This window comes from Nycticebus coucang, chromosome 1 (genome assembly GCF_027406575.1).
Source record: "Nycticebus coucang isolate mNycCou1 chromosome 1, mNycCou1.pri, whole genome shotgun sequence".
NCBI lineage: Eukaryota > Metazoa > Chordata > Mammalia > Primates > Lorisidae > Nycticebus > Nycticebus coucang.
The window spans coordinates 138,313,635-138,385,723 of NC_069780.1; the positions used below are offsets into that span (position 1 = coordinate 138,313,635).

Below are 72,089 nucleotides of genomic sequence, written 5' to 3' on the forward strand. Positions count from 1 at the left end.
CTGGGACTACAGGCACCTGACATGTTATAGAGACAGGGTCTCCTTCCTGTTAGATTGGTCTTGAACTCCTGAGCTCAGGCAATCCACCTGCCTTGGCCTCCCAGAGTGCTGAGATTATAGGCGTGAACCACCACTCCCAGCCCTTTTTTTTTTTTTTTTTTGACACAGGGTCTCACTATCGCCCAAACCAGAAGGCATAACAGCTCACTGCAACCTCCAACTCCTGCGCTCAAGCAATTCTCCTGTCTCAGCCTCCTAAGTAGCTAAGAATACAGGAATGCACCACCATAATCAACTAATTCTTCTCTTTTTTATAGCTACAATGTCTTCTGTTATTACCCAGACTGATCTTGAAATCCTGGTCCCAAGTGATCCTCATGCCCACCAGTATCTACCTCACCTTTGAACTTTCCTGTCTACAGTGGCAAACAAATGTCCTTGGTTTGCTTATTGACTTTTTCAGTTTTGGCATTCTACGAAGAATTTCAAAGTGCACTCTATTAAATGCTGCCCACATTCTGCTTAAATTACTGAAACTGAAGAGAAAATCTTTAATAAAGTTAGATGCAGTTTAGGGCAAAACATAGGCTTTGATGATAATACTGACCTCAAGTTGTCTCAGATAAGCATAAATATCTTTCACATATTCACTACATAGGTTTGGATCAGCTCCATCTTCTGCATCCACATCATTCACTGCAAGAATTACATCAGAGAAAGCCTGACACAGATATTCTTCTGCAGGGGCACATCCAGATGTTTCCATTGGGCTTGCAGAGGGAGTATCAACCTTGAAACAGACAGACTTTTTGAAACAATAGCAAAGAGGAGTACATACTATAGTTTGGAAATGAAAGCTGTATTATTAGTATCAACTCAAGAACTATTCTGCTGCATAGACATGTAATTCATTTCCTGAAGAAAAAGTGATTAATATTAAAAAAGGTGAAATGCCAACTTACTGAGCCAGTTTAAAGCTGGCGGGACCTAAATGGTAATGGGTAAAATAGAAGCAAACAAATTCATATTCCAGACTTCCCTCCAAAGTAAACAGGTACTATCAGTTTATCAGCAACATGAATTAATCCAAATGAAAATTCAGGCTTTAGTCTTTATTTCAAAACATGGACTTCTCACTACTCAGAACATAAATTTTGTTTGAACCAAGGATCAACTGACTTCATTACCATTGACTATTTCCTTCAAGCTCCATTTACTCTATTGTTCAAACATTTATTTTTATTTTTTTTTTATAGAGACAGAGTCTCACTGTACCGCCCTCGGGTAGAGTGCCGTGGTGTCACACGGCTCACAGCAACCTCCAACTCTTGGGCTTACACGATTCTCTTGCCTCAGTCTCCCGAGCAGCTGGGACTATAGGCGCCCGCCACAACGCCCGGCTATTTTTCTGTTGTTGCAGTTTGGCCGGGGCTGGGTTTGAACCTGGCACCCTCGGCATATGGGGCCGGCGCCCTACCCACTGAGCCACAGGCGCCGCCCTGTTCAAACATTTATTAAGCACCTTCTTTGCGTCAAGCTATGTACTAGGTACTAAGAGTAAGTAATTGACGAGATTGATTCCAGGGAACAGGAGTGGGAATGGGTAAAGTTAAGAAAAGTTTCAGGTGTTGATCTTTGAGCTATTCTGAAGGATGAAAAAGTTATTAGCTAAATGACAGACAGGATGGGGAAGGCATTCTCAATGGGAAAACAAAGGCATAAATCAGCATGGGAGCTTCTAAGAAAGCATTAGGTAGTTTGATATGCTAAGTTACAGACTATGCAGGATACATGTTTCATGTGCTATGCCCAGAAACTCAACATCAAAGCAATAGCTTTTAATCTCTTGCCCTTAACTAGAGTTTCGGAATGCATTAATTGCAATTTCAATGCAGCCCCTTTACATGGCCTTTCATTCATAGGACAGGGTACGTTTACATGATATTTAATAAAAATTCTTGAATTTTGAGGCTATTAATTCATCTTCTTTCCCACTATTTGAAGAGCTCCGTTCTTTCTGCTTCACTCCTTTATATATTCCAATGTTATAGGCTTACTTTGTAGCCACACAAGGGAATTAAGAGATTCAAAATATTTCATTCAATAAATTCTGAAGAGTGATGGCTTTTTTTTTTTTTTTTGCAGTATTTGGCCAGGGCTGGGTTTGAACCCACCACCTCTGGCATATGGGGCCAGCGCCCTACTCTGCTGAGCCACAGGCACTGCCCCTAGATGGCTTATTCTTGGGCAACAAAACCTTCAGTTCAGGTAGCAGGAGGCAATATAAGAATGCAATTAAAAGCATAGATTTTGAAGCCAGTCAGTTTGGGCTTAAATCCTGTATGTGCACTTAGTTGCGTTACCTTAAACTTATAAAAGTACAGGTACATCCATTAACTCAGTTAATCCTACCATATACTGTCTACTTCAAGCTAATCCATGTACCTCTGCCAAGCAGAGCCTGCCTCATGCTAAAGCATTCTTTTTTTTTTGGTGGAGACAGAGTCTGACTTTATCGCCCTCGGTAGAGTGCCATGGTGTCACACAGCTCACAGCAACCTCCAACTCCTAGGCTTAGGTGATCCCGAATAGCTGGGACTACAGGCGCCGGCCACAACTTCCGGCTATTTTTTTGTTGCAGTTCGGCTGGGCTGGGTTTGAACCCGCCACCCTTGGTATATGGGACCTGTGCCCTTCTCACTGAGCCACAGGTGCTGCCCCATGCTAAAACATTCTAATAATATTATAATTATTTATGCAAATGCTGTTTCATGCATCAGTTAAATGAGGGAAAAATCAACAGAGTCTACAAGGTTAAAATAAGTTTACCAGAATCGGCTCAGGTGAAAGTTTTTCCTCTTTAACAGGCTCAGGTTCTGGCTCTTGCTCTGGCTCAGGCACAGGCTCAGGAACCTTTTCCAGAGGTTTTGATAGTTTTTTAGCAATAACTTTTCCAGTAGCTAAAGTTTTTGCTTCCTGTAGATGAAACAGAGAAAATGGAATGTTTCTTCTACATCAAGGGTCACAGTTTGAAGGTACCCTCTTAGAGAGAAGTTGGGTAAGACAGTTACCTTTTTCAGAGGCATTTTGGCAGGCAGCTGTTCAGTGACTTTGTTACCAATGTCTCCAAGTGCTGTCCTTGGCCTCAGCCCTGGCTTGGAGGCTGCAACAGGGGCCATAGGTACACGCTTTGCACCCGCCATACTGATCTTCGCCTTATTTTCAGCATTAATTTTCATGTTCTAAAAAGAAGCAAGACCACTTTGAGAGCAGGTTCAGGGAGGCTCAGAAAAATCAAGGGTTATGTATGGTGGGGCATTAGACAGACTCTCAGAAAAAAGGCAACTTAAAAAATGGGTCCCAAGGGGCAATATGGTTTCCAGAGTCCACTCTAAGGCCACTCCGTTTACCTATGGAGGGATTTCCTGCGAAGTTCCGGCTAACTCTAAAATGCCGAGAATTTACATTTGAAAGGAAATCGAAAATACCTCCAACTGCAGACTCGTTTTGTCTAGGAAGAGGGTTAGGCAGTTGCAGGAGGGCTAAGTGCGGGCCCTCCATTTTTTCGAGACAAGAATCTCACTCACTCGCCCTGGTAGAATGCTCAGGCTAGTCTCGAATTGCTGAGTTCAAGCGATCCACCCGTCTCAACCTCCTAGAGTGCTAGAATTAGGGGTGAGCCACCGTGCCCGGCCCCGCCATCACTTTTTCAAAAAGTTTCTAGTTGCACCCCTTCCCCGTGCACTATCCTCCCAAGTATCCACGCCCGGTTCAGTTCTCTTTCTCACCTTCCTCCCTCCGTTCGTTATCCCGCAAAATCCCCACCATGCTAGGGGCCACTCCAGCGCTCAGTCGGTCACCCTCCCTCCCATCCACCTCCAGAAACGCCGCCGCGGTCCTCTCTCGCGCTGGGAGCTCCCGCAGGCGAGAAGGCACCGAGCGAGGAAGGCCGCGTTTGTCCGCGGCGCGCAGTGGCTCACCCTGGTGACTCGGAGCGCCATGGCTTCCTCTTCACCAAACAGCAGCTAAGCAGGAAAAAGCACAACACTGCAGCCCCACACCAGCGAAGGCCTTGAAGCCACCGCAGACGAACAGCCGTTCCTCCGCAGCACGCCGGGAGAAGCCGGCCCCGCTTCGGATTTAAACCCCGCACCACTCCCTCCTTATTGGCCTGTTCGAGGCACTCGCTCCCTTCCCATTGGCGGCGGCCAGTTCCCCGAGAATGCGTTTCCAGGGCGATCCTGCTAAGGCATTCGAGAGGGGGCGGGGCCAGAGTGCGGCTGCGGCGTTACGGCACCCGCCGGGCCCTCACGAGGTCTCACTCTGCGCCTGCGCTTTCGGGCAGCGAGAGGTGAGGTTGGAGGTTAGTGTGGTGCCCACCTTGGAAAGGCGAGGAAGTCCTGAGAAGTGCAGGAGCTAGTCAAGGACACTGTCTGTGGCTTTGAAAAGTGACCGCCAGGCTGCCACAGTTTTAGAAATGTGACGAGCAGTTTGGGCTCTAGTCCATCTTGTTACACTTGTCTTCGACAGTAGCAGCGATGTCTTACAGTTTATGAAAGGCATTTATATACCTTCTTTCGTTTTATTTTTATTTATTTATTTATTTTTTTCTGAGGCAGTGTCACTCTGTTGAGTGCCATTGGTGCCATGGGTCATAGCTCATAGAAAGAACCTCCATAATTGACCATGCCCCAACATTGACCTAATTAGGTCAGTTCCCTTGAGTTGACCTAACTTTCATAGATAGACATATACCACATGTACGTATCAGTACGGTTTATGGTGACCACTTTCGTATGTTGACCTGTTTGTTGCAGTCCCTGGGGTGGTCAACTTACAGAGATTCTATTGTATTTGGAGTTGTACAGTATATAGTCTTTTCACAGTGGCTTCTTTCACTTAAATATGTATGTAAGGTTCTTCCATGTCTTTTCATGGCTTGATGCCGCATTTCTTTTTAATGCAGAATAATATTCTATTGTGTGGATGTACCGCAGTTTATTTATCTAGTGATCTACTGAAGGACATCTTGATTGCTTTCAAGTTTTGGTATGAATAAACCTGCTATAAACATCGCTGTGCCCGTTTTTGTATGGACACAGTTTTTTTGTTTTGTTTTTTTTGCAGTTTTTGGCCGGAGCTGGGTTTGAACCGGCCACCTCCGTCATATGGGGCCGGTACCCTTGTATGGACACAGTTTTAAACTCAAGTGGGTAAATATCAAGGAATAAGGTTGCTGGATTGTATGGTAAAGAATGTTTAATTTTATAAGGAACTTCCAAACTGTGTTCCACAGTACCATTTCCTAGCAATGAAAAAGAGTTTATGCTGTGCGGCACTGTTGCCAGCTCTTGGTGTCAGATTACATTGGTAAGTCATTATTTTAAATTGTAATTCCCTAGTGACATATAATGTTGAGCTTCTTTTCTTTTTTTTTTTTTGAGACAGAGCCTCAAGCTGTTACCCTGGATAGAGTGCCGTAGCATCATAGCTCACAGCAACCTCAAACTCCTGGGCTCAAGCAATTCTCCTGCCTCCACCTCCCAAATAGCTGGGACTACAGGCACCTGCCACAACACCCACCACATATTTTTTGGTTGCAGCCGTCATTGTTGTTTGGCGGGTCCAGGCTGGATTCGAACCTGCCAGCTCAGGTGTATGTGGCTGGTGCCTTAGCCGCTTGAGCTACAGGTGCCAAGCCCATGCTCAGTTTTAAATCAGATTGTTTTCTTTTCTTTTCTCTTCTCTTCTTTCTCTTCTCTTCTTTCTCTTCTCTTCTCTTCTCTTCTCTTCTCTTCTCTTCTCTTCTCTTCTGTCTTCTTTCTGACAGAGTCTCACTTTGTTGCCCTTGGTAGACCATGGTGTCACAGCTCACAGCAACCTCAAACTTTTGGGTTTAAGTGATTCTCTTGCTTTAGCCTCCCAAGGAGCTGGGACTACAGTGCCTAGCACAATGCCTGGTTGTTTTTTGGTTTTGCTTGTCATTGTTTGGCAGGCTCTGGCTGGGTTTGAACCCGCCAACTCCAGTGTAGGTGGCTGGTGCCCTAGCTGCTGAGCTACAGGCATCAAGCCTCAGCATGTATTTTTAAAGTAGAGTTGCCAGGGTTAGTGGCTTGCATGCTTGGAGTGAGAGAAATAGGAATCAAGAATTAATCCTGGGTTTTGGCTTGAGTAACTGAAATAGAGAAGACCAGAAGAGACCAAGAGAAGACCAAAACATGTAGCATGTTTTGGATAAGCTGTTAAAAATCCTGCTACATTTGGGTGGCGCCTGTGGCTCAAAGGACTAGGGCGGCTGGCCCCATATACCAGAGGTGGCAGGTTCAAACCTGTCCCTGGCCAAAAACTGGAGAAAAAAAAAAATCCTGCTACACTTATAAAGCTTAGAGGTATGCAAAAGGAAAAGTCCATGAGGTGGGCTCAGCGCCTGTGGCTCAAGTGGCTAAGGCGCTAGCCACATACACCTGAGCTGGCAGGTTCGAATCCAGCCCGGGCCTGCCAAACAACAATGACAGCTACAACCAAAAAATAGCTGGGCATTGTGGTGGGTACCTGTGGTCCCAGCAACTTGAGAGGCAGAGGCAGGAGAATTGCTTGAGCCTAGGAGTTGGAGGTTGCTGTGAGCTGTGATGCCATGGCACTCTACCCAGGGCAACAGCTTGAGGCTCTGTCTTAAAAACAAAAAAAGTCCATGAGGCAGAGGTTAGGGTAGAAGTTAAGAGTTTCCTTTTGCTTATAGGTGGTTTTGATGATGATGATGATGATTTTTTTTTATTAAATCATAGCTGTGTACAATGATATGATCATGGGTCATCATTCACTAGCTTCACAGACTGTTTGCCAAGTTTCACGTATACCCTTGTAAGATGCACCGCTGGATGATGATGATTTTTGAGACAGAGTTCCACTATGTCGCTCTCGGTAGAGTGCTATGGCATCACAGCTCACAGCAACCTCAAATTCTTGGGGTGAAGCAGTTCTCTTGTCTCAGCCTCCCAAGTAGCTGGGACTACAGTGCCCACCACAATGCCCTGCTATTTTTTTTGTTGTTGTCATTATTGTTGTTTAGCAGGCATGGGCGGGGTTTGAACCCACCAGCCTGGGTGTATGTGGCTGTCTTCATAACCACTGTGCAATGAGAGCCGTGCCTATAGGTGGTATTTAAAGCCTGACACAGATAAGATCATCTAGAAAAGAAACACATAGAAGAAATGTCCAGATGTCCAGAAGCAAGCCCTGGGACCCTCCATGTTTAAAGATTGCGCAGAGGAGGAAAAACCAGCTAAGGATTGGTGAGAACATCAGAGAGGTAGGAGACCAGATTCATGATGTCTCAGAAAAGAGAAAGCAGTATTTCACAGAGGGAACAGTGGTTTAACATGCAGATTGAATATACATGTGTATCTCTGTTACTTCCTCAAGCCCTGTCAAAATGACAGCCAAGGGATTTTTTTTTGTAGAGAGTCTCGCTTTATTGCCCCAGGTAGAGTGCCATGGTGTCACACAACTCACAGCAACCTCCAGCTCTTGGGCTTAGGCGATTCTTCTGTCTGAGCCTCCTGAGTAGCTGGGACTACAGGCGCCTGCCACAATGCCCGGCTATTTTTTTGTTATTGCAGTTTGGCCAGGGCTGGGTTTGAACCTGCCACCTTTGGTATATGGGGCCGGTGCCCTACCCACTGAGCCACAGGTGCCATCCAAAGGGATTTTTTAGCTGGGGCCGGGTTTGAACCTGCCACCCCCGGTATATGGGGCCGGCATTCTACTCCTTGAGCCACAGGCGCCATCCAGCAAAGGGATTTTTGTTTGTTTGTTTGTTTTTGCAGTTTTTGGCCAGGGCTGGGTTTGAACCTGCCACCTCAGGCATATGAGGCCGGCACCCTACTCCTTTGAGCCACAGGTGCCGCCCAGCAAAGGGATTTTTGAAAGAAAAAAAAAAGCATAAATCCTTAAGATGGGTTAGGAGATAATAATGACAACATTTTAGAAGCAGGAAAGCACTTTAAAGGGTGGTAATAAAAATAGCAAAGAAAGTTGAAATCTAAGCTGGAAGTACAAAGCTAAGAAGGAAGTTGATTCACACAATAGAACTCCAGTGAAGTCTCAGGAGTTGAAGGCTCTAGGAACCCAGGCTAGTGGTGATAAAAATGGAGCTGAAATGAGGTTTGGTTGATTCCTTCCCTCACAGCTCAGTGTAGTTGAGAGTGCAGCCTTTCTCTGGTCCTGGCAGATGACTGGATGTTTATATTCTAGAGTGGCTAACCTAAAGATATTCTGGATTTCGGGTGGCGCCTGTGGCTCAAGGAGTAGGGCACCTGTCCCATATGCTGGAGGTGGCGGGTTCAAACCCAGCCCCGGCCAAAAACCACAAAAAAAAAAAAAAAAAAAAAAAGATATTCTGGATTTCAGGAGACTAGGTAAGCTGAGGGGGATTAAGTGAAATTCTGTGTACCAAATGGTGAGACCTCCAGTTTCTTTCTCCAATCTAGTCTCCCAATTGGTGGCAGCTGGACTCACACCCTTTTAGGTGTGATAAGAAAATGCCTCTCTGGGAAACATATCAGTCTAAGAGAAAAGTTCTGAAAACATATATATATATATATATTTATTATTATTTTTTTTTTATTATTTTTTTTTTTGTTACAGTTTGGCCGGGGCTGGGTTTGAACCCGCCACCCTCAGCATATGGGGTTGGCACCCTACTCACTGAGCCACAGGCGCCGCCCTATATATATACATTTTGAGACAGAATCTCACTATGTCACCGTGGTAGAGTGCTCTAGCGTCACAGCAACCTCAAACTCTTGGCTGAAGTGATTCTCTTGCCTCAGCCTCCTAAGGAGCTGGGACTACAGGTGCCTGCCACAACGCCCAGCTAATTTTTGTTGCAGTTGTCCTCGTTGTTTTGCTGGCTCAGGCCCATTTGAACCCATCACCTTTGGTTTATGTGGCTGGTGCCCTAGCCACTGAGCTACAGGCGCAGAGCTGAAAATATTGATGGTTAGGCTCAAAAAAAAAATATATATATATATATTTTTATATATATTATATATATATACATTGATGGTTGAAAAAGGATCCCCAGTGAAATGACTAGGTCACCACTTGGTCACCCTGTATGGTGTATAGTGAAGCTCACCACTTGACATGCCTGTATACAGATACAGAGCAGCTGCTTCCGGTTTTTTGTTTTTTTTTTTTTTGCGACAGAGTCTCACTGTGTTGCCCTCAGTAGAGTGCTATGGCGTCACAGCTTTCAGCAACCTCAAACTATTGGGCTTAAGCGATTCTTTTGCCTCAGCCTCCAAAATAGCTGGGACTATAGGCGCCCACCACAATGCCTGGCTATTTTTTTTTTGTTGCAGTTGTCATTGTTGTTTACCTGGCCCGGGGCGGGTGCCAGCCTTGGTGTATGTGGCTAGCACTGTAACCACTGTGCTACGGGCACCGAGCCTGCTACAGGCACCGAGCCTGCTACTTCTTTTTTGAGAATTTTTATTTATTTATTTTGTAGAGACAGAGTCTCACTATACCGCCCTCGGGTAGAGTGCCATGATTTCACACGGCTCACAGCAACCTCTAACTCTTGGGCTTACGCGATTCTCCTCCCTCAGCCTCCCAAGCAGCTGGGACTACAGGCGCCTGCCACAACACCCGGCTATTTTTTTGTTGCAGTTTGGCCGGGGCTGGGTTTGAACCCGCCACCCTCGGCACATGGGGCCGGCGCCCTACTCACTGAGCCACAGGCACTGCACATTTTTATTTATTTTTTTAGAAACAGGGCCTTGCTTTTACTCGGGCTGGTCTCAAATACCTGAGCTCAAGCAATCAGTCTCCCATAGTGCTACAGGCCTGAGACACCACACCTGGTTTTATTTATTTTTTTTAAAAGAGGCAGGGTCTTTCTCTGTTGCCCAGGCTGGAATATGGTGGTGCGATCTAGCTTGCTATTATTTTAAACTCTTGGGCTCAAGTGCTTTTCCTACCTCAGCCTCCCAAGTAGCTAGGACTATAGGCATTTACCATGATGCCAGGCTGACTGTTAAATTTATTTACAACTCCTTCGTCCATTGGGGGAAAATGTATTTATTTTTATTTTATTTTATTTTAATTTAATTTAATTTTATTTTATGTCACCCGGAGTAGAGTCAAACTCTTGGGCCCTAACAACTGCCCCATGGGTGCCAAGCCAATTTAAATTTCTTTTGAGACAGAGTCTGCCTTGGTCACCCTTGGTACAATACCGTCATGTCTTATCTCACAGCAACCACAAACTCTTGGGCTCAAGCGAGCCTCTTGCCTTAGCCTCCCAAGTAGCTGGGACTACAAGCACCCGCCACAACACTGGGCTTTTTTCTTGTATAGTGGGCCAGATTTGAACCCACCAGCCCCTGAGCATGTGGCTTGTATCCTAAACACTGAGCTACAGGTGTCCAGCCTGTTCTTACATTTCATATAAATGAAATCATACTGTATGAACTCCTATGTCTGTCTTCTTTCACTTAATATGTTTTGAGGTTCATCTATATTATATGTAACAGTAATTTTATTTTTACTGCTAATTCATTATGAATACTCCAGTTTATTTATGCATTCTTATTGGTGGATATTTGGGTTATTGCCAGTTTTTTGTTATATGAATATGTACATTCTTTTACAAGTCTTTTTTTTTTTTTTTGTAGAGACAGAGTCTCACTGTACCGCCCTCCGGTAGAGTGCCGTGGCGTCACACGGCTCACAGCAACCTCTAACTCTTGGGCTTACGCGATTCTCTTGCCTCAGCCTCCCGAGCAGCTGGGACTACAGGCGCCCGCCACAGCGCCCTGCTATTTTTTTGTTGCAGTTTGGCTGGGGCCGGGTTTGAACCCGCCACCCTCGGTATATGGGGCCGGTGCCCTACTCACTGAGCCACAGGCGCTGCACGCCTTTTTTTTTTTTTTTGAGACAGAGCCTCAAGTTGTCACCCTGGGTAGAGGGCCATAGCATCACAGCTCACAGCAACTCCAACTCCTGGGCTCAAGCGATTCTCCTGCCTCCCGCTCCCAAGTAGCTGGGACTACAGGCACCCGCCACAACACCTGGCTATTTTTTGGTTTCTGCTGTCATTGTTGTTGGGCGGGCCCGGGCTGGATTCGAACCCCCCAGCTCAGGTATATGTGGCTGGTGCCTTAGCTGCTAGAGCCAGAGGCGTCGAGCCTACAAGTCTTTTTGTAAATACATCCTTCCATTTATGTTGGGTAAACACTTAGGGTGAAAATGCTGGGTCATACGGTACATGTACATTTAACTTTAGCAGTGGATAAGTTCCACTTGCTCCCAACTTCACTAAACTTAGCACTTAACATCTATGTATTTTTCATGCAGGACAATATAGTGAGACCCCATCTCTACAAAAAAGAAAAAAATTAGCTAGATGTGGTAGTGCATGCTTTTAATTCTGACTACTTAGCTGGGAGGCTGGAGTAGGAGGATCACGTGGGCCCAGGAGTTCAAGTCTGCAGTGAGCAATGATTTGATTGTGCCACTGTACCCCAGCCTGGGCAACAGAGCAAGACTAAAAAAAACAGTGTCCCTAAAAAAATGAAAGAAAAGGCTTGGCACCTGTAGCACAGTGGTTTCGGCACTGGCCACAGGCACTGAGGCCAGCTGTTCAAACCCGGCCCGGGCCAGCTCAACAATGACAACTGCAATAACAAAAAAGCCAGGCATTGTGGCAAGCACCTGTAGTCCCAGCTACTTGGGAGGCTGAGGCAAGAGAATCTCTTCAGCCCAAAAGTTTGAGGTTGCTGTGAGCTGTGACGCCATGGCACTCTTCCCAGGGCGACACAGACTCTGTCTCAAAAAAAAAAAAAAATTATATATATATATAAATTAATTAAAAAAATAAATAAAAATAAAAGAAACATGGCTTAGCGCCCGTGGCTCAACTGGCTAATGTGCCAGCCACATACATCTGAGCTGGAGGTTTGGAATCCAGCCCAGGCCTGCCCAACAACAATGATGGCTGTAACCAAAAAATAGCCGGGCATTGTGGCGGGTGCCTGTAGTCCTAGCTACTTGGGAGGTAGAGGCAGGAGAATCGCTTGAGCCCAGGAGCTGGAGGTCGCTGTGGGCTGTGATGCCATTGCTCTCTACCCAGGGCGACAGCTTGAGGCTCTGTCTCAAAAAAAAAAAAAAAAAAAAAAAGAAACAAGAAAGTCTGTGTATTGTATTATATTTTGAATAAATTATAATAAAAATATCAGAAAAAATGTAACAGTATGTTTTAATGTGCCAGAATATAATTGCCATCTTTAAGTATCTGTGTCAGAAACTATGTCGTAGATACAAGGAACAAGACAAAGTTTGGTAATTTACCTTTTTAATTTAATTGAATTACATAATTTACTAGAAATTTTTCTGAAAAATCACTCTGAAATGAAATAAACACTAAAAAGTTGAAAAAGGAATAGGCTGGCTTGGTGCCTGTAGCACAGTGGTTATGGTGCCAACCACATACACCAAGGCTGGTGGGTTTGAACCTGGCCGGGGCCGACTGCAACAAAACAACAAAAAAATAGCCGGGGGTTGTGGCAGGCGCCTATAGTCCCAGCTACTGGGAGGCTGAGGCAGGAGAACCACTTAAGCTCAGGAGTTTGAGGTTGCTGTAAGTTATTATGATGGCACAGCACTCTACAGAGGGCAACATAATGAGACTGTCTCAAAAAAAAAAGGCTGACGCAGTGGCTCACCCCTGTAATCCTAGCACTCTGGGAGGCCAAGGCAGGTGGACTGCTTGAGCTCATGAGTTTGAGACCAGACTGAGTAAAAGCGAGGCCCTGTCTTTACTAAAAATAGAAAAACTGAGGCAAGAGGATTGCTTGAGTCCTAGCTGGAGGTTGCTGTGAGCTAAGATGTTTTGGCACTCTATCCAAGGCGACAGCTTGAGACTTTCTCAAAAAAAGAAAATACCTAAAGAAAGACATGAACATTAGTGGCTTTATAATTGAACTCAGCTCAGAATCTACATGTAATCTCCTGGCATATTTAACTCGCTTCAATTAAGACCATAGGAAATTTTTGTCTATTTCCAATTTAAGCTATCTATTATTATTGGTGAGAGGGTAACCTGTTAACTCTCTACTGAGTGCAATTTAGCAATATTCTCAATTTATAAATGTTCTAAACCCTTTGGCTCTGAAATTCCACTTGGGGAATTTATCCTGTTTATTTGCAAATATGTAAAGTGATATCTGTATGAAGCTACTCATGTTAGCATTGGCTAGAATAGCAAGAGATTATAATCAACCTAAAAACAAATCTATCAATAGGGGTACTATATACTGAAGTGATGGGCCTTGCCAATAAAAGAAAACAAAATAGGGTTAATATGTTTCTAAAAGAGAATGAGGATGGATGGGGCAGCGCCTGTGGCTCAGTTGAGTAGGGCGCTGGCCCCATATACCGAGGGTGGTGGGTTCGAACCTGGCCCTGGCCAAACTGCAACAATAACAACAACAAAATAGTCAGACGTTGTGGCCTGTATTCCCAGCTACTTGGGAGGCTGAGGCAAGAGAATCGCCTAAGCCCAAGAGCTGGAGGTTGCTGTGAGCTGTGATGCGATAGCACTCTACCTAGGGTGACGAAGTGAGACTCTGTCTCTAAAAAAAAAAAAAACGAATGAGGATGCTTTTTTTTTATTTTTGGCTTTTTGGCTTTTTTATTTTATTTCGTTGCTTATTTTTTATTTCTTTACTTTTTTTTTTTTTGTTGTTGAGACAGGGTCCCACCCTATGCCCCTGAGCAGAGTGCAGTGGGCGTGGTAGCTCACCACAACCTCAGACTCGGGCTGCGGGCACCCCGCTGCCTCAGCCTCCGGAAGCCGCTGGGATTACAGGCGCTCACCGCGGTGCCCGGCTGGGGCGCCTGGCTGGGTTTTTCCATTTTTTTTCACGAGTCGGGGTCTCACTGTCGCTCAGGCGAGTCTCGAACTCCTGAGCTCAAGCGATTCTCCCTCTTCAGCCTCCCACAGTGCTGGGATTACAGGCGAGGATGCTTTTTAATGTTTCACTTATGGAATAATTTCTAAAGCAAACAATAATACATTTGCTTGTAAATTCAGATAATATCTGGAAAAACATAGTAAGAACTGGTAAGAATGAGAGAGCTATGTATCTAAGTAATAGGATTGGGATACTTTTTGCCACTTAAGTCTTTTGAACATTGGACTGTGTGGCCATTAACTAATAACAACATGAATCTCTGCATTAATAAGTAGATATTTTAGAGGAGTCATCATCTAAAGTAAAAGCAGAATCCTTTGTTAGGAGATACCTAATTGTGTAGCTTTGTTATTTTTCTGATGAAATCAGAGTTTAAAGTTTCGTTGTTACATTAAAGGACAATACATTTATATTATAAATGGTTAGAGACAGGATATTGCCATGTAGTATAGGCTGATTGCAAATTCCTGGCCTCAAGCAATCCTGCTACCTTGGCCTCTAAAGTGCTGGGATTATAGGCATGGCTCCACCAAATTTATTTTAAATGTAAATCATGAGTTCGCAAATTGATAAGAGAAAACAAAGTTTAGCTAGAAAAGGGAAGAAAGAGGACTGTTGCCACCAGGATTCCGTTTGGGATATTATTTTAAACTTAAACACTAAACATCTAAGTAATCTCTTGGGTTGCTGATTTTTAGGAGAAAAAAAAAAGAAAAATTAACAGGTACCTTTGAAGTTAGGCTTAAAATAATAAAAATTCTTCAACTTTATATAGTCCTTGTCAGCTTTCAATTCATTACATACATAATTCCTTTTGTTTCCACAAATCCTGTGAAGCAGATTTGAGCAGATTTTACTGATTTTATGTATGAGGGGAAAAAAATACCCAGAGAGATGTAAGAGTTTCTCTACTTTTTTTTTTTTTTTTGAGACAGTCTCACTATGTTGCCCTTGGTAGAGTACTGTGGCGTCACAGCTTACAGCAATCTCCAACTCCTGGGCTTAGGTGATTCTCTTGCCTCACCCTCCCAAGTAGCTGGGACTACAGGTGCCCAGCACAATACCCAGCTACTTTTTGGTTGCAGTTGTCATTGTTTAGCAGGCCAGGATTGGGCTTGAACCTGTGAGCCTTGGTGTATGTGGCTTGGTACCCTACTCACTGAGCTATGGGTGCTGAGCCGGAAATGACAACTTTAATATTGGTATAATATTTATTATACCTACTATCTACTTAAAAAAATTTTTAAGCATAAAACTGCATTAAAACATCAATATGCAATTATTTTCCCACTAAAGTTTTTAATATATATTGAAGATTCTGGACCAAAAATGTGCAAAAAGAAGGTAAGAAATATCAAAATAACTTACAACAAATTTCTGAAACCCCTCACATATTAAAATTGTTATGACAAAAATATAATTTACAATACATGTTTGCCATTATGGTATAGATAAGAAAATAGTAATCATACTATATCCAACCTACTTATGAAAATTCTTAGTATAAGAATGAAAATATTCAGATGTTTATATATAGCAAGTTAGGTATTCAAAAGTTTCTTTTTTTTTTTTTTTTTTGTAGAGACAGAGTCTCACTGTACCGCCCTCGGGTAGAGTGCCATGGCGTCACATGGCTCACAGCAACCTCTAACTCTTGGGCTTACGCGACAAAAGTTTCTTTTGGACTACATTGTTTGGTGTTCACAAAACTGCATATATTATTATATGTTTATATAAAGTCTTTTCTGACTATATATCTAGTTAAAATTGGTAATGAAAAGATATAAATGAGATATTACTAGAGAAAGTAGTTATTGGGTAGTTTGATTTCATGGTGCCCAATTTTTATGGACAAAGTTTACTTATTAAACTTTGATATAACTACCTATTATTTGATATTTCTTATATAGCTGTCTATATGTTCCAAAAATTAGAAAGAAGTTACATTCAAAGGCAGAGAATTTAATTCTTTTTTTTTTTTTTGTAGAGACAGAGTTTCACTTTATTGCCCTTGGTAGAGTGCCGTGGCGTCACACAGCTCACAGCAACCTCCAACTCCTGGGCTTAGGCGATTCTCCTGCCTCAGCCTCCCAAGTAGCTGGGACTACAGGCACCCGCCACAACACCCGGGTGTTGCAGTTTGGCTGGGGCTGGGTTTGAACCCGCCACCCTTGGTATGTGAGGCCGGCGCCCTGCTCACTGAGCCACAGGCGCTGCCCCAGAGAATTTAATTCTTGATAGTTGCTTATGATTCTTTTAATTGGCTCTTCCACAATATATGGAGCTAAATGAAAAGATGAAAAGCCTAGCACTGCTTCGATATCAGCTTGATAAACAGCTTAGGATGCTAAATGCATAACTAGAAATGGAATATTCTAATTTAGAGGAAGATGACAAGTGAATGAATAACATGCACACAAACTAGTAATTTACCCTAATAAATTAATTATTCACTTGCAAATATTACCAAAAGTAAAAAAATTTATTTTACAGAGTGGTTGGTTTTTATAATACATCAAAAACTTCCCTGTTCTTACTGATTATCTCATACCAGTGGTTGAAGTTTCTTCCAAATAATTTAGTTTACATTTAAAGTGGCAATACAGATTTTACGTAATGGATTTAAGTTATAATTAGAAACCAGTTTTATATACAGAAATTGCATAAATATAGAACTTTTATTCCTATTTCATCCTTAGGCTATGCAAAAAACTGACTAAAAATTTCTCATTTGGGTCTTTGTAATAAACATGTAAATACATATTTACAATGAAGATGTTTTCTGATAGTAAACAAATAATTTTGGTTTTCACTAGGATCCATCATTATGTCTCCATTTTTGAAGATGACAAGGAATCTTATGTTTACTCAAATTTTAAGATTCCTTTATACACATAATTCAGATAATTATTTTACTTGTATAAATAATGCTTCATTCTGTATTTAAATTTCCTTTAAGAAAGATTGCTTGATCCAATAGTAGGGAGCTTTAAAAGTTCCTGTAGAATTATGTGCCATTTTCATCCTTCTGGCAGTATTACAAATACTGAGTTATTTAATCATCCTTGTTCAGATTCCAGGGGAAATTCTTGAATTGTCTCACATGATATAAGTACCATCTTTGCAGTATTTCATAGACTCCATTTGTTTTGTCATAGCCAGAACATCATGAAATCCAGTACTCAGTCCAGACATATGTTGAAAGTATGCTTCTTTTTCCACTTGAATTGTTAAATTATTTACTCCTGCATCTTTAATTATTCCTGTAACCTGTTATAAAGATCCAGATATTTAAAGTAATGCATTTAGTACATGTGTATTAATATGTCTTAAATAACTGATACAGGCTGATTATCCCTATACTGAAAATCTGAAATCTAAAACTGTCCAAAATCTGAAACTTTTTTTTTTTTTTAGGGAAGGACAGAATCTCATTCTGCTGCTTCAGAGTAGAGTGCGGTAGCATCAGCCTAGCTCATAGCAAGCTCAAACTCCTGGGTCAAGCAATCCTCTTCTCTCAGCCTCTTGAGTAGCTGGGATTATAGGCACCTGCCACATACCTAGCTAATTTTTCTATTTTTTTGGTAGGGATGGGGTCTTAATCTTGCTCAGGCTGGGCTTGAACTCCTGAGCTCAAGGAATCCACCGACCTCCACTACCTAGAGTGCTAGGATTATAGGCGTGAGCCACCATGTCCGGCCTGTGATACTTTTTGAGTGTTGACATAACAAGTTCGGAAACTTTTGAGTGTTGACATAACACTCAAAGGAAATGCTCATGGAAGCATTTCAGATTTGTAGATTAGGGATGCTCAACTGGTAAGCATAACATAAATATTTTTTTTTTTTTTTTTTTTTGTAGAGACAGAGTCTCACTGTACCGCCCTCGGGTAGAGTGCCGTGGCGTCACACGGCTCACAGCAACCTCTAACTCTTGGGCTTACGCGATTCTCTTGCCTCGGCCTCCCCAGCAGCTGGGACTACAGGCACCCGCCACAACGCCCGGCTATTTTTTTGGTTGCAGTTTGGCCGGGGCTGGGTTTGAACCCGCCACCCTCGGCACATGGGGCCGGCGCCCTACTCACTGAGCCACAGGCGCCGCCCGCATAACATAAATATTATAGAATCTGAAAAAATTTGAAATTCAAAACCCTTCTGATCGCAAGCATTTTGGATATTGAATCTGTATCATATTTTTTATGATTACAGGTAGGCTAAGATAAATCCTCATGGTAATGTTTATTATTAGTTCATCAACATATTAAGAATCTTTTAGAAAGTCAATAAATTACTGACTTTATATTCATAGTAGAAAAGGAAAATATCTATTGTTTCTAATTTGGTTCATCTAGAATAGGGCTTTAGGAACTGTTTATCTCCAAACATAACATATATACTGCCAACCTACTATTAAGGGATAGATTTATAATAACATAATTTATTGGAAACCAAGATAGACCATAATAAATTTTATTACATTAACTTCAGCTTATCCTCTAAATACTGAAACTAGTATTATATATGAATTACCTAAGCTGAAATTACTTTAAAAACAAAAGATTATTACCTGCTGTACTACTCTTTGTTCCAGCACATCGGATGTCACCTGTATATGAATTGTTCCTGCCACAACACTAGCAGAATGACGCCAAAAATGAGCATCTCGGTATGAGATTAATCCTTCAATTTTCTGTATCTGACAAATAAAAGAGTTGATATAAATGGCTAATTAACTTAATGGAAATGCTTTCTGATAGAAAGTAAACACACAGATTACTTGGCAAAGGACTCACTATTTAGCTGATTAAAAAAACAAAACATAAATAGCAGAGGCCAGAAGTAGAAATGGATGGCAGAAGGACTAGTCTGAAGTAAAGGTACTTAAAATATTCTGACTTATGAGTGATATGAGGAAGGCAAATGCAGGGTCTTTATACCTTAATTTGGCTTTCATGAATAGTTATATCCCTATTTTCATTGATAAAACAACTTTGTCTTTTTTTTTTTTTTTTGAGACAGAGTCTCAAGGTGTCACCCTGGGGTAGAGTACTGTGATGTCATAGCTCACAGCAATCTCCAACTCTTGTGCTCAAGAGAGCCTCTTGCCTCAGTCTTTTTTCTATTTTTAGTAGAGACAGGGTCTCACTTTTTGCTCAGGCTGGTCTTGAACTGTGAGCTCAAGCAATCCACCCGCCTCGGACTCCCAGAGTACGAGGATTACAGGCGTGAGCCACTACTCTCAGCCAACTTTGTCTATTCTAAACATTATCTGAACCTATCCAATATCCAATGAACTAGGTATATGGTAGTTTGCTTTACATACAAACATTATTTGTTATATAGAGATAACATTCAAAAGATTGCCTCAATGTTCAACATGAGAGGATTGGTTAGTGACTACCAATATAATGCAATACTATTCTGTCATATAATAAAAATATCTTAGTGTGTATGTGTGTATATATACACATATATATGTATTTTTTTTTTTTTTGAGACAGAGCCTCAAGCTATAGCCTCAAGCTATAGAGGGCCGTGCCGTTGCAGCTCACAACAACCTCAAATTCCTGGGATTAAGCGATTCTCCAGCCTCAGTCTTCTGAATAGCTGGGGCCACAGGGGCCTGCTGCAACGCCCAGCCATTTTTGGGCTGTAGTTACTGTTTGGCAGGCCCGGGCCAGATTTGAACCCGCCAGCTCCAGTGTATGTGGCTGGCACCCTATCAGCTTGAGCTCCAGGTGCCACCATTTTTTTTTTGAAACAGAGTGTCACTTTGTCACCCTTGGTGGAATGCTATGGCATCATAGCTTACAGCAACCTCAAACTCTGGGATTTAAGTGATTCTCTTGACTCAGGCTCTGAATAGCTGGGACTACAGGCGCCCACCACAATGCCCGGCTATTTTTTTGTTATACTTGTCATTCTTGTTTAGCAGGCCCAGGCCAGATTTGAACCCACCAGCCCAGGTGTATGTGGCTGGTGCCCTAACCACTGTGCTATGGGTGCTGGGCCTGTTTTAGAATATTTATCAATGTGACATAATTAACTGGGAAAGATTTATAAAATAGCATAAAAGTGCTTTTTAGCCACTTTCATTTTCAAAACGTTTTTTTTCTTTTTGTGAGACAGTTGTCTCACTGGGTTGCCCTGGGTAAAGTGCCATGGTGTCATAGCTTACATCAGCCTCAACTCTTGGGCTCAAGCGATCCTCTTGCCTCAGCTTCTGAGTATTGGGACTATAGGCACCTGTTACCATGCCTGGTTAGTTTCTTTTCTTTTCTTTTGTTTTTTTTTTTTTTGAGGCAAAGTCTCAACTTGTCTAGAATGCCATGGTGTCATAGCTCAAAGCAACCTCAAACTCTTGGGTTTAAACGATTCTCTTGCCTCAGCCTCCCAAGTAGCTGGGACTACAGGCGCCCACCACAATCCCCGGCTATTTTTTTGTTGCAGTTGTCATTGTTGTTTTAGCTGGCCCGAACTCAGTTCGAACACGCCAGCCTTGCTGTATGTGGCTGGCACCCTACCAACTGAGCTACGGGTGCTGCCAACTGGCTAGTTTATATTTTTTTCTATCTTTAGTAGAGAGGTCTCCCTCTTGCTCAGGCTGGTCTCCCACCCACTCCTGAGCTCAGGTACTCCATCCACATTGGCCTCCCAGAGTGTGCTAGGATTACAGGCATGATTCACCAAGACCAGCCTGACATATTTTTGGAATAGAAAACACTTTTTGTGTTGGAATTTAAAGAAAAAAAAAAAAAAAAAGAAAACACTTTTTAGGCGGTGCCTGTGGCTGAAAGGGGTAGGGCGCGGGTCCCATATGCCGGAGGTGGCGAGTTCAAACCCAGCCCCGGCCAAAGAAAAAAAAAGAAAACACTTTGTAAAAAGTAGAATGAATTGGGCGGCGCCTGTGGCTCAGTCTGTAAGGCGCCGGCCCCATATACCGAGGGTGGCGGGTTCAAACCCGGCCCCGGCCTAACTGCAACAAAAAAATAGCTGGGTGTTGTGGCGGGCGCCTGTAGTCCCAGCTACTAGGGAGGCTGAGGCAAGAGAATCGCTTAAGCCCAGGAGTTGGAGGTTGCTGTGAGCTGTGTGATGCCATGGCACTCTACCGAGGGCTATAAAGTCAAACTCTGTCTCTACAAAAAAAAAGTAGAATGAATTTTTCAATTTTTTTTTTTTTTTGAGACGGAGTCTAATTTTTTTGGCCTTGGTAGAGTGCTGTGGCATTATAGCTCATAGCGACCTCAAACTCTTGGGCTCCAGCAATCCTCTTCTCTTAGTACCTGGTTGAATTGAGATGTTTTTTTTACTTTGAGACAGAATCTCACTATGTCAGTCTCAGTAGAGTGCCAGGGCATCACAGTTCACAGCAACCTCAAACTCTTAGGCTTAAGCGATTCTGTTGCCTCAGCCTCCCAAGTAGCTGGGACTACAGGCGCCTGCTACAACACCTGGCTATTTTTTTTGTTGCAGTTGTCGTTGTTGTTTTAGCTGGCCTGGACCAGGGTTTGAACGGCCAGCCTCAGTGTATGTGGCCAGTGCCCTACCCACTGAGCTACCAGCACCGCCTGAATTGAGATCTAAACAAAAGAAAAAGTATCTCTCTCCATGTATTCAATCCCTGTTTTATATACTTTTAGTAAAACTGTTTATTTTTCATTCATGTCTTAAATATTTCCTGTATAAGTACTTAATTTGATTTCAATTTTTTTTTATTGGCAATACTTGCTTCCAGAGACTTATTCAATTTTAATTCTTTTTTTTTTTTTTTGAGACACAGTCTCACTTTGTCACCTTCGGTAGAGTGCCACAGTGTCATAGCTCACAGCAACCTCAGACTCTTAGGCTCAAGCAATTCTCTTGCCTCAGACTCTTGAATTGCTAGGACTTCAGGCGCCTGCCACAACACCCGGCTATTTTTAGGGGAGAGGGTCTTGCTCTTGCTCAGGTTGGTCTCGAACCTGTGAGCTCAGGCAATCTACCCACCTTGGCCTTCGAGAGTGCTAGGATTATAATAGGCATGAGCCATCGTACCTGGCCAATTTTAATAGGAAAACAAATATTGAAGAAATTACATACCTTTTCTAAAGCATTATGTAGCTCTTTTTCATATTCTGGTGGCAGTCTCAGTAGTAGAACCTGACAGGCATCTTTAATCAGTGGGACAACACTGAGAAATATTAATACAGCAATAAAAAGAGAACAGAGGGGATCAGCAATGAACCATCCAAACTGTTCTATAAGAATTGTGGATACAATTACACCAATGCTGCCAAGTGTGTCTGCCAAAACATGTAGAAATACACCTACAAATAAAACATATAAAAACATTCAAAATTATGGTACATCTAATTTAGTTCTTTTATCTATTTACCAGTATTACTGGTACCTATTGTGAACTACACACTTTGCTAGCGGCTTAGTACTTCAAAACGTCTCTAAAACATGGTCACTGCCTTCAAGAAGTTCAAAGTACAGTGGTAAAAACATAAGAACACGGGCACCTCAAACAGTGTGCAGAGTTTTATTGTGGTGTAGGTTGTGAAGTCTTCCTAAAAATGATGCTAGAACAAATTACTTACATTAAATAATCAAGATAGGCTTAGCGCCTGCAGATCAGTGGTTAGGGTGCCAGCCACATATACCAAGGTAGGCGGGCTCGAACCCAGTCCAGGCCTGCTAAACGACAACTGCACCAAAAAAATAGCTGGTTGTTATGGTTGGCACCTGTAGTCCCAGCTACTTGGGAGGCCGAGGCAAGAGAATCGCTTAAGGTGGATCTTGTGGCTCAAGGAGTAGGGCGTCTGCCCCATATGCTGTGAGGGTGGAGGGTTCAAACCCAGCCCTGGCAAAAAAAAAGAGAATCACTTAAGCCCAAGAGTTTGAGGTTGTGAGCTGTGACACCACGGCACTCTACCCAAGCCAACATAGTGAGCCTCTGTCTCAAAAAAACAAACAAACAAAAAAAACAAACAAAAAAACAATGATCAGGATAAACAATTCAACATAAGTGATATTCCTCTAAAATGTTTTATAGTGCAATAAAGATTCCGAAACAGGAAAAGAAAATTCCTTGAAAGTTCATAGTGATTCACTTTCAGTGCTTCTCTTTCAAATATTTATTCCAACTATGAATATGAAAAGGACTGTATTTTTAGATTTTGAAGATTTTTTTTTGGGCCAGTCTCACTTTGTCATCCTTGGTAGAGTGCTGTGGTGTCACAGATCACAGCAACCTCAGACTTTTGGCCTCAAGTGATTTTCTTGCTTCAGCCTCCTGAGTAGTTGGAACTTCAGGAGCCCATCACAATGCCTGGCTATGTTTAGAGGCGAGGTATTGCTCTTGCTCAGGTTGTTCTTAAACCTGTGAGCTCAGGGCAATCCATCCACATAGGCCTTGCAGAGTGCTACGATTACAGGTGTGAGCCACCTCGCCAGCCTCTTTTTTTGAGACAGAGTCTCTCTGTGTTGCCCAGATTAGAGTGTAGTGGTGTCAGTCTAAGTCACAGCAACCTCAAACTCCTGGGCTCAAGAGATCTTCCTGCCTCAGCCTCTTGAATAGCTGGGACTATAGGCACATGCCACAATACCCAGCTAATTTTCTTTTTTCTATATTTAGTAGAGATGGGGGAGGAGTCGTCTTGCTCTTGCTCAGGTTGGTCTCAAACTCCTGAGCTCTAGGGATCCTCCAGCCTTGGGCTCCCAGAGTGTGAGGATTACAGGTGTGAGCCCAGCACCCAGCCTCACTTCAATAATTTTTTACTTTAGGGCAGTGGCTGTGGCTTAAAAGGAGTAGGGTGCTGGCCCCATATACCAGAGGTGGTGGGTTTAATTCTGGCCCCAGCAAAAAAATTGCAAAAAAAATAATAATTTTTTACTTTAATGTGGTAAGAATAATTAACATGAAAACTATACTCTTTTTTTTTGAAAACTATACTCTTAACAAATTTTTTTTTTTAGAGACAAAGTTTCACTTTATTGCCCTCAGCGGAGTGGTGTCACAGCTCACAGCAACCTCCAGCTCTTGGGCTTAGGCAATTCTCTTGCCTCAGCATCCCAAGTACCTGGGACTACAGGTGCCCACCACAATGCCTGGCTATTTTTTTGTTGCAGTTTGGCTGGGGCCAGGTTTGAACCTGACATCCTCGGTATATGGGACCGGTGCCCTACTCACTGAGCCATAGGCGCTGCCCTACTCTTAACAATTTTTTTAAGTGTATGATATACTATTTTTTTTTTTTGTAGAGATAGAGTTTCACTTTATGGCCCTTGGTAGAGTGCCATGGCATCATACAGCTCACAGCAACCTCCAACTCCTGGGCTTAAGCGATTCTCTTGCCTCAGCCTCCCTAGTAGCTGGGACTACAGACACCTGACAACGCCCGGCTATTTTTTGGTTGCAGTTCAGCCGGGACCAGGTTTGAACCCGCCACCCTCAGTATATGGGGCCAGCGCCTTACCAACTGAGCCACAGGCGCCGCCCAGTGTATGATACACTATTGCTGACAATGGGTATTATGTTGTACCAGGAGGTCTCTAGAACTTACACACCTTGCTTAACTGAAACATTATACCTACTGATCAGTAACTGCTCCTCTCCTTCTCGTACCATTATTCTACTCTTTGATTCTGAGTTTCATTCTATATGATAGAAACAAGCAGTATTTGTCTGTGACAGGCTTATTTCACTCAGCATAATGTCCTCATGTTAATTTATGTTGCTACCTATTACACAATTCCTTCTTTTTAAAGGCTGAATATTCTACTTTACATATATGCAGATATGAGTGTTTTCCACAACCGATGACTTCAGATGTTTCTTTTAGCCACAGATTGCTTTTTAAAAGTCAAATGAAGCTTGGCACCTGTAGCTCAGCGACTAGGGTACCAGCCACATACACCAGAGCTGGCGGGTTCGAATCCAGCCCGGGCCTGCCAAACAATAATGACAACTATAACCAAAGAATAGCCGGGCCTTGTGGCAGGTGCCTGTAGTCCCAGCTACTTGGGAGGCTGAGGCAAAAGAATCACTTAAGCCCAGGAGTTTGAGGTTGTTGTGAGCTGTGACACCATGGCGCTCTACTGAGGGCAACATAGTGAGACTCTGTCTCAAAAAGAAAAATAAATAAATAAAAATAAATAAAAATCAAATGATACCAGAAGACCAATGCTTACTACAATACAGAGTGTTAATTTAGAACACAGTTGAGAGGTTGGATAATATTTGACAAGAACTTACCCCTCATGTTAGCATTCATGCCTCCGCCTGTGGATCCATGGCTGTGACTATGCCCATGGTCACTGTGTCCATGCATTTGGTGTGAATGGCTGTGATCAGATGAGTGGCAGCTTCCTTGAGAAGCTCCATGGTTATGGCTATGGGCATGGCTAAAGGCACAGATACCAATAAGGTTTACTATCAGCCCTCCAACTGAGACTGGCTAGCAAAAGGGAGAAAAGAAAACCTTTAAATTTGTAATTTTTAAATAAACTTACTTAAAAGTTACTACATAGCTATATTATGTTTTTCTGTTTATAGCCTTTAAAGTTTGTACAGGAAAACTTCACTAACTTTAGTAAGTCCTCTATAACTTTAGAATATTTTAGAAGAAACATTTTAACTTCCAAATATCAAAATTGATAGGTAGAGGAAATTGGACATAACTCTAATTAGGTGATTAAGAACCACATATACTTGATTCATGGTTTATGCATAAATAAATGATACAAAGTTTTGTTTATTTAAATAAAGAGATTAGGGTGGGTGTGGTGGTTTCTCCCTATAATCCTAGCACTCTGAGAGGTAGAGGCAGGAGGATCCCTTGAGTTCAGGAGTTTAAGACCAGCCTGAACAAAAGCCAAGAGCTACTTGCTCTTTCCACTAAAAATAGGAAAAAATAGCTGGGCATTGTGGCAGGTGTCTACAGTTATGGCCACTCAGGAGGCTGAGGCAGGAGGATCACTTTAGTCCAGGAATCGGAAGTTGCTATGAGCTAGGCTGATGCCATGGCACTCTGGTCTGGGCCACCCAGTGAGACTCTGTCTTCACTCCCAAAAAAGTCTGAAAGTATTGCTCACTAGGGCAAGTATACGCTATACCTGAAATCTTGTTTATATTAACTAAGTAAATTTGAACGTATATAGCAATGATTATAATTACCAATATGTGAATTCCAAATACAGTCTTACCATGTCTTAAAAATAGTTAAGAATTTCCAAAGTAGAAAATATACAATGAAAAAACAAATATATAAGGATTGAGCACAGTGGCTCATGCCTGTAATCCTAGTACTCTGGGAGGCCAAGGTGAGTGGATTGCTTGAGTTGAAGAATTCAAGACCAGCCTGAACAAGAGTGAGATACCGTCTCTAAAAATAGCCAGGCATTGTGATGGTTGCCCCTGCAGTCCCAGCTACTAGGGAGGCCAAGGCAAGAGAATCACTTAAGCCTAAGAATGATACACTCTACCTAGGGTGGCAAAGTGAGACTGTCTCAAAAAAAAAAAAAAAATAAATAAATAAATAAAGGATAAAAGAAAAAGCAAATATATAACAGTAATCTCCTGTTTTCTTTTTTATAATGAAGTGAATGAAATTAGCTTGATTTAATGGTGCCACAATAATACTCTAAAGCAGCAGTGCTCAACCTGAGGGTTGTGATCCACACGAACTGTACTAAAGGGCCGCAGCATTAATAACCACTGCTCTAGAGGATATACAAAGTTACTTACCATTGCTTATTACTAAACATACATATACACCTTGTGAACCACTAACAGAATCATATTACAATACTAGTTTGGAATTTTTTTTTCACTTAGTACATCTTGTAAATAGACGTACACTTCATTCTTTTTAATGGCTGTATTGTTATATGTGTATATTCTAGCTGTATGTATATCTATACTTCACTGTTTTTAATATCTGTATGGTATTCTACTATAATAAATTTATTTAATTATTTCTTTCACTAATGGACACTGGATTGTTTCCATTTTTTCCCACTCTTATACATAATATAATGAATCAGGTACTTATATACACTTGCGTCAATATTTATGTATGATAAATATTAAAGGTCAAAAGATATGAACATTTAAAAATCCAGGATATATTTCCAAACTATACTTCAAAAATGTTTTATTAGTGTATGCTTCCACCAGTAAGACTCAGAACTGCTTTTATTTTTATTTTTTTTTGAGACAGAGCTTCAAGCTGTCACCCTCAGTAGAGTGCCGTAGCATCACAGCTCACAGCATCCTCAAACTCCTGGGCTTAAGTGATTCTCCTGCCTTTGCCTTCCAAGCAGCTGGGACCACAGGTGCCCGCCACAACGCCCGGCTATTTTTTGGTTGTAGCTGTCATTGTTGTTTGGCGGACCTGGGATTCGAACCCACCAGCTCAGGTGTATGTGTCTGGCCCTTTAGCTGCTTGAGCCACAGGCGCTGAGCCTCAGAACTGCTTTTAGTCATTAAACAATTAATTGCTGATTTCCTACTATAAGCTAGGTGCTAAAATTTACGAGTTAATGATACACAGTTCAGGTCCTGAAGATACTTACCTCTTTTTTTTTTTTTTTTGAGACAGAGTCTCATTATGTCATCCTTGGTAAAGTGCCGTAGCATCACAGCTCACAGCAACCTCAAACTCTTGGGCTTAAGCAATTCTCTTGCCTCACCCTCCCAAGTAGCTGGTACCACAGGCACTTGCCACAACGCCTGGCTATTTTTTTTGTTGCAGTTGTTACTGTTGTTTAACAGGCCCGGGCCAGGATCAAATGCACCAGCCTTCGTGTGTGTGGCTGTCACCAAAACCACTATGTTATGGGAGCCGAGCCAGATTTCTTTCTTTTTTTTAAATTTTGCAGCAACAGTCTCAAGCTGTCACCCTGGGTAGAGTGCCTGGTGTCATAGTTCACAGCAACCTCCAACTTGGGCTCAAGAGATCTCTTGCCTCAGTTTTTCTATTTTTAGTAGAGACGGAGTCTTCGGTTTTTTTTTTTTTTTTTTGAGACAGAGTCTCAAGCTGTTGCCTTGGGTAGAGTGCTGTGGCTTCATAGCTCACAACAACCTCTAACTCTTGGGGTTAAGTGGTTCTCTTGCCTCAGCCTCCCAAGTAGCTGGGACTACAGGTGCCCGCCACAACACCTGGCTATTGTTTTTTTGTTTTTTGTTTGTAGTTGTCATCATTGTTGTTTGGCGGCCTGGGCTGGATTCGAACTCACCAGCTCCAGTGTTTGTGGTTGGTGTCCTGGCTGCTTGAGCTACAGGTGCTGAGCTGAGTCTTGCTTTTTTGCTCAGGCTGGTCTCGAACCTGTGAGCTCAAGCTGTCCACCCACTTCGGCCTCCCAGAGTGCTAGGATTACAGGTGTGAGCTACCACACCTGGCTTTTTTTTTTTTTTTCTTTTTTTTTGAGACAGTGTCTCACTGTGTCACCCTCAGTAGAGTGCTGTGGCATCACAGCTCACAGCAACCTCAAACTCTTGGGCTTAAGCGATTTCCTTGCCTCAGCCTCCTGAGTAGCTGGGACTACAGGTGCCCACCACAATGCCCATCTATTTTTTGGTTGCAGTTGTCATTTGGCAGGCCCAGGCCAGGACCAAACCCTCCAGATTTGGTATACATGGCTGGCGCCCTACTCACTGAGCTATAGGTGCTGAGCCATACTTATCTCTTAATTGTGGAAGAATGATAAATCAAACAACTGCACACTTAGAGCTGCTAAAAGAATGCACTAAATACAATGGGAATACAGAGGAAGGTGTATTTAATAAACTTTGAAGAGGGAGGAGAGGGATTAAGGGAAAGTATTGCACCAGAGAACTTTAAGCAAAGTCATGAAGGAGGCTAAAGGGCAGAAGTGAGGGAAGGACATGGCAACTACAAGGACTAGGACAAATAAATTTTGGTGGTATAGGGAGAACATTAACAGTTGTTATGATCTATATCTGTGGAGGGAAGCCTTTAAAATTATAATTTTCTCCTTGATTTTTCTAACATCGTGTGAATTGACTCAAATATTTAAAGATAAATCTTTATTTATTTTCTTAGAGACAGAGTCTCACTTTGTCACCCCCTACTCAGTGAGCCATAGGCGCCGCCCAAAGACACATCTTTAAACAAAAATATTTAGTAAGTCAAAAAGAAACCTGTATATTTTACAATGTCATCAAATGTAATGTTTTGACTACTAAAATATTACCAAAAAGGATGGTTTGATTTTTCCTTTTTTTTGAAAACAGAGTCTCTTACCCAGGCTGGAGTGCAGAGTCCAGATCATACCCTCAAATGCCTGAACTCAAGCAATCCTTGTACGTGAGCCTTCTAAGCAGTAAGGACTACAAGCCTGTGCCACCAGGCCTGGCTGATTTTTTAAAACCTTTTTGTACAGACAGGGTCTCACTATGCTGCCTAGGCTGGTCTAAAGCTGGTAGCCTCAAATAATCTTGCTTCAGCTTCCCAAAGTGCTGGGATTATGAGCATGAAATACCACATCCTGCACATTTATTTAAAAATGTTTTTAGAGACAAGTTCTCTTTATGTTGCCTAGGCTACTCACAGGTGCACTAAAACCTTGAACTCCTGGGCTCAAGGGAGTTTCCTGCCTTAGCCTCTCAAGTAGCTGATACTACAAATATATACCACTGGGCCTGGCTTCATCTTATCTAATTACATTTGTAATGACCATACATCCAAATATTTATTTTTTATGGAGACAGGGTCTTGCTATGTTGCCAGGCTGTTCTTGAACTTCTGGCCTCAAGTGATCCGCCCATCTTGGCCTCCCAAAATGCTAGGATTACAAGCATGAACCACTGTGCCCAGCCAGACTGGTTGATTTCTAAGAGGTAGCAGTGTATATAAACAGCAAGATAGGAACTTACATTAATTTAAGTAAAAAATAAAATCTCCTAAATCAATAACTACAAATAGTTAAACTACGGCATGGAAAATCTTTATGAGTAGAAATTCAAATAAAAAACGAAGACTTACTGTTAACATGTGTGTGTCTAATTCTGGTGGATCAATCAATCTAGCAACTGACTCCATAAACACAAAAAAAGCTATTACCATCAGAAAAAGTCCATTAATAAATCCAGAGAGAATTTCTATTCGGCCATACCTAAAAATAAAGAGTACTGTTTAGAAAAGTAAAATAACAAATATTTTAAAAGTATAAACATTATTTTATAATGAGGAAACAAGTCAAGATTTTAAAACTACTAAATAATAATAATAGAAATTTACTTTTTTTTTTTTAGCTGGGCCTGGGTTTGAACCCGCCACCTTTGGCATATGAGGCTGGTGCCCTACCCCTTTGAGCCACAGGCGCCACCCTACCTTTTTTTTTGAGACAGTCTTATGCTGCCCTTGGTAGAGTACCGTGGCATCACAGCTCACAGCAACCTCAAACTCTTGGGCTTAAGTGATTCTCTTGTCTCAGCCTCCTAATTAGATGGAACTACAGGCGCCCCCCACAAAGCCCAGCTATTTTTTTTGTTGCAGTTGTCGTTGTTTAGCTGGCCTAGGTCGGATTCAAACCCGCCAGCCTGGGTGTATGTGGTTGGTGCCCTACCCACTGAGCTACGGGCACCACCCACCATTATTTTAAATATATTAACACTGGAAGGTCTTTCCATACATATATCTATTTGTTAAAATTTTATATATCAAAATCCTTCTTTAGTGATTCTCTTACAAAAAGTCCACTTAATTTTCCAGCAAGGAGTTTATTTCTCCTTCCCTTAAACTAAACGCTTAATGAGATTTATATCTCTATCATGGCACATACATTCTGCTTTGTTCTAAAATTATTTGTATCTTTGGTTCATCCATCTTTCAAAACAAATAGTTGATAAGAACTGGTTTATTAATTTAGAGGATATCTTATCCTCTAAAATACCTCACACAAAGGGATTCTAGTATTCATTGAACTGAATTATTTGCTTAATGTAAGGATATTTTCATGTATAGCCACTTAAATTTTGAGTACTCTAACAGCAAAGATGTAAATGACCATGGACCTTCCATTGCCTTAAGGAAACATATTGAGTAAAGACTTCAAGATTTTAACTGAATTTGGCTCCCTGCCTAAAAAGAGGATTTGTCAGGAAGTACAATCTTTTTTTCTGTTGTTGAGATAGGGTCCCACCCTATGCCCCTGAGCAGAGGGCAGTGGGCGTGGTAGCTCACGCAACCTCAGACTCACACCCCGCTGCCTCAGCCTCTGGAAGCCGCTGGGATTACAGGCTCTTGCAGTGGCGCCCGGCTGGGTTTTACCATTTTTTTCATGAGTCGGGGTCTCACTGTTGCTCAGGGTAGTCTCGAACTCCTGAGCTCAAGCAATTCTCCCTCCTCAGCCTCCCACAGTGCTGGGATTACAGGCATGAGCCACCGCGCCCGGCAGGGAGTACAATCTTGAATTTACTGCCATTTAGTATTTATCAGTGGTTGGTTCATAACTTACTGTCTAATTCAAATTAAAGAAAAATGAAGATCTGAAAACTATTTGCATTAAAAGTAATACAATTTATTCCATAAAAAGGAATTGGTACTTTGTATTTTTATCTTATGCTGTATCATGATAGTCCGTGTACCTACCCATAAGAGAAAATCCGTGTGGCTTTCCATCTACTCATCAGGGCCGCAAAAAGTCCCATGACCAAGGCAGAGCAGTCAAAAAGCATATGAAATCCATCTGAGATCAGACCCAAACTATTGGTCAGCACACCGTAGAATAATTCCACAAAGGTAAAAAGCTAAAAATGTTAAAAAAAAAAAATATGGGAGGAAATACGTCTCAATATTTATAAGAATTTAATCCTGAAGATTTAAATCTTTATTTTATTATTATTATTATTTGCAGTTTTTGGCTGGGGTCGGGCCTGAACCCACCACCTCCGGTATAGGGGGTTGGTGCCCTACTCCTTGAGCCACAGGCGCCACCAGATTTTAATCTTTAATTATACAAACCTTACATCAAGACCTGCTATAACTAATTCTTTAGTTATTTATACCAGAGACTTCATTTCATATAAATTGTAAGAAACTAAGACAAGTTATATATATTCATTTTATAAACTATTTAAAAGGAGACAGTTCTGTTTATGTCTGTAAAAAATAACAAGGCTATAAAATTTAGCCATCAGTGGTCTTCAGTGAAATCCTCTAAGAATTAGATAAAACTTCTTAAATACCACCATATTTGCATGTTTGGAAAAGCATTTAAAGCAATACTTCGATATGCCTCAAAAACTCCTTTCATTAAGTACTGTGAATATGATTCTGTAGTTCCAAAACTCTTTGCATAAGTACTGTGAATTTGATCCTGTAATTCTGTTACTGCTAACAGAAAATGTGATTTTTAACCCATTTCTAATTATCAGAAATCTGAGAATTACTGAAATTATATTAGAACTGTTAAAATATTAAGCTTTTAAGATATGCCATTAATATTTAAAAATCTTACCAAATTCAAGCACAAGAAATAAAAGATCTGCCTGGAGTCACTTTCCTCAAGAATTTGTTTTAGTGATTCCTTAATAAACCTAGGGATTGACTGAGAGCTATGCTGGAAAGCATCACCCATGAAGTTATAAAGAGGTGTTCCTTCAGGAGAATATCCAATAAGGGTACCTTTCTGTCCTCTCTTAGAGGGAGATGATAAGATGTTGGCAGCTACAGAAAGAAAAAAAAAAGAATATTGCAAAAGTTTTAAAAGATTCAGCTATCAAAAACCAACAAGGTAACTGTCAGTACTAAATGCAAACCTTGAATTTCCCAAATAAATGATCTGACCATCAGAATCCACAGAGAGAAATTTGTTAAAGTAAAAACAAGGGAGAACATGCTTACACAAAATGAAGAATACTGCACTCACTACCACTCCTCCAGATAGCACATGTTCAGTGCTTTCCTGGTGAGCTGCTTTGTTCATAGCCCGAAGCTGGTCTGTTATTGGATGTGTCCAAAAATTTCCAAAAAGCAGCGCACTAATAAAAATGGGAAAGGATCCATAGCGAGCACATTTGGAAACATCCATTTTGACTGAACAAATGGAATCCACATAGAAATCCAGGATCATGACAAAAAAGATAACTGTTGCAAAAGGCATAATGAGAGAAAACCAAGACTCGACTTTACTCTAGAAATTAAAAAAAGAAATTGTTAAGACTATATGGATATAAAGTTCACATCTTACAAGATGCTTTTGTTAATCTTCTTAAATATAAACAGATAATCTTATGATTCAATATGATTTATAAAACACCCAGATTTAAACTCAAGATACTGGCACTTTCTCCCAGTATTCTCCAAAGGATTAAAAAACAAAAAAGCACTGGTCAGACATGGTATCTTATACCTATAATCCCAGCACTATGGGAAACAGAGGTGGAAGGATTTCTTTCTTTCTTTTTTTTGTTTTCTGAGACAAAGTCTAAAGCTATTGCCCTGGGTAGAGTGCTATGGCATCATAGCTCACAGCAACCTCCAACTCTTGGGCTCAAGCAATCTTATTGCTTCAGTTTTTCTATTTCTGTTTTTATTTTTTTTTTGAGACAGAGCACTTAGTCACACTTGATAGAATGCCATGGCATCACAGCTCACAGCAACCTCAAACTCCTGGGCTTAAGCGAGTCTCTTGCCTCAGCCTCTCAAGTAGCTGGGACTACAGGACCTGCACACAACACCTGGCCATTTTTTTGTTGCAGTTTGGCCGGGGCCAGGTTTGAACTCGCCACCCTTGGTATATGGGGCTGGCGCCCTACCCACTGAGCCACAGGTGCCACCCAGGTATTTTCATTGTTGTTTAGCAGGCCCAGGCAGATTCAAACCCACCAGCCCTTGGTGTATGTGGCTGGCACCCAAACCACTGAGCTATGGGCGCTGAGTCAGATTTTTTTTTTTTTGACAGTGACTCACTTTTTCTGCCCTCAGTAGAGTGCCATTGTATCATAGCTCACAGCAACTTCAAAGTCTTGATTCTCTTCTCTCAGCCTTCCAAATAGCTGAGACTATAGGCACCCAACACAAGGCCTGGCTATTTTTTAGAGATGAGGTCTCAAACTTGCTCAGGGTGGTCTTGAACCAGTGAGCTCAGGCAATCCACCCGCCTTGGCCTCCCAGAATGTTAGTATTACAGGTGTGAGCCACCACACCTGGCCAAAAAAAAAAAAGATTATTGCTTAATAAGTGAGAAAGACTAAGTAACCCACAATCCTTAAGCCTAACATATAGTTTCTTTTTTTAGAGACAGAGTCTCACTTTGTTGCCCTCTGTAGAGTACTATGGCGTCACAGCTCACAGCAACCTCCAGCTGTTGGGCTTAGGTGATTCTTTTGCGTCAGCCTCCTGAGTAGCTGGGACTGCAGGTGCCTGCCACGACGCCTGGCTATTTTTTTGTTGCAGTTTGGCCGGGGCCGGGTTCAAACCTGCCACCCTTGGTGTATGGGGCCAGAGCCTTAGTCAATGAGCCACAGGTGCAGCCCAACATATAATTTTTAATTATTTCATCAACTGATTCTTTTGGGCCACAGGAATGTTAAGGGATATATAAATGTAATAGTATTTAATTTGTATATTTCATAAACAATAAATGTAATAGTATTTAATTTGTATATTTCATAAACAATAAAAGTAGCTCCAAATTTCTTTTTTTTTTTTTTTTTGAGACAGAGTTTCACTTTGTTGTCTTTGGTAGAATGCCATGGCATCACAGCTCACAGCAACCTCAAACTCTTGGGCTCAAGCAATTCTCTTGCCTCAGCCTCCCAAGTAACTGGGACTTACCCCACCACAATGCCTGGCTATAGAGGCGGGGTCTCACTCTGGCTCAGGCTGGTCTCCAACCTGTGAGCTCAGACAATCCACCTGCCTCAGCCTCCCAGAGTGTTGGGATTACAGGCGTGAGCCATCGCACCTGGCCAACTTCACGTATTTTCAACTTAAACATAAAAAACAATGTATTAAACTAAAATTTTAAGTAATGACAATTCATTTTATTTCTACCAATGAATTTTTGCTTTTACCTCAGTTGTCATGGAAAGAACGATGACCCATGGACACAAGAGAAGCACAGAAACAAGGTGGGATAAAGCTTGAAGACGTTTGGCTCCACCAACATCTATAGAGAGCTTTTTGGATGCTGTATGAAAACCAACTTTACAACACAAAGCCAGTACTAGCAACAATACTCCACCCTATGAGTAAAATTAGATAAGTCTCATTAGAAACATATATAGTCCAATACTCAGTCCTCAAATGTATGATATTTGAAGAAACAGAACTAGCATGTTTTCTCCATATCCTCAATAAGTTAACTATTAAATGGTAGACAATATTGTAAATTAGTGATAACTGATAACTTATTTTACATGTTCTTTTATAATTATAGTTGCTGTAACTTTCAGAATCTTTTCATCCCCTTGGCAACAAAGAACATACCTTGTGATCTGCCACACCTAAGAAGGCAATGGCTGTATAAAGCATGTGCGTTAGAGCACTGTCATGATGTCCTTCAGCTAAGTGAGTTGGAGTAAAGGTAAAAATTGCAAAAAATTAATTCCCTGAAATGTGAATTCTCCTGCAAATTTTAACTGCATTATTTTGGGTTGAGTATAGCCTGGTATGCGGGCGGGGGGAGGGGGGGGCGGCAAACCTGAATATCTTCATTAACATGTTTCCCTTAAAAAGAAAGCAAAACAAAACAATATAACAGTTAATTCCAGGACCTAATTTATCAACTGGAATGTCTACGTTTCAATTGTTTTTTCTTTTTTTTTTTGGCCGGGGCTGGGTTTGAACCCACCACCTCCGGCATATGGCATATGGGACCGGCGCCCTACTCCTTGAGCCACAGGCGCTGCCCTATCAATTGTTTTTTCTAAAAACCATTATAATAGTGTTCAAGATAAAGTTGCTACATTTCAGTAGTTAAACTCCAAAAGGCATATACATACATACTATTAAGTAGTTCAAAGGGACAAAAGCAATGGATCTCCTTGGACCATTCCTGGCCAGTGAAACTGAGGTTGCCCTTTTCAAGTGACACATAAAATCGATCCTAAACCTGTCTTCTAAGTCACTGACCACATAAACTTCAAGAAAGGAAGCAAGTAGCAAGTAAAAGAAGATAGGGTGGGAAATAGAGGTTATATAAGCAACTCTAAGCTTTTTCTTTTCTTTTTTTTTTTTTAAAGACAGTGTATCGCCCTGGGTAGAGTGCCATAGCATCACAGCTCACAGCAACCTCCAGCTCTTGGGCTTAGGTGATTCTTTTGCCTCAGCCTCCTGAGTAGCTGGGATTACAGGCGCCCGCCACAACGCCTGACTATTTTTTGGTTGCAGTTTGGCTGAGGCTGGGTTCAAACTTGCCACCCTCAGTGTATGGGGCAGGAGCCCTACTCACTGAGTCATAGGCACTGCCCTCTCCTCCCCACCCTTCCCACCCCCCCATCCCCCCCACCCCACCCCGGTTTTTGGCTGGGACTGTGGTTTAAATCTACCACCTCCGGTATATGGGGCTGGTGCCCTACTCCTTGAGCCACAGACGCAGCCCAACTCTAAGCTTTTTCAAAATCATGCTCCTCTCTCTCTTTGTAACTAAGTAAATTATTATTAATTTACTAATAAGTTTTACAGCAGTGAGTACCTAGAAGAATCAAAACTGGTGCTTCAAGTTCTACTGAATAGATTGAGTAAAGGTGTGTGGATAGGAAAGAACAAGGCTTATCTTTAGAGTAAAATGAGTAGTCATATTTGCCTAGAAAGTTGGATTTACAGGAGAGAAGAGTGGAGGCTGAAGTAGAAATAATTTAGAGCTTGGCTCAGCACCCATAGCACAGTGGTTATGGTGCCAGCCACATACATTGAGGCTGGCGGGTTCAAAACTGGCCCAGGCCAGCTAAACAACAATGAATGGAAAAAAAAAAAAAAAAAAGAAAGAAACAATTTAGAGCAAAATTGAATACCAGTTAAGATAATTTGAAATTTTTCTTTCAGGCAAAAAGATGGCAAAGTTTCTTCATTTATTAACATTTAAATCATGAAATTATAATGGAGCAAACAGATTATGCTGAATAGCAAATCATCTATTTATGTTTAAACACCAAAACATTCTACTTTTTTTTTTTGTTGTTGTTGCCCTGGGTAGAGTGCCGTGCTGTCACAGCTCATAGCAACTTCAAGTTCTTGGACTTAAGCCATTCTCTTGCCTCAGCCTCCCAAATAGCTGGGATTACAGGCACCCACCACCACGCCTGGCTATTTTTTATTGCAGTTGTCATTGTTGTTTAGTTGGTCCGGGCTAGGTTTGAACCCACCAGCCTTCGTGTATGTCGCTGGCGCTACAACCACTGTGCTATGGGCACTGAGCCAAAACATTCTAAAATATTCTTTCAATGTCCCTAAATTTCTGAAAACTTAGGGAACTATAGAAGATATTGAAATGCAATAAAATATTTAACTCAGAATGGATTTGCTCATTATTTGAATACTGATCTAGAACATCTACATTAATCTGAAAGTTTCATTCATCACTAATCAGTTAAGTTCATTTACTCTTTTTCCCATGCTGCCAGACTTCCATTTTTCTGTAAGACTTTAAGTAACTCCCTCATATATTGCAAAAGGATACGGTGTTCAGCCATTTTAGCCATGAGATCATCGTTATCGAAAAGCAATAAACAGATCACAGCAATAATGAAAAAAGCAGCCCCCCTTGTCTGAAAACAAAGAAAATAACATTAATGATGACCTTTTTAAAGGGCTGATTTTTAAGATAACTATACAAACACTACAGAGAAGTATTTTTTCCAAATAAATATTTAAAGAAAAATAACATCTGATAATACATAAATTTTAATTTTAACAGTAAGATATAAAAGTAAAGAGATCTAACAAATTCTGCTGAATATTTTAAGGGCACTTAAGATATATAATATTGATAATTTTAATTATTTACTTGCTAACACAGCTAGGCGTGTTACTATGAACAAACTATTACTATTTATAGAACTAACCTTCCTGAATCTTATTTTATTTCTGGTTGAAAAGCCTAAGCTAAAGTAGCTGAAGGATAATTAGTAGGAATTTATTTTACTCTACAATGTGTGAGAGTTACAGAATATTCCAATTACTACTTCTCTATAGGGAAAAATAATCAAGAAAATTAAAGTCAGACCTCTACTTCCACCCCTAATAATAAAAAAGAAAAGAAAGGAAAATTACCGACCGGGCTAGGCACAGTGGCTCATGCTTGTAATCCCAGCACTCTGGGAAGCTAAGATGGGAGAATAGCTTGAGGCCAGGAGTTTGAGACCAGCCTGGGCAACATAGCAAGACCTGTCTCTACAAAAACTGCCTGGGTGCGGTGGCTCACACCTGTAATCCTACCACTCTGTGAGACCAAGGTGGGTGGACTGCTTTAGCTCATGAGTTTGAGACCAGCCTGAGGAAAAGCAAGACCCCATCTCTACTAAAAATAGAAAAACTGAGGCAGGAGGATTGCTTAAGTCTGGGTTTGAGGTTGCTGTGACCTGTGATGCTAGGGCACCCTACCCAGGGTGACAGCTTGAGATTCTGTCTCAAAAAAAAAGAAAAAAAATATTTTTTTCCTCCAATTTTAATTTAAGTTTTCATTGAGTTAAGATATGGTAATATTAAACAATACTCAAATAGAGAATATAATTTAATCTTTTGTTAACAAAGCGGGCAACTGAGAATTTCATAATGCTCAGTGTCATAACTTAAAAAAAGAAAGCACAGAATCTTGGGCATCTTAACTTAAAAAAAGAAAGCACAGAATCTTGGTCAGATGCCCTGATTCATTTCTTTTCTTTTCTTTGAGACAGAGTCTCAATCTGGCACCCTGAGTAGAGTGCTATGGCATCATAGCTCACAGCAACCTCAAGCTCTTGGGCTTAAGAGATCATCTTGCCTTGGTTTTTCTATTTTTAGTTGAGATGGGGTCTTGCTCTTGCTCACGCTAGTCTCAGACTCCTCAGCTCAAGGGATCCTCCAACCTCAGCCTCCCAGAGTATTAGCATTATAGGCATGAGCCAATGAGCCTGTCCTCCTGATTCATTTCTAATATTAATCAGAAGATAAGTAAGATGTATACTCTCATTTCTGATTATTAGTGCAGGCAAAGTTCTTTCTTTCTTTTTTTTTGTTCTTTTAGTCTTTTGTTTTGGAGACAACAGTCTGTTGCCCTGGTTAGAGTACTGTGGTATGAGCCTAGCTCACAGCAACCTCAAACTGCTGGGTTCAAGTGATCCTCCTGCCTCAGCCTCCTAAGTAGCTGGGACTACACACCATTCCTAGCTAATTTTTCTATTTTTAGTAGAGATGGAACCTCCCTCTTGCTCAGGCTGGTCTTGAACTCCTGAGCTTGAGGGATCTTCCTGCCTTGGCCTCCCAGAGTGCTAGGATTATAGGTATAAGCTACCTTACCAAGTTCTGGCTAATTAAAAAAATTTTTTGGTAGAGATGGGATCTTGGTATGTTATCCAGGTTGGTTTCAAACTCCTGGCCTTGAGTGATGTTCCTGCCTTGGCCTTCCAAAGTGCTAAGATTACAGTATGGGCATGAGCCACCATGCCTCACCTCCTGCATTCTTACTGCTTTGGATGATATTTTACACTTACACTTTCAATTTCCAAGTAACTGATAATGAAAAATTATACCTTTGCTGGTCCTCCTCCGGAACTGGTGAACAAAACACTGAGTAATGAGATGACAACAATATCACTATGTTCAAATAGCAGCAAAGTCCTACAAAAATGAAACATCATTGATGAAATTTATCTTTATTAAGAAGCATGAATTCAAGTAGAAGTAGAGAAAAGAAAATAAATACCAGTGTACAGTCATGTGCTGCATAATGATGTTTCAGTCAACAGCAGACCACGTGTAAGAAGGTGGTCCAATAAGCTTATAATGTAGCTGAAAAATACCAATTGCCTAGTGACATCTCACCTGTCATAACATCATCCTGTAATGCACTACATTTTGGGATGATGCTGGTGTAAACAAACCTACTGAGCTGCCAGTTGTATAAAGGTACAGCACATATAATTATGCACAATATTTGCTAACGATAATAAACAACTATGTTGGGCTGGACATGGTTGCTCACACCTATAATCCTAGCACTCTGGGAGCTGAGGTGGGAGGATCCCTTAAGCTCAGGAGTTCGAGACCTGCCTGAGCAAGAGGGAGACCCTATCTCTACTAAAAATTGAAAAATAAGCTGAGTGTTGTGGTACGCGCCTATAGTCCCACCTCCTCTGGAGACTGAGGCAAGAGGATCAGTTCAGTCCAGGAGTTTGAGGTTACTGTGAACTAGGCAGACACTCTAGCCTGGAGCAAAAGAGTGAGACTCTGTCTCAAAAAAAGAAGAGATATGATAAACGACTATGTTTGTTGTCTATGCACTTACTATACTTTTTATTGTTATTTTAGAATGTATTCCTTCTACTTATAAACAAAATTAGCTGAAAAACAGCCTCAGGCAGGTCCTTCAGGAGGTCTCCGGAAGGACCTGCCTGTTATGTCATTATAACATATCACCTATTATCACAGATGACAGCTCTATGCATGTTATTCCTCCTGAAGCCTTCCCAGTAGAAAAGATGAGGTAGAAGACAATGACATTGATGATTCTGATCTGTATGGGCCTCAGCTAACAGGAATTGTTTGTGTCTGTGTTTTTAAAAAAAAGTTTAAAAATTAAAAAAAAAAGAATTAGGAGTGGTGGTCCACTCCTGTAGTCCTAGCACTCTGGGAGGTTGAGGCAGGTGGACTGCTTGAACTCAGGAGTTTGAGATCAGCTTGAGCAATAGTGAGGTGCTATCTCTACTAAAAATAGAAAACCTATGGTGGTGCCTGTGGCTCAAGGAGTAGGGTGCCGGCCCCATATTCTGGAGGTGCTGGGTTCAAACCCAGCTCCGGACAAAAACTGCAACAACAACCAAAAAAAAAAAAAAAAAGAAAGAAAGAAAAAGAAAAACTTGTGGCAGGCACCTGTAGTTCTAGCTGCTCAGGAGGCTGAGGCAAGAGGATCACTTGAACCCAAGAGTTTGAGGTTGCTGTGAGCTATGACACCATGGTATGTCAGCTATGTCATCAGGGTGACAGAGTAAGACTGTCTCAAAAAAAAAAAAATTAAAAAAGAAAAACACTTTTAGAACAAGGATATGTGAGAAAATACTTTTGTACAACTGTAGAATGTGCTTTATGTTTTAATCTAAGTGTTATTACAAGACAGTCTAAAAGTTAAAAAATTAAAAGTTTACAAAGTGGGCAGCACCTGTGGCTTTGTGGGTAGCACACCAGCCCCATGTATGTAGGGTGGCAGGTTGAAACCCAGTACTGGCCAGCTAAAACAGCAGTGGCAACTGCAACAAAACAATAGCTGGGCGTTGCAGCAGGTGCCCGTAGTCCCAGCTACTTGGGAGGCTGAGACAAGACAATTGCTTAAGTCCAAGAGTTGGAAGTTGCTGTGAGCTGTGATGCCACAGGACTACAGAGTGAGACTCTATCTCAAAGAAAAAAAAAAGTTTACAAAGCAGTGTTATGGCATGCTAAGATTAATTTATTATTGAAGAAAATAGCTGGGAAGAGATTAAAAAAAGAATATTATTTTTTAATACATTTAGTTTTAAGTAAGTACAGAGTGTTTATAAGGTCTACAGCAGTGTACTGTAATGTACCTAGGGCTGCACATTCTCTCACCACTCACCGCCTCACTCACGGCCACTTCCAGTCCCACAAGCTCTGCTCATAGTGAGTGCCCTGTACAGGTAAACCAATTTTTATCTTTTATACTGTATTTTTACTGTGCCTTTTTAACGTTTACCTATGTTACATACACAACTACTTACCACTGTATTACAATTGCCACTGTATTACAATTGTATTCAGTATAGTAACATGCCATGTAAGTTTTTAGCCCAGGATCCATAGGTTATCCCATGTTGTCTAGGTGTGCAGTAGGCTGTATACCATCTAGGTTGGTGTAAGTACACTTTGTGATGTCTGCACAAGCATGAAATTGCCTCATGATGAATTTTTTTTTTTTTTTGAGACAGAGTCTTACTATGTTGCCCTTGGTAGAGTGCCATGGCGTCACACAGCTCACAGCAATCTCAAATTCTTGGGCTTAAGCAATTGTCTTGCCTTAGCCTCCCAAGTTGCTGGGACTACAGATGCCCACCACAAGGCCTGGCTATTTTTTTGTTGCAGTTGTCATTGTGGCTTTAGCTGGCCTGGGCTGGGTTTGAACCCACCAGCTTCGGTGAATGTGGCCAGCACCGTAACCACTGAGCTATGGGCACCACCCATACTTTTTTTTTTTTTTTTTGAGGCAGAGTCTTACTTTGTGTCCTTCAGTAGAATGTTGAGTCACAGCAACCTCAAACTCTTGGTCTTAAGTGACTCTCTTGCCTCAGCCTCCCAAGTGGCTGGGACTACAGGCGCCTGCCACAACACCTGGCTATTTTTTTTTGCTTGTACAAAAGGTCTTTATTAGTGAGGGGGGATGTTGCAGGACAACACCAAGGAGGAGTGAGGAAAGAGAGAGAGAGAGGGGAGAAAAGAGAGAGAGAGGAAAGGGGGGGAGAGACGGACACCGAGAGAGACAGAGAGAGAGGAGAGAGAGGGGAGAGAGAGAGAGCACGTGTGCGAGAGAGAGTTATATAGGTTCGGCTAGGGGAAGTCTTAGAATGGTGATGGGAGGGTAGAATAGCCAATAAGGAGTTATTGCCCTGGTTGGAAGAGGCGTTAGGGGTAGGCCATAAGTTGGGAGGGGCTTTCTTTGGGGCAATTATCTAACATTCCTCCCTTCTTGATTTATTAAAAATAGGGAGTGGGCCTTGGGATAGGGGACGTAGAGTTCTCTCTTCTATAGTTTCTTCCTGCTGAGAGGGGCTCGTAGTTTCAATTGGCCAACTAGAGGACAATTATGATTTTTTTTTTTTCCGTTGGGAGGATGTAAATTTTTGCTTTTCAGACTGTTCTTTTAGCCGTGGTTGTTTAGAAGTGGTGTTTAGGAAAGTCTTGTGGTTCGTAGTAGCATAGTTCATTCACGAAGAACAGTTTCTCTTGTTGTAGGTTTGGAGTACCAACTGAGTACCGAGTCTGGATGGGGTCCATGTTGGGTGCTGGTTAGAGCGCTTTGGCAAATGGACACAAGCTGATGTGGTGGTGAGCGCCAGGAGTGTGAGAGGAGGATAGGGAGCTCCCAGGAGCTCAAATCCTGTGGAAGAGGTGGAAGCTACCCTTGGGAGCGTTCCCTAATTACATCCACTTCTAACACCAGATGAAAGGGGGGGCACTTGACTGGCAGAGATCTCATAGACCACCAAGGCTTGTACGAAAGGTCTTTATTGGTGAGGGGGGGATGTTGCAGGACAACACCAAGGAGGAGTGAGGAAAGAAAGGAAGAGGGGAGAAAAGAGGAGAGAGGAAAGGGGGGGGAGAGATGGAGACTGAGAGAGACAGAGAGAGACAGAGAAAGAGGAGAGAGAGCGCCTGGCTATTTTTTTTTAGAGACAAGGTCTTGCTCTGGTCTAGAACTCATGAGCTCAGGCAATCCACCCACCTCAGCCTCCCAGAGTGCTAGGATTACAGGCGTGAGGCACTATGCCCGGCCCCATACATTTTTCATTTTTCCTCTTTACTCAAAAATCTGCACTGAGAACACATCAGTGATCACTTTAATTCTATTAACATTTGGAAAAATATAATTTAATAAAATAAGTATATCAACAATGTAATACGGGGTGGTGCCCGTAGGAGTAGGGCGCCGGCCCCATATACGGGGGGGGCAGGGGGGGGTTCAAACCCACCCCCAGCCAAAACTGAAAAAAAAAGAAAACAATGTAATACTATCCTAAAGTAAGACAGACAACGAAATGCCAAAGAAGTCTCTCCAATCAAGAAAATGCATAATGGTCTTAGTAAAATAGTGAGAGCGGCAGTGCTGGGGTTGTAAGGGATTGTAAGGACAGGAAGTATGACTAAATAAGGACCAAAGTAACATTTAAGTATTTACCCCTTCCCTCCCTATCCTAACACACAGGGACAGTGATTTAGTAAGATACCTGAAACATAATTTCTTTTTCTTTCTTTTTTTGAGACAAGAGTCTCACCTTGTCGCCCTCATTAGAGTGCAATGATATCATAGCTCACAGCAACTGCAAACTCTTGGGCTGAAATGATTCTCTTGCCTCAGCCTCCCTAGTAGCTGGGACTATAGGTGCCTGCCACAATGCCCAGCTAGTTTTTCTATTTTTAGTAGAGACGGCACTTCACTCTTGCTTGGCCTGGTCTCCAACTCCTAAGCTCAAGCAATCGATCCACCTCAGCCTCCTAGAGTGCTAGGATTACAGGCTATGTCTCTATGCTCAGCCTCTCTTTTATTTTTTTTTTAATACTTATTTACTTACTTATTGTTTTTCTTATTCCTTGACTTTATTCACCACTTCAGATCTTTTAGCTTCTCAGTTAACTGCTGAAAGGGATGACTAAAAATGTTTTTAAAAAGCCACCTATGTGAAAAATTTTCTGAAATCCTTTGGATTCTATGACAAATCATGAATAAATACATTAATGGTAGACAATAAATAACTAGTCTACATAATGAACAGTTTCTCCCCACCCCAGCCCATTTGTTAAATTATATCCAATGCTATCAAAATGATAAAAGCATTTATACAAATAAACGTTTGACATAAAATAAAGTTAATATTCAAAATGAAGAAATATGAACAAATATTCAAAATATGCATTTTTATTTACCTTAGTGGTCCACAAAGAGTAAGGCCAAAAAACCACAAGAGTGAAATGATACACCCAGCAATTGCATGTTTAAATATTTTGATCCACTACAAATGGAAACAAAAAAATAAAGAGTTTCAGTAACATGTTTTGCTAAAATCTCAATCTTAAATAAAATCTACAGGGAAAGATAATAATGGTAATGAATATTTTAAAGGTGAAATAATTACATATCTTGACATTAAATAGAAAATGTTAAGATCTTTTGAATAATTACAGATTTACTAGATGCTGTTCTGTTTTCCATTATCTGCATATTTGTCTGTTGTTAGATATTAAAGTCTTTCTGCATTTTTCCCCCCATTTATCACTACTTTCCTAGGAATTTTTATACTTTAGTCTTTAAATTCTTTCCCATCATGGATCTTTAGTGCTCCAGTATTTGAAAAAAAGAGTAAAAAATATAAGATGGGGCTTAAATATTAATCTTATTTTTAAAAATATTCTTGGTCTGTAAAGAAGTACTTAAAATCTGCCATTCTAATTTAAAAAAAAAACAACATAGTGTAGTTTTCTAAGTAATGGCATAAAGCAAACATGTAGTAGGGTGTAACTGCTGTCCAAGGAAGTGACAATGTGAGATAATTATGCAAAATGTAGGACATATCCAGCATGAAGTCCCTCAGCTGTCTAAAGGGGAAAATGACAATGAGTGTGATGTGTTACACCCTAATATGTACTGCATACTTATTACATACCAGCCATTATTCTAAGAAATTCTTATGTATTATTTACTCCTCATAGTTCCATTTTAAGGTGATCAAATTAAGTTAAAAAGAAATTAAGTTTCTATAACTTGCCCAGAGTAAGGCTCAGTAAGTAGGGCGATGGAACATAAATTTGTCTGACTCCAGAGGCCTTTGACTCTTAATCCCTTTGCTTTATCGGCCTCGTAGTCACATTTGCACTAGGCTCTTGGGCATGGCTTCATGTCTGATTTGTATACTTTCAGAATAAAAAGCCAATATTAAAGAAAAACATTATATAATTGTTTTCAATATTTTTTACCCTTTTCTGTATTTTTAAACATTCCATTATTTTAGCACTTTATATTTCTTGGAGCCTCTGTTCTAACAAGACAAGTGAAGAGTAAGTTAACTCTAGAAATGTTCCACTGTGTACTTAAATTGAACATTGTATCCTCATTCAGTAGGAATAAAGGATTCTGCAAAAACTTTACCTGATGTTTGGAAATAGTTTTCCCAGATGAAAATGGCTTTTGAAACAAAACCATAAAAAATGCAGTCCTGTAAATATTGAAACATTAATATATTAATATTAGTCAACATTAAATACATGAAGTTTAAAGTAAAGACATTTATTTTATTTTACTTATTTAGGGACAGAGTCTCAAGCTGTTGCCCCGGGTAGAGTGCCATGGTGTCACAGCTCACAGCAACCTCTAACTCTTTGGCTTAAGTGATTCTCTTGCCTCAGCCTCCCAAATAGCTGGGACTACAGGTGCTCGCTATAACGCCAGGCTATTTTTGTTGCTGTTGTTTGGCGGGCCAGGGCTGGATTTAAACCTGCAAGCTCTGGTGTATGTGGCTGGCACCCTAGCTATAGACGCTGAGGCAAGACATTTATTGTAAACAAATACACTAGATCTTGAAAGGTATGTTAGCCTCTAAACTAGAAATCATACTGGAGAACTGTATTTTATTTTTACTTTTTTTTTGAGACAGAGTACCACTAAGTTGCTCTGGGTAGAGCACTGTGGTGTCACAGCTCACAGCAACCTCAAACTCTTGGGCTTAAGCAATTCTCTTGCCTCAGCCTCCCAAGTAGCTGGGACTACAGGTGCCTGCCATAACACCCAGCTATTTTTTGTTGCAGTTGTCATTGCTGTTTTGCTGGCCCAGGCTGGGTTTGAACCTGCCAGCCTTGGTTTATGTGGCTGGCGCCATAACCACTGTGTTACAGGCGCCCAGCCTTTATTTTATTTATTTATTTATTTATTTATTTAGAGTCTCACTATGTCGCCCTCAGTAGAGTGCTGTGGCGTCACAGCTCACAGCAACCTCAAACTCTTGGGCTTAAGCCAGCGGTTCTCAACCTGTGGGTCTTGACTCACAGGAAATGTATTAAAGGGCCGTGGGTTTTGACTCACAGGAAATGTATTAAAGGGCTGCAGCATTAGGAAGGTGAGAACCACTGGCTTAAGCGATCCTCTTGCCTCAGCTTCCCAGGTAGCTGGGACTACAGATGCCTGGCACAACGCCCAGCTATTTTTTGTTGCAGTTGTCATTGTTTTTTTTTTTTTGTAGAGACAGAGTCTTACTTTACCGCCCTTGGTAGAGTGCCATGATGTCACAGGACTAGAGTGCCATGATGTCACAGGACTCACAGCAACCTCCAGCTCTTGGGCTTCCACGATTCTCCTGCCTCAGACTCCAGAGCAGCTGGGAGTACAGGCACCAGCCACAACGCCCAGCTAGTTTTTGGTTGCAGTTCAGCTGGGGCTGGGTTTGAACCTGCCACCTTCAGTATATGGGGCCAGCGCCCTACTCACTGAGCCACAGGCACTACCCACAGTTGTCATTGTTATTTAGCTGGCCTGGGCTGGGTTCGAACCTGCCAAGCTTGGTGGGTGTGGCTGGCACTGTGCGCCGTAACCACTGTGCAACGAGCGCCCAGCCTGGAGAACTGTATTTTAATAAGGCTCCCACTGCAACATTTTGGGAACTTTTCTTTTGTTATTTATTTTATAATTCTATTTTTTTAGAGATAGGATCTTGCTCTAATACCCAGGCTGAGTGCAGGACCCTGATCATAGTTTGTTGTAACCCGAATATCTGGCTCCTGACTCAGCCTGGGAGGCGCTGAGATTAAAGGTGTATGCGTGACCATGTTCAACTAATTTTTAAATTTTTTGTAGAGACCAAGTCTCAGTATATTGGCCAGGCTGGTCCAAACTCCTGGCCTCAAGCAATAATCCTGCCTTGGCCTCCTAAAGTACTGGGATTACATAAGTACTGCAGTGAGCCACTGTCCTTGGCCAGAACTCCACCTTTGTAATTGTCTTCAGAATTAGTTCATAAGTCACAAAAGTAGTTTCAATTTTTTTTTATAATAATTTTTAAAGTTTTTTTTGAAATACCAGAGAAAACTATTCCTATCTTCTCTAAAATTCAGTAATAGTAGGGTGGCGCCTGTGGCTCAGTTGGTAAGGTGCCAGCCCCATATACCGAGGGTGGCGGGTTCAAACCCGGCCCCGGCTGAACTGCAACCAAAAAATAGCTGGGCGTGGTGGCGGGCGCCTGTAGTCCCAGCTGCTCGGGAGGCTGAGGCAAGAGAATCGCTTAAGCCCAGGAGTTGGAGGTTGCTGTGAGCTGTGTGATGCCATGGCACTCTACCGAGGGCCATAAAGTGAGACTCTGTCTCTACAAAAAAAATAAAAATAAAAATAAAATTCAGTAATAGTATATTCCAAAAGAACCTAATAAAATGAAGAAAATGCTAATTACATGTTCCTACCTTTCACTGTAAATATTGTTTATATTGTTTGGTAAATATTGTTTTATCACACTGATAAAACACTTTTTAAAAAATGTACACATTGGCTTCATGCCTGTAGCTCAAGCGGCTATGGTGCCAGCCACATACACCAGAGCTGGTGGGATCAAATCCAGCCCAGACCTGCTAAACAACAATGACAACTAGAATAAAAAAATAGTCAGGCATTGTAGCGGACGCTGTAGTTCCAGCTACTTGGGAGACTGAGGCAAGAGAATCACTTAAGTCCAGGAGTTAGAGGTTGCTGTGATACCACGGCACTCTACCCAGGGCAACAGCTGGGGCACTGTCTCAAAAAGAAAAAAAACGTATACAGGTTGGCACCTATAGCTCAGGGGTTAGGCACCTGCCACATGCACCAGGGCTGGTGGGTTCGAACCTCACCAGGGCCTGCTAAACAACGACAAAAAAATAGCTGGGCATCGTGGTGCGCACCTGTAATACCAGCTACTTGGGAGGCTGAGGCAAGAGAATTGCTTAAGCCCAAAGTTTGAGGTTGCTGTGACCTGTGACACCACAGCACTCTACCAAGGTCGACATAATAAGACTCTGTCTCAAAAAAAAAAAAAAAAAACTGTCTAAAAAAAATGCATACAACTGGTGCTTAAAATTTCCTAGTCAAGAATCTTTTCCTTAAAACCAGTGTATGGTGCCCCATGATCGCATTAATGTACACAGTTATGATTTAAAATTAATTAAAAAAAAAAAGAATCTTTTTCTGACTCAGTGCTTGTAGCTCAAGCGGCTAAGGAGCCAGCCACATGAACCAGAGCTGGCGAGATTAAATCCAGTCCGGGCCTGCTGAGCAAACAATGACAACAACCATAGCCGGTGTTGTGGTGGGCGCCTGTAGGCTGAGGCAAGAGAATTGCTTAAGCCCAGGAGTTTGAGTTTGCTATAAGCTGTGATGCCACAACATTCTACTGAGGGCGACATAGTGAAACTTTGTCTCCAAAAAAAAAAAAAAAAAGAGAAAGAAAATTTCTCCCAAATTACCAAAATAATAATCCCGATAGCTTCTAATTTGTATTAACACAGAAGGTGCTTACTGTCAATTTCAAGGCCCAGAAATCTTTGTTTAGCATGAATGTTTTATTACATACCCTGTACTATAAGGGGATTATGTGGTGTACACAGGCTAGCATGGTTTAATTTAGATATTAAGAAATATCTGTGCCAAGACAAGCCTCAGGTAACATTCTGCACCTGCTTGCAGAATGGGCTATGTCCATGAAATACTCTCGGAATCCCCAGGGTTTGTGAAAGTCTTTTAGAGAATAGGCAAGATCTAAACCACTTTCATGGAAATACCAAAATATTATCTGCTTCTCACTCTTATTCTCTCAGAAGTGTACAACAAAGTTTTTCAGAGGCTAGATGATGTAAGATATGGCAACAGGTTGAATGCTGGAGCAGATATGAGAACCCCGCAGACCTCTATTAGGCCAGATATTAAAAGAAACTTACAAAAATTCCATTAACACAAACTACAGTCTATGTTTTAGTATGTAACTAGAGGACAACAACCCCTTTTCTTATGTCTCCTTATACTCTAACCTTTAAGTATTCTTACATTAAAAAAAGTTTATCTAATACTTGTCAAGAAGAATAAATTGCACAAAAAAATTCAATATAATTTTCCTAAAGATAGTTAAAATGGATTTTCAAAGAAATAAAACAATTAAGAAAAAAGCCCCATTTATACTCACCCAAGTTTTAATATAAAAATGAACTGAACAACATGAACTGCTTTTAGGAGATCATATGATTCAAATAGTCCCACAGCTTTCAAAAATTTAGTTAAACATAGTAACACAATATATTTTGTTAACCTGAAAAATAAAAGCAAACAAATTTTAGTATCAATGAAATCACATGGAACTCATTAATCTCTATTTTTTTCTTATACAAGTAATAGAGTTTGTTACCAGGAACCACAGAAATAGACAAACAAAAAAAGAGAACAGTAAAAAAATTCCTAAACGATTCACCATTCACATAAGTACTGCTAACACGTTGGCATATATACTTCTGGTTTTTTTTTTTTGAGAGTCTCACTATGTCACCCTTGGTGGAGTGCTGCGGCGTCACAGCTCACAGTAACCTCTAACTCTTGGGCTTAACTGATTCTCTTGCCTCAACCTCCCAAGTGGCTGGGACTACAGGAGCCTGACACAGCACCTGGCTATTTTTCCTTTTTTTGTAGTTGTCACTGTTGCTTAGTTGGCCTGGGCGCTACTTCTGGTTTCTTTTCAATGTACATGAGTAACTGCGAATAGATTTATTTTTTGTTAAAGCACCAGAACAAAAATAAAATGTTCCTAGTTAAGTTGCTAGACTAGTTTTATAATTTACTTTTTAACTTAAATCCTCCAAACAAGAAGAAAAACAGACACTAAATTCTATCTATGATGAAATGAGAGGACCACAATATAGGAAGAAGAAACAGAGGAATGGTAAATGCTTTTGGTTTGCCCCTCCCTCTGCCTTACAAAGTTAAATAGTTGAGAGTTATGGTTGAAAAGTCAAGTAACCAGACCTACAAAGTCCTGAAAAGGCTCAGGAGTTGTAAGCACCATAGGCCAGTGAGAAGCTGAAAAGAGGAGGAGCCTTAGGAAGTCTAAGAAACCAGATCCCCAGGACCCTGCTCAGCACAAACAATTCTCCCAACCCTACGTAGGAGTCGGAGTCAGTTCTGAGGCGTAGTCTCTGGCAAGGTCTAAACAAAAAGCAAAGAAGAAAGGATGAGGCAGTGGGCTTTTTATTTTAATTAATTTATTGACAGAGTCTCATTTTATCACCCTCGATAGAGTGCTGTAGCATCTTAACTCACAAGAACCTCAAACTCTTGGGTTTAAGTGATTCTCTTGCCTTAGCCTCCCAAGTAGCTGGGACTACAGGCGTCTGCCACAGTGCCCGCTATTTTTAGAGATGGGGGTCTCCTTCTGGCTCAGACTGGTCTCGAACTCATGAACTCAGACAATTCACCCCCTCAGCCTCCCAGAGTACTATGATTACAGGCTTGAGCCATTGCGCACATGTGGTGGTAGTGGACTTTTTTTAAATGTGGAGATCAAGAAAAAACACCATATCTAGCACTCTGGGAGGCTTAAGTGAGTGGACTGCCTGAGCTCACAGGTTTGAGATCAGCCTGAGCCAGAGCGATATCTCATTTCTAATAATAGCTGGGTGTTGTGGCGAGCACCTGTAGTCCCAGCTACTTGGGAGGCTGAGGCAAGAAAATCAATTGCTTAAGTCCAGGAATTTGAGGTTGCTGTGAGACATGGACTCCATAGCACTCTACCAAGGGTGACACAGTGAGACTCTAAAAACAAAAACAAACAAAAAAACCAATGGAGAGTAAAAGTAAGTTTCCCTTCTTAATCCTGCCCCTCCCACCCCCCCACCGCTTCTTTCATTTAACTCCAATGCCCCAACAGCCAGCAGAGAACCCTTCTGGGAGACTTACTATATCTGGAGCAATTATATAGGTATAAAAGTAAATGTATATATAGTAGAAAAAAAATAAACATTAACATTTGAGAAGTAAAAAACATTGTATAGATACTGTGTAGCCTAATTTCTCTCATGTTGTACCTTGGAAAGTTGAAGCCCAGAGTACTAGGTAGAGTTGAACCCATGTTTCTTAAGTATGCTCTTTCTAATATACCACGTAGAAAATCAAAGTTCACTCAAAAGGGCTTTTTAAAGTTCCCATTTTCTCAAGTGTTCCCAATTACATATTCATAATGGCCCATGGTAAAATAATCTCTAAATATAAAAGACAAAATACATATTCAAACCTAAGATTAAAATGAACTTTTGTCTGCTTAAGCTACAGAAAAAAGTCATAATGACTTAAAGTATAGCCAGGTGTGGTACCCTATAGTCCCAGCTACTGAGGAGAGGCTGACGGAGGAGGATAGCCTGTGCCCAGTTCTACTCTTTGATCTCTTAACTAAGTGTAAAAATAAGGCAGCAGAAAAGAAGAAAGAACACAAAGAACAACACTGTAAACCAGGTAAGGAGGAGAAAAAAAAAAAAAACAAAGATCTAGAAAATTAGAGTTACATTAAAATCACAGCAGTCCAGAAATTCCTTTTTTTTTTTTTTTTGAGACAGAGTCTTACTATGTCACCCTCGGTAGAGTACCGTGCCATTATAGCTCACGGAAACCTCAAACACTTGGGCTCAAGTGATTCTCTTGCCTCAGCCTCCCAAGTAGCTCAGACTACACCCGCCACAATACCCAGCTATTTTTTTTTTTTTTGAGACAGAGCCTCAAGCTGTCGCCCTGGGTAGAGTGCTGTAGCATCATAGCTCACAGCAACCTCCAACTCTTGGGCTCAAGTGATTCTCCTGCCTCAGCCTCCTGAGCAGCTGGGACTACAGGTGCCCGCCACACGCCCGGCTATCTCCTTGCTGCAGTTTGGCCAGGGCTGGGTTTGAACCAGCCACCCTCGGTATATTGGGCCGGCGCCCTACTCACTGAGCCACAGGCGCCGCCCAATACCCAGGTATTTTTAAAGACGAGGTCTCACTCTGGCTCAAGCTGGTCTCAAACCTGCAAGCTCAGGCAATCTACTGGTCTTGGCCTCCCAGAGTGCTAGGATTACAAGTGTGAGCCACTGCGCCTGGCTTACAAAGTAATTACTATTATAATTTTTACGACATTAATTTTCTTTACTCCTCTTTTATTTTTATTTATTTATTTTTGAGACAGGGTCTCACTATGTCGCCCTGGGTAGAGTGCCGTAGTGTCACAGCTCACAGCAACCTCAAACTCTTGGGCTTAAGTGATTCTCTTGCCTCAGCCTCCCAAGTAGCTGGGACTACAGGGACCTGCCACAATGCCCAGCTATTTTTTGGTTGTAGTTGTCATTGTTGTTTGGCAGGCCAGGGCTGGATTCGAACCTGCCAGCTCCAGTGTATGTGGCTGGTGCCCTAGCCACTAAGCTACAGGCGCCAAGCCTTTACTCCTCTTTTAAATTAAAAAGAAAAAAGTCATAGGTTACAAAAGTAATTCTGGAATAGCTGGCTGTTCTAAGTTTTAAATAAAATCATCTCTACTTTCTTCTTCATTGGTATCGATAACATTCTTCTAAACCTTTTCTTTTGCATCTCCACACATATACAGTAGAACCTCTCTGAAAGCTGACCATCCAAGGGACTGTAACAAACTGGTCAACATATGGAGGTGGCTAACATAAGGACCTAAGCCTACTGTACTGATGTGCATGTAGTAAATGTCCAGTCTCCACTTCAGATGCGGGTCAACATAGGGAGGTGGTTAACTATGGAGGTTCTACTGTATATTACATACATCCACATATTCTCAATTGTTCACATATTTTGATACTGCTATGTGACTTTTCATCTGATATGTATAGAAGATCTTCTGCTACCATTATTGTAGCAGTGGAGGGAGAGAAGTGGAAAGGGAGGCTCTACAGGGGGGGATCCAATCCACCTCCCCAACTTATAATTTATTACTTGCCATTAGCTAGTCTTGTCAAAGGTATCACTGGCCTTTTCTGTGAAGGCTTATATTTTCTGGTTCTCTAAGCCTGAAATTATTGATATTTGGATTTGGGTTCAAACTTGCTTCTTGGGCTTTGCCCACTGCAGCAGTTCACAGTTCTCTGGTTAAAAAATAAAATCAGTGTGTAATTCAAGTTTAATTAATTCAATAAATATTCACGTGTCTACTTTGTAGAAGGCACTATACATGGGGTCTGAAATAATGAGGACTCGCAGCTCATTTATTAGTTATGTGACCTTGGCCAAATTACTTGTCTTCTATTCAGTTTCTTGATCTGTGAAACAAGGATACCACTACTTAGTTTGTAGGACTGTTGTAAGAATTAAATGAGATGACGTATTAAAGCACTTAGAACATAAGAGGTGCTCAATAAATGCTGGCTGTTACCCTCTGCCCTTTCCTGCAAAGCGGACTTAAGCCAAAATAGAAACCTTTATGTAAAACAATCCATATTTATGGATTTAGGCATAAAAAATATCCAAAGTTAAATAATTTGTCAATTAGTTTTTGTTGCAGATTATAAGCAGTATTTGATTTTTAGTCTATATAAAGTAAAACTCTTGCAACCTGGAATCCATCAATGGATGGAGAGTTTTACTTTATATAGACTAAAATGGCGCCCGTAGCTCAAGGGGCTAACGTGGTAGCCATATACACCAGAATTGGTGGGTTTGAATCCAGCCCAGGCCTGCCAAACAACAATGACAATTACAACCAAAGAATAGCCGGGTGGGCGTTGTGGCAGGTGCCTGTAGTCCCAGCTACTTGGGAGAGTGAAGCAAGAGAATCGCTTAAGCCCAGGAGTTGGAGGTTGCTGTGAGCTGTTATGCCACTGCACTCTACCCAGGGCAACAGCTTGAGGCTCTGTCTCAAAAAACAAAAAAAAAAAAACAGAAAGAAGGGCAACTCTGACAAGTAAATAATTCAAATAAGGTATCAATGGATGGTTTGCCACATTTCCCTAACAGTTTTAAACTACTTATTTAAAAATAATTTGTTTGCATAAAAGTTGTAAGAATAGTATACCTTTACTTAGATTCCCTAGTTGCTAATGTATTTTCCTGTTTATTATTTTTTCTCTATATATGTACATACATAGGCAATTTTTCCTCTGGACTATTTGAGAATAAGTAAAATATATGATGCTCTTTTATACTTAAATAGTTGTATTTATTATTATTTTTTAAATAGTTGTATTTCTTAAGAACATGGGCATTTTCCTATAAAACCAGCAGAGTTGCCAGACATGGTGGCTCATGCCTGTAATCCCAGCACACGGGAGGCCAGGCGGGTGGACTGCCTGAGCTCACAGGTTCAAGACCAACCTGAGCCAGAGCCAGACCTCATCTCTAAAAATAGCTGGGCATAGTGGCAGGTGCCTGTAGTCAGCTACTTGGGAGTCTTAGGCAAGAGAATTGCTTGAGCCCAAAAGTTTGAGGTTGCTACCAAGAGTGACAAAAGTGAAACTCTGTTTCAAAACAGAACAAATCAAACAAACAAACAAAGACAACAAAAAATAAAACCAACCAGCAGAGTTATCAACTTCAGGAAATTTAACAGGGATATAATACTTTTATCTTACTGTCCATAGTCCAATTTTGTCAACTGACCTAGTAAAGTCCTTAAAAGCATTTTTTTTCCTTCTACCATCAAATCCAGACTAGAATCATCTATTACATTTAGTTGTCATGTCTTGATAATTGACATCCGATACATTGTTATCTACAAAATGAGATACTCAAAGTAGATTGGTAATTTATGCTTCAACAATGCAGTTGAAGTTCTGTTCTAGCATATTTTCATTAAAAAATGGTTGTGGCGGCGCCTGTGGCTCAGTCGGTAAGGCGCCGGCCCCATATACCGAGGGTGATGGGTTCAAACTCGGCCCTGGCCAAACTGCAACCAAAAAAAAAAATAGCTGGGCGTGCGGCGGGCGCCTGTAGTCCCAGCTACTTGGGAGGCTGAGGCAAGAGAATCGCTTGAGCCCAGGAGTGAGCTGTGTGACGCCACCGCACTCTACCGAGGGCCATAAAGTGAGACTCTGTCTCTACCAAAAAAAAAAAAAAAAAATGGTTGTTAGGGCGGCATCTGTGGCTCAAAGAAGTAGGGCTCCGGCCCCATATACTGGAGGTGGCCGGTTCAAACCCAGCCCTGGCCAAAAACTGCAATAAATAAATAAATAAAATAAAAAAATCGTTGTTAGTAATGTTATTACTACAGTTCTAAAGAATTTATCACTCTTTAAGCCCAAAAGAAAATATTCTAGAACAAGAAAAACTGAACCTCATTAAAAATGTAGGCAATAAATACCAGCTCCAACCAACTCGGTGGGCCATACTTTATGCATCTTTTGGACACTACCTGAGAACTTAGGTCAGGAAGTATATACTCAAACGCGGTCACTTGGTCCCTTTTGAGGTTGGTGGAAGACTGCGGACAGTAAAGAGGAATTTTTGTACTGTCTGAATTTTTTGACAAGCACACATTTCTCACTTAATAATACAATAACATAAACCAAAAAAGGAACAGGGCTGGATTCTCAGGTGCTGGGTTAACCGGAACATTCCGAGTTCACTGGTGACACCGTCCCCTAATTCACATAGGGAGACGTCAAAATGGTTAAGTAGTCACTGAACTCCTAATTTAGGGAGAAACTGCCAAGAGAAACATTTCTCATGGATCAGCCAAAACATCTCACGTGAACCGGCAGGCAGTTCTAAGGTTGGTGGTCTATCCTAAAAGCCAGAAACTCCGGCAGAAGCTTCCTGCGTTTCAGAGCGCTCATTCTGCAGCCGGCCCCAGAGGAGCCCGGGGAACCTAGAGGCAGCCTGCAAACAGGGAAGCCTCGGGAGAGGACTGAGGGCTCCGGGGCGCGCGCCAGCCCCAGGACGTTCCGGGTGTCAGCGGGGAGGGAAGTGTGGTAAGGTGTGTCCGGAGCGGCTGGGTTGGCAGCTGCCGTCCCGGTCCGCGCGTGAGCGACAGGCGAGCCCGTATCGGTCCCTTACCGAGCGCTGGGAACGTCCACCGGCCCGAGGCCGCCTCCACTGCCGCCGCCGGGGCCGGCCAGCACGTCCCCGCCGTATTTCTCCTCCATGCCGGGGATCAGGAGCCGCCGCCGCTGCCCCTGCCGCGAGGTCTCCTCATGTCTCGCCGCTGCCGCGGACCAGCGGGCGCAGGGGGGTCACTCCCCCATGGCAGCGGCCCCGTCGGGTCCACGCAAGCCTGGCCGCTGCCGTAGCTGTCCCTAGTTCCGGATCACACTCTCGGTCGGGACTAGGCCGCGGGCAGTTCCGGCGGCGCGGGGTTCCTGGGAGGCACACTAGCAGGGACCATGCCAGGCCACGTCATCGGGCCCAGCAGCCCTCACTCCCGGGGGAGTGCCGAGTCCTGCGCCTGCGCACAGAGGAAGGCTCGCCTTCCTTCGCCCCCTTTGGGCTCCTCCCATCGCAGGGAAACGCTCCGAATCCTCCGCCCCCTATCTGTCCAAAGCCCCGGCTCACTTAGCTGTCCCTGCAGCGTCACCTAGGGGCCACCACTGGTACGGCGGGTTTCAGTGTTCTGTAAGTAACAATGACAGGGCATAAAACCCCCACAAGTTTAACCATATCTGGACAGTCTTGCCCTCTGCGTTAGGGATATTTTTTCTTGGAGGCAGAGCCTCTGTCGCTCGGGCTAGAGTAGTGCAGAGGTAAAGCTCGCTGCGAACTCAAACTGCTGCCTCATCCTCCGGAGTAGTTGGGACCACAGGCGCACGCAACTACACCTAATTTTTCTATTTTTAAAAATAGAGATGGGGCGGGTGGCACTGTGGCTCAGTGAGTAGGGTGCCGGCCCCATATACCGAGGGTGGTGGGTTCAAACCCAGCCCCGGCCAAACTGCAACAAAAAAATAGCCGGGCGTTGTGGCAGGCACCTGTAGTCCCAGCTACTGGGGAGGCTGAGGCAAGAGAATTGCCTAAACCCAGGAGTTGGAGGTTGCTGTGAGCTATGATGCCATGGCACTCTACCCAGGGTGATAAAGTGAGACTCTGTCTCTAAAAAAAATAGAGATGGGCGTCTTGCCCTTGCTGGTTTCCCACTCCTGCCTGGCCGTAAGCAATCCTCTCTCCTGGCCTTCCCAGAATGCTAGAGTTATGGCCTGAGCCACAGAGCCTGCCCAGAAGGATTATAATACATGTATGCTCTGCATCTAAATTTCTGAGAGTAGGAATCAACATGTTTCTAATGAAAAAGCTCACAGTCTTTAAGCTGAGCATGACGGGTCGGCGTCTGTAGCTCAAGCGGCTAAGGCGCCTGCCACATACACCAGAGCTGGCGGGTTCAAATCCAGCTCGGGCCTGCCAAACAACAATGGCAACTATAACCAAAAAATAACTGGGTATTGTGGCGGGTGCCTGTAGTCCCATTGGGAGGTTGAGGCAAGAGAATTGCTTAAGCCCAGGAGTTGGAGGTTGCTGTGAGCTGTGACCCAGTGGCTCTACCCAGGGCCACAGCTCGAAGGTCTGTCTCAAAAACAAAAATAAAAACAAAAACAAAAATTGAGCATGATGCCCAGAGAAATAACTGTCCTTGAATCTGTAGAGAATCAATTGGAAATAGTAGTCTACCTTTTTTGGATCTATCCTTTGATGGACTTTGGGGAGGAGAAATTGGTATTTGGCCTAAATTTCCTTGCCTCCAAACTACCCCAGAGCATTTTTCCAAGAGTGACAGTGTTTGTGCAAGCATGGAATCTTCAAGGCCTTCTCTCTTATCCCAAACACTTTCTAATTTAAAGATTCTCTTTGTCAGCAGGAGCCTGAGGCGATCTATCAAATAAAAAGCACTTTTGTGTTTTTTGGGGGGTTGGGAGGAGGGCTGGAAAACTGATGGTGATCCCTAGATAAAGGCCTTGGAATGAAGTTCATGAGGGTAGAACAGAGGAGAAGGAGGGAGATTTGGTTAAGCATAGCTTTAACTGTTGTATTATCTTGTTTTTGAAAAGTAAATAATGGAATTTCTTTAAATTCTGGCTGTTAAACTGTGCTATTTAATCCAAGTTTTACATCTGTAAAGTCAGGCCAGGAAGGACCAGGCCTCTTTAGGGTTATTTCTCTGTTGCTAAAAAGTTAGAAATGTGAGCTCATGTGTTATTTATTTTATTTATTTTTGAGGCAGACTCTCACTTTGTGTCCCTCAGGAGAGTGCCCTGAAGTCACAGTTTACAGCAACCTCAAACTCTTGGGCTTAAGTGATTCTCTTGCCTCAGCCCTCCAAGTAGCTGGGATTATAGGCGCTGGCCACAACGCCTGGCTATTTTTAGAGACTCGCTGTGGCTCAGGCTGGTCTCCAACCTGTGAGCTCAGGCAATCCATCCACCTTGTCTCCCAGAGCACTGGGATTACAGGTGTGAGCTACCACTTCTGGCCTTGTATTGGGGTTATAAACTCAGGATTTTCATAGAATTATGTTAATTTATTGAATTATATAAAAATATTCATGTCTTGGCTGGGCACAGTGGCTCACGCCTGTAATCCCAGCACTTTGGGAGGCCAAGGCCGGTGAATTGCCCTAAGCTTACAAGTTTGAGATCAGCCTGAGCCACAGCGAGACTCTGTCTCTAAAAATAGCCAGGTGTTACGGTGGGCACCTGTAGTCTCAGCTACTTGGGAAGCTGAGGCAAGAGAATTGCTTTCAGCACAAGACTCTGAGGTTGCTGTCAGGTATGATGCCAGAGCTCTCTACTGGGTGTAACAAAGTGAAACTCTGTCTCAAAAAAAAATCATGTCTTTTGGTTGTGATAATTATTAGCTCCAAGTAAGGCCCAGCAGCCTTGGCACCCATAGCACAGTGGTTACAGTGCCAGCCAATAAATACACTGAAGGTGGCGGGTTCAAACCTGATCTGGGCCAGCTAACCAACAATGACAACTGCAACAAAAAATAGCCAGGAGTTGTGGTGGGCACCTGTAGTCCCACCTACTTGGGTGGCTGAGAATCTCTTAAGCCCAAGAGTTTGAGGTTGCTGTGAGCTGTGGTGCCATGGTACTAGTTAGACTGTCTCAAAAAAAAAAAAAAAAAAGTAAGGCCCACAGAGTGACATTCTTGCTTCAGGTTCTCCAGGTGACCTTTTTTTTAAAACTGCGGATTGATACATTGATACATATAATTAGGTTACATTGCTTGTATTTGTAAAGTAAACTCTGAGATGTGGTGGTATCCCAAGTGACTTTTTTGTAGCAATTTTTGTAACAATTTCTTTGCAGCATTGCTATTTTCTGAACAGAATGGCTGTGGTAACAACTAACTATTGTGATTTAAACAAATTGTTATCTTTCTTACTTTGAGTTTCTGTTTTAAAACTACTTTGTTTTTCAGAGCTAGTTCCATCCTTTTGCGCTCTGAGAAGTAGGTAAAATGACATGTTAAATTGAGATGATCTTTCATCCCAAGTGGAGCTCCACTTTAGTTGATATTTCTGATTTGGTTAGAATCTAAACCTTTTTTCTTTTAGGCCAGTATAGGCACATTTCCTACACGTAGGGGTGTGTGTGGTGGAACCAAAATTGCCTCTGTTTTCTTTCTTCCTACTTACTTTCTAACCCATTCCAGCCTGGCTACTATACTCATCACTGCTGTGAAGCAGCTCTCCTGTGGATATAGTATTAATAGTTCTCCCTTATCCTTAGGGGATATGTTCTATGACCCACACTGGACACCTGAAACTTTGGATGATACCAAACTCTGTATGTACCATGTTTTTTCTACATATGCCAATGATAAAGTTAAATTAGCAAATTAAGCACACTAAGAGATTAATAACACAGCTAATTATGAAATAGAACACTTTTAACAATGTATTGTTCACAATTTCACAGATAAAAGATTAGTTCTTGCCATAGATTTAGCAACCTCAGCATTGTTTTCCCTTTCCTCATTAAGTTGAGAACTTTCACCTGTTGACTTAAAGGAAAACTTTATGGCTTCTCATGGCCATAACCAAGCTGCTAGCATCACTACTCTTGAGCTTTGGGGCCTTATTAAGTAAAGTAAGGGTTACTTGAACACAAGCTGTGTGATACCGTGACAGTTGATCTGATAACCAACCAACATGGCTACTCAGTGACTAATGGGCAGTGCAGAGACACTGGACAAGGGGCTGATTTTTTTTTTTTTGAGTCATAGTCTCACAGTTATCACCCTGGGTAGAGTGCGATGGTGTCATAGCTCATAGCAACCTCAAACTCCTGGGCTCAAGTAATTCTCTTGCCTCAGCCTCTGGAGTAGTTGGAATTACAGGCGCCTATTTGTAGTTACATATATATATAATTTTTTTTTTTTTTTTTGGATGCAGTCTCCGTCTTGCTCAGGCTTGTCTTAAACCTGAGCTCAGGCAATCCACCTGCCTCAGCCTCCCGGAGTGCTAGGATTGCAGGTGTGAGCCACCTCGCCTGGCCTGTTTTACTGCTTCTTCTCTCCCCTCCATTGTGTAGCCTAGTGCTGGAAATAGCAGACACAGTATTTGTTGAAGGACTGAGTAAATGATGAAAAAAGAAGGTATTTATATATTTATGTATTCCAGAATATCTGTCCCTTTGAAAAAGGTGTTTTTTTCCTATTATAAAAGAACTATGTTCAATGGCATCTCATTGTGTACAAATGTAACTTAATGCACTTCAACTATTTTTTTATTAACATAGCTGTGTACATTAATGCCGACTATTAATATATGAGCTCCGTCCCACAAAAATAAGAGATGCAAAAGCAACAGTCTACATGGTGCATGATTCTGCTGAACATTCCACTCAATGAACCCTAGGTGAGATGAAATGTGTTAACCTGCTTTTTCTTCAGTTGATACCAGTTCCTTAGTGCTTCTGATATGATCGTTTCACTAGATCAAGCGTGATTCCAAGAAGAGATGCAGATGTAGATTTTTCTTGTGCTACCCAATTGCTTTTCTGTTGCTCCATCTGGTACTCAACTAAAGAAAGAGCAACAATCCCAACAGTAGAGGGAAAACAGGCCGTGTTGCAAAATTACTCTGAACATTTCTTAAATCATTACTGGATTTTCTGAGAGAAAGCCCAATTTAAGGGATGTTCAGGGTAATATTGAATATATAGATTTTTTTTTTTTTTATGTGTTAGCTTGGCACTGAATCTTCATGGAATATGAAATTCCATCATTTTATTTAAAAATTTGAAAATACTGTATAGAAAATTAGAAGAAAGTACATATACTTATAGCCATAAATAAAAAAAGACTATTTCTAAATTGTACATACAATGATAGTCTGTTTCCTTTCAGTCTCTTTCTAACTATACTGTTTTGGAGTTTTAGTTTGCATATTACGAAAATGTATAATTTTGTATTCTTATTTCTCCTATTGTAATTGGGAAAGAAAGTCAGCATAGTGAGGTCTCCACTTTTTTTTAACCCTAGAAGGAAGGTAACTTTGAAATGGTCGATCCACTTTTTGTATTCTGTTTCTGTATTCTACAGCCTTTTTTCTGCTCAGTTCATTGCAACACTCATGCCATTTTATAGAGTAAGGTGTCACCCAATTCTAGAATCACCAATAAAAGCCAATTGGGGGCTGGGCGCAGTGACTCACACCTGTAATCCCAGCACTCTGGGAGGCTGAGGCCAGCTCCTGGGCTCATGAATTCGAGACCAACCTGAGCTAGAGCAAGATCCCACCTCTAAAAATAGCCCAGCGTTGTGACAGGCTCCTGTAATCCCAGCTACTTGGGAGGTTGAGACAAGAGACTTGCTGGAGCTCAAGAGCTTGAGGTTGCTGTGAGCCATGATACCATGGCACTCAACCCCATGGCGACTGAGTGAGTGAAACTATGTCTCAAAAAAAAAAAAAAAAGTTTGAGAACCTCTGGCCTAGAGAAATACTCGTAAATCAGTGCAAGTAGCCGTATTTGGTGTTTATTTTAATATTAGGGTAGACAGGGTAACAATTTAAAGGCTTATCAGTGTGATACAGAATAAAAATGATATATTTAAACCATGGAACACTATGCAGCAGTAAAATGAGTGAATTAAAATTATTATATCAAGTAAACTAAATCTAGAAAGCTTGAGTGAGAAAAGTAAGCTTGAAAGGACATATGCAGTATTATACCATTTCCATAAAGTCAAATATGCAAAACAAGACTATATTTTATTGAGAAATATATACTTGTGTAGTAAAAGTATAAATACTGGAATGTTAGCGAATGATGAATACTAAGTTAAGAATATTGTACTGGGAATGTGGTAGGGAGAAGAGGAGCATCTATGCAGCGGTTCTCAACCCCTTTGGGAGTCAAATGACCCTTTCATAGGGGTCACCTAAATACATCCTGCATATCAGATATTTACATTACGATTCATAACAGTAGCAAAATTACAGTTATGAAGCAGCAACGAAAATAATTTTTTGGTTGGGGGTCAAACACGAGGAACTGTATTTAAGGGTCGCGTCATTAGGAAGTTTGAGAACCCTGATGTGTTAAGAAATAATTTCTTTCTTTTTTTTTTTTTTTGTAGAGACAGAGTCTCATTTTATCGCCCTGGGTAGAGTGCTGTGGCATCACACAGCTCACAGCAACCTCCAACTCCTGGGCTTAGGTGATTCTCTTGCCTCAGCCTCCCGAGTAGCTGGGACTACAGGCGCCTGCCACAACGCCCGGCTGTTTTTTTGTTGCAGTTGTCATTGTTGTTCAGCAGGCCTGGGTCAGGCTCAAACCCACCAGTTTTGGTGTATGTGGCTTGCGCCCTACTCACTGAACTGTGGGTGCCAAGCCTAGCCTCTTCTTTCTTTCATGACCTTGCAATGTTGAAGAGGACAGGCCAATTACTTTGCAGCATGTCTGTCCGTTTGTGTTCCTCTGATATCTGCTCATGATCAGATTTAGGACATGTATTTTTGGCAGGAATACCACAGAACTGAGACTGCATTCTTCTCAGTACATCCTTGCAGAAGGAGTATGATGCTGATTTGTCCATCACGGATAAAACGAACCCTTTTATCATTTGGTAAGATGATATCTACTGGATTTTGGAACATTAAGTTAATAAATAAATATTGTCTGATTATATTTTGAGACTATGTAAAGATCCTGTTCCTGATCACACTTTAACCCATTTATATTAGCAGCCATTCTTGCTTCTTGGCCAAAATAATTATTACTAAAAGTTTACCAAATGGTAATAATCCCTTCCATCATCCTTCTGTATTAGTTGACCTTCAAAGGGAAAGGTTTCTCATCTCTGTTCTCTAAATAAATATATTTATTTACCTATTAATTGATATCAATATAGGATCACAGGTTCCTATTTTATTCAATGGGTCATAAGCAGTTGCTCTCATTGTCAGTGTTCTCAAGTTGTCCCCAAAAGTTTTCCGAGATTTGGTCAGTGGGAACTTCTTGGTTGGCTTCAGTGTTATTTTGACATATCCCGCGATCTTTTGAGAATTATTATACTTTATAGTACATGATCTTCCAGGCTCATTAAGTGTTTTTCCTGATTCATCCTGGAATTTAGCCATTTCTGTGGTTCCTTTTGAGGAGAATGGTATTTAGAAACCAAAGTCTGGATGTCTGGCATACTCATTGCTGTGGATGAGCTCATTGCATCTGGGTGTTTGTGTGTTTATGAATGTGTGTACATGTATACATACATACATACATACATACATGTACAGTTGTCCCTTGGTGGGGGATTGGTTCCAGGACTTCCTGCAGATACCAAAATCCATAGAAGTTCAAGTCCCTGATATAAAATGGCATTGAATTTGCATATAACCTATGCATATCCTGTTGTGTATTTTAAATCACAAAGACTGGCTAGTTTTTCTACTTTTAATAGAGATGGGTCTCGCTCTAGCTTAGGCAGGTCTCAAACTTCTGAGCTCAAGCAATCTACCTAGTATAGGTAGATTATCTATAATACCTAATCTATGTAAATTCTATGTTAATAGTTGTCAGATTGTTTAGGGAATAATCACAAGAGAAAAAATTCTGTACATGTTCAGTACAGATGCATTTTTTTCTCAACTATAGTAGAACCTCTGTAAGTTGACCACCTAAGGCAATGTAACTAACTGATCAACATACAAAGATGGTCAACATAAGGGACTAGGCCTACTGTACTGATATGTACATGTGGTGTACATCTAGTCTATGAAAATTAGGTCAAGTTAAGGAGGTGATCAATATAGGGAGGTGGTCAGTTATGGAGGGTCTAGTGTATTTTTCATTGACAGTTGATTGAATCCATGGATGCAGAACTCATATATAGAGAGAGCTGACTGTACGTGATATATATGTCAATATATATATATATAAAATTCTCTTTCTATCGTTTATCAGAAATCCTGAGTTTATCCTGAGACTTCCAATTACAATCCAACCTTAGATGTTTCTTATTCTAATCTTCCCCCTTCTATATTTGTAGCTCCATTCCCTGAAAGCAAGAAACCTGGCTTTCGTTATCCTTTATATATTGACGTATTCACTTAGTCCTTTTGTACGCTTCTAAACTTCTGAGCATATGGGCCATCTCCTCCTCTTCAGCACTGCCAACTCAACTGTGCTGGCTGAGACTTCTCCAGCCCAGCTATTGTTTTGTTTTGTTTTTTTAATCTGGGTTTGACTCATTTGCACATAGTGACAAATATGGCAATGAAACATTATTCTCTTAATTTAACTTGCGGGCAGCCGGAAGGAGCATGAAACAAAACTAACTTTTTGGAGAGGCTACAGGAATTCTTTTACTTTATTTAATTTTTTAGAAGACAGTTTTAAATTTGGTATTATTTTCTGTTACAGAGTTTAACCCAAAAGAGTTTAAATAAATTGTCCAAGAATGTATAACTGGTAAGGCAAGACAATCGACTAGATGGGCAAATTGGACTTCAGTTTTAGCCGTTTGGCTACTTTCTTCCTGATTGCTTGAGCGGCAACTGATTTCAGTGATGTAATAGAGCCAGATGGAGAGAGCCTGTTTGATAAACCACCTCCAGGAATCTGGATCCAGGAATATGGTACACATTGTCATGGTGGTGACTCAGTATTTCCTCCTTTCCTTCTAGTGAATACTTGTTGAGTGCTTACCACATGCTAGGTGCAATTTTAGGTATTATTTGGTTCCCAGATAAACACTTTGAGGATTTCTGTGAAAGTGATTTATTAGTAAATTTTTTTTCCCAGGAAAAACTGGGAAAGTGGGACTGGGGAGGAAGGAAGACAAGGAAAGATGTGATATCAGGCAAAGTCCTGCTGAAGAGCTCGGCTCCTTTGAAGGTCATACCTCAGAGCATCCTGATCAGGGAAGTGGGATATCTCAGGAGCAAAAACACTGGTTATAGGGAGTGCTCCTGGAATCTGTGACAATGGGAAAGCAGTCCAAGGGGGATATGGATGAAGGATTTACTGACAGTATCCACTACTGGGTTACCTATATTTTAGTCATTTCTAACATTATATGTTACATGTTCCAAAGGTTAAATCCATAAAACTCATATTCCAAGACTTCCTTTTTTTTTTTTAGACGGTCTCACTCTGTCATGCTGGGTAAAGGGCAACCTCAAATTCTTAGGCACAAGCGATCCTCTTGCTTCAGCCTCCTGAATAGCTGGGACTACAGGTGCCCACCACAAAGACTGGCTAGTTTTTCTACTTTTAATAGAGATGGGTTTCGCTCTAGCTTAGGCAGGTCTCAAACTCCTGAGTTCAAGCAATCCATCTGCCTCACCTCCCAGAGTGCTAGGATTACAGGCGTCAGCCGCTGCACCCTGCTGTAGCATTGATTTTCTATCCTGGAGAAGGCGTTGGATTCTTTGGAAGTGGCAGTGGCATACTTTCTGGCGTCCATTCTTTAGGTTCACTGGAGCTAAGTGGCTGTGACAGTGGTGTTTTGGCAGAATGGCCTCCATGGTATGGTTATTCATTGCTTCAGGCTGCCTTTCTTCAAGAAGTTCTGTGAGTTCCCAACATCTCATAAATTCCTTTTTGTGTGAACTAGACAGAGTGGAGGTGGTTGTTTGCAATTAATAACACTGAATGCACAGGTGACATGGTGCCAAATCTTGAATGACAATAAGCTGCTCATGGACTTTGGAAGTGCATTTTACTTCAGAATGAGGATCAGTACAATGCTTGTAAAAATAAACTGTGTTGTACCTTAATAGATATAGTTATTCTGAACTCATCACATGATTCCACCTAATGCCAAACATGTTCTTAACCTTAATTTGAAAGCAGAAAGGGAAAATAAGATAATGTTCAACAATTTTATATGTAGACAGGAAGAGGAACGGAGGTGTGAGTGCTCTGGAGTTCTCAGGAGATACTGGGCTTCACGTACGACCGTAAAGTTGTAAAGGAAGCTCTGGGAGGTTTAAAGGGCCTGAGCTCCAACAGGTTAGGGACTTTACTTAGATCCCTTTAGCAGACATCAAATGCAGAGAGTTGAAAATAGAAAATACTAATTGTCTACAGGCATAATTAGGAAGATGCAAATGAAGAGGTGGGGAGACATAGCTCATATTCAGACATTCTCAACTAGCAGATCAAAATCTTACAGTGGATCTTGAAGTTTCACTGTAATTATGTCCCTAATTTTTCAGAAATTTGTCCATCCATCCATCTATCCATCCAGTAGTCAAAAGGAACTATTTATTGAGGGATTGCTTTGCCAATACTAATTATATTTCAGAGTGGGAGAAAATACTTTTTCCCAGCTGATTAGAAACTCAACTGGTAGCACTTTTCCACTTTGGGGAAAACAAACTGAAAAGAAGACTTTTTTTTGTAGAGACAGAGTCTCACTTTATCACCCTTAGTAGAGTGCCATGGTGTCACAGTGCTCACAGCAATCTCCAACTCCTGGGCTTAGGTGATTGTCTTGCCTTAGTCTCCCGAGTACCTGGGACCACAGGTGCCTACCACAACGCCCAGATATTTTTTTGTTGCAGTTTGGCTGGGGCCAGGTTTGAACTTGCCATTCTTGGTATATGGGGCTGGCACCCTACCCACTGAGCCACAGGCACCGCCCTTTTTTTGAGACAGAGTCTTACTATGCTGCCTCCCAGGCTGGGCTTGACCCCGCCAGCCTTGGTGCATGTGGCTGGCGCCATAATCACTATGCTACAGGCACTGAGCCTGAAAAGAAGGCTCTTATTAGAAAATAGTTCTTTTTTTCTGGAGACAGAGTTTCACTGTGTCACCCTCAGTAGAGTGCTGTGGCCTCGCAGCTCACAGCAACCCCCAGCTCTTGGGCTGGGGCAATTCTCTTGCCTCAGCCTCCTAAGTAGCTGGGACTATAGGCGCCTGCCACAACGCCTGGCTATTTTTTCTTACAGTTTGGCTGGGGTCAGGTTCAAACCCACCACCCTTGGTATATGGAGCCAGCGCCCTACTCCCTGAGCCACAGGCCCTGACCCCAGAAGATAGTTCCTTATGGATCTCTTATGTTTCTGCATGTCTTCTGAACAGACTTTTGCCACTGTGCCTGGCCTATTACTTTTATAATTGGAAAATCAATATTCTAAAATTGTATTTATAATTGTATTATCCATAACATTAGAAACTAGAAACCATTCTTATCAAAGCACCAAGTACAGGGCTGGCAGGGGCTGTAGCTTTCTTTTAATCTTACAATCTTAGTTAACACAAGAGAAGACTGAGGACAGGTAAGAGAGATAACCTACCAAGCCAGGATCAAACAACAAAGAAAGAAGGGGAAGGATTGGAACCAAAACCACTGGCCTCTATTCGAGGGCTTTCCCTACTCCTATTTTTCCACTTTTTTTTTTTTTTTTTTTTGAGACAGAGTCTCACTTTCTTGACTTCAAGAAACTATAGCATCATAGCTCACAGCAACCTCATACTCTTGGGCTTAAATGATTCTTTTGCCTCAGCCTCCCGAGTAGCTGGGACCATAGGTGCCCACCATAACCCCCAGCTAGTTTTTCTGTTTTTAGTAGAGACAGGGTCTCACTCTTGCTCAGGCTGGCCTCAAACTCCTGAGCTTAAGCAATTCACCCACTGGTGTCTCCCAGCATGCTAGGAATATAGGCATGAGCCACCGTGCCCAGTCCCTACTCTCTCTTTGGTAGTGACTATCTATCTTATGGGGACAGTGAAGTTGATTTTGGCATAGTGATTTTGGATGCACTAATTTAAAAGAATAACTATTGTTGGCCAGGCACGGTGGCTCATGCCTATAATCCTAGCACTGTGGGAGGCTGAGGCAGGGGATGACTTGAGCTTGGGAGTTCAAGACCAGCCTGAGCAAAGCAAGTCTCCACTAAAAACAAACAAACAGACACGCAAACCCCCCAAGAAAACAGAACCTGAAAAAAAATTAGCTGAGCTTTGTGGTGGATGCCTCTATTCTCAGCTACTTGGGAGACTGAGGGAAGAGGATTGCTTGAATCCAGGTTTGAGGTTGCTGTGAGCTAAGCTGACACCAGGATACCCTAGTCTGGAACAACAGAGTAAGACCATGTCTCAAAAAAAAAAAAAAAAAAAAAAGAAAGGATAAATATGAAGTCAACGAAGAAACATGGAGCAGTATAAAATAATGACAGATTTTCAAACAGTATAATATGATGGTAACGATCCCGACTACAACCATGTTTTTTTTTGTAGAGACAGAGTCTCACTTATGGCCCTCGGTAGAGTGCCGTGGCCTCACACAGCTCACAGCAACCTCCAACTCCTGGGCTTAAGCGATTCTCTTGCCTCAGCCTCCCGAGTAGCTGGGACTACAGGCACCTGCCACAACACCTGGCTATTTTTTGGTTGCAGTTCAGCTGGGGCTGGGTTTGAACCCGCCACCCTAGGTATATGGGGCCGGCGCCTTACCAACTGAGCCACAGTGCCGCCCCACAACCATGTTTTAAAAATATTTCTATAGATAGATTTATTTTAATGTTTATACCATGATGCTCTACTTTTAAAATCTACTAATTGTGTAATTTTGATTTTTGCTGACATTTTATTCTAATCTCCATCCCCACTGTCCTAGTCTGTTTAGGCTGCTATGCCAAAATATCACAGATCACATGGCTTATAAACAACAGAAAGTTATATTTCATAGTTCTGGAGGCTGGGTAGTCTAGGATCGAGGCTCGGGTGGATTTGATGCATGGTGTGAGCTTGTTTCCCTGTTTAGGCGCCTTCTCATGGTGTCCTCACATACCATTAGAAAGGGGCAAGGCAGTTGTCTTGGGTCTCTGCTATAAAGGTACTAATCTCATTCATGAGGGTGTCTTCCTGACCTAATTACCTCCCCAGAGGCCCCTACTCTTAATACTATTGCCTTGGTGATTAGGTTTCACCTAGGCACCAAGCTGCCTTGGTGATTAGGCAAGGCAGCTCTCTTGGGTCTCTGCTGTAAAGGTACTAATCTCATTCATGAGGGTGTCTTCCTGACCTTCTTACCTCCCCAAAGCCCCTACTCTTAATACTATTGCCTTGGTGATATGAATTTAGGGGGACAAAGACGTAGCACTCACCCAACAGAGGGCACAATTGTTTTCATTTTTCTTCCACCATAGAGAAGATTGGCCTGTTCTAGAACTTCAAGCAAATGGAATCTTACAATGAGTTCTCTCTTGAGTAAGGCTTCCACTCATCACTGTGTTGTTGAGATTCATCAGTGTTGGTGTGTTCAGGCATATCAGTAGTTTATTACTTTTTGTTGCTGTGTCTTGTTATTTTTTGTTCACTGTATGAATACAAAGGTATAGAACTGTTAATTCATTCTGTTATTGATGCATACCTGGGTTGTTTCAATTTGGGGGTATTATGAATAAAGTTGCTACGAATATTCTCATATGAGTCTTTGTGTAGACAGGTGTTTTATTTTTTTCTCTGTTAAGTATCTAGGAGTGGTTGACAGATCACAGGGTAGATTTATAAGAATATACCTGACCTTTTCCCAATACAGTTGTATCATTTTACAGACCTAGCAATGATGTCTGAGAGTTCTGGTTGCTCCATGTCTGCATCACATTTGGTGGCATCAATTTTTTTTTTTTTTTTGAGACAAGGTCTCATTTTGTTGCTCTTGGTAGAATGCTGAGGCATTATAGCTCACAGTAACCTCAAACTCTTGGGCTCAAGCAAGTCTTTTGCTTCAGCCTCCTGGGTAGCTGGGATTAAAGATGTCTACCACAACCCCTCCAACTATTTTTTTTCCTCTTTTTTTTTGAGACAGAGTCTCACTATGTCACCCTTGGTAGAGCTTGGTAGCATCACAGCTCACAACAACCTTAAATTCTAGGCTCAAGCGATTCTCTTGCCTCAGCCTTCCAAGTAGCTGGGACTATAGGTTCCTGCCACAATGCCCGGCTATTTTGGGGTTGCAGTTGTCATTGTTTAGCAGGCTTGGGCTGGGCTTGAACCTGCCAGCTGTGGTGTATGTGGCCAGCGCCCTACTCACTGAGCTATGGGCGCTGAGCCCAGCTATTTTTTTTTTTTATTGTTAAATCATAGCTGTGTACATTAGTGCAGTCAAGGGGTACAATGTGCTGGTTTCATATACAATCTGAAATATTCTTATCAAAGTGTTCAATGTAGCCTTCATGGCATTTTCTTAGTTATTGTATGTAGACATTTGTATTCTGCCTGTAGTAAGTCTCGCCTGTACCCATTCTAAGATGCACCATAGGTGTGGTCCCACCCATTACTCTCCCTCCACCCTAACCTCCCCGCTCCCTTCCTCTTCCTTGGCCCTTTCCTCATAGTCTTGTGCTATAGTTGGGTTATAGTCTTCATGTGAAAGCTGTAAATTAGCTTCATAGTAGGGCTGAGTACATTGGATACTTTTTCTTTCATTCCTGAGATACTTTGCTAGGAAGAATATGTTCCAGCTCCATCCATGTAAACATGAAAGAGGTAAAGTCTCCATCTTTTTTTTTATGGCTGCATAATATTCCATGGTATACATGTACCACAATTTGCTAGTCCATTCGTGGGTTGATGGGCACTTGGGCTTCTTCCATGAGTTAGCAATTATGAATTGGGCTGCAATAAACATTCTGGTACAGATGTCTTTGTTATATTGTGATTTTTGGTCTTCTGGGTATAAACCTAGTAAAGGAATTATAGGATCGAATGGCAGGTTTATTTTAGGTCTCTAAGTATTCTCCAAACATCCTTCCAGAAGGAATGTATTAGTGGGCATTCCCACCAGCAGTGTAGAAGTGTGCCCTTTCCTCCGCA

At 41.7% G+C, this 72,089-nt stretch overlaps 2 protein-coding genes across 2 annotated transcripts in view; both read right to left on the reverse strand.

Annotated features, from left to right (window-relative positions):
* CCNB1 (cyclin B1) overlaps positions 1–4,208 on the reverse strand; it is a 10,629-nt gene extending 6,421 nt beyond the window's left edge. Inside the window, exons 1-4 of the mRNA XM_053589354.1 lie at positions 3,981–4,208; positions 3,072–3,242; positions 2,830–2,976; positions 608–790 (exon numbers count right to left, since the gene is read on the reverse strand). Of these exons, the coding sequence (XP_053445329.1) occupies positions 608–790; positions 2,830–2,976; positions 3,072–3,242; positions 3,981–4,001 (522 nt within the window). The 5' untranslated portion in view covers positions 4,002–4,208. The remainder of the gene's footprint in view (positions 1–607; positions 791–2,829; positions 2,977–3,071; positions 3,243–3,980) is intronic.
* Positions 4,209–16,445: 12,237 nt separating this feature from the next.
* SLC30A5 (solute carrier family 30 member 5) lies at positions 16,446–57,263 on the reverse strand. Its single transcript, XM_053589311.1, has 16 exons — positions 56,884–57,263; positions 50,046–50,168; positions 46,001–46,067; positions 44,782–44,867; positions 39,666–39,753; positions 37,616–37,703; positions 35,425–35,501; positions 35,010–35,180; positions 32,836–33,124; positions 32,450–32,658; positions 31,582–31,739; positions 29,974–30,103; positions 25,221–25,422; positions 22,061–22,287; positions 18,549–18,677; positions 16,446–17,252 (listed from the first exon to the last, which is right to left on the reverse strand). The coding sequence occupies exons 1-16, from the start codon at positions 56,970–56,972 to the stop codon at positions 17,082–17,084; spliced, it is 2,304 nt and encodes a 767-aa protein (XP_053445286.1). The 5' UTR covers positions 56,973–57,263; the 3' UTR covers positions 16,446–17,081.
* Positions 57,264–72,089: the final 14,826 nt, after the last annotated feature.

Excerpts from the sequence above, each read along its gene's own strand:
- SLC30A5 (XM_053589311.1), bottom strand. The coding sequence starts at position 56,972 with ATGGAGGAGAAATACGGCGGGGACGTGCTGGCCGGCCCCGGCGGCGGC. Across the intron at positions 37,704-39,665 it reads CCGGAGGAGGACCAGCAAAG|ACAAGGGGGGCTGCTTTTTT; the intron begins GTATAATTTTTC and ends CTTTGTTTTCAG. Across the intron at positions 35,181-35,424 it reads TAGGTGTGGCAGATCACAAG|GGTGGAGTATTGTTGCTAGT; the intron begins GTATGTTCTTTG and ends TTTTACTCATAG.